Source organism: Talpa europaea (genome assembly GCF_964194135.1).
Source record: "Talpa europaea genome assembly, chromosome: 12".
Lineage (NCBI taxonomy): Eukaryota > Metazoa > Chordata > Mammalia > Eulipotyphla > Talpidae > Talpa > Talpa europaea.
The window spans coordinates 15102860-15174948 of NC_140079.1; the positions used below are offsets into that span (position 1 = coordinate 15102860).

Sequence of the window (72089 nt, forward strand, 5' to 3'; positions counted from 1 at the left end):
CTACTGTATTTTAGTAATATTTAATATTTAATAGTAGCATTCTAGTTAGGATACAAACGATTCTTAGAAAACACAGATCAAGAATTTATGTTTATGTTGGAGTTTCCCAATAGCCCCCTTTTGTGAGAGTTCTAGAGTACTGTCTGAATTTTCATTCAAAATATAACTGGAAATAGAATGAGTCAATTATGAAGATGAGGAAGGAATTTGGTAACCACGAAGCTGGAAATGATTTTTTTATTGAGTAGAGAAGAAAAATAACCACTTTTCGTTAAAATATAAAAACCCTGGATGTTGAACTTAAAGGATAAAAGCATATCTTAATTATAAAAATGAAAACAGAGGAAATTTCATTAAATACCAAATGGGTTTCTTAGCAGAAAGTAATTGTGAACATTACTCTAAGTAAGATAAAATAGAAAAATGAAGGTAAGAAAACAGAAGAAATTCTTAATGATGCCATTTTCTAATGTTTTGTATTATGCCTGATTTTTGTTCTAAATGTGGCAGAAAAAGTGTTTTAATAGTATCTAATAATCAGTGCTTGAACATAAATCATCCTGAGAACATTTGTTGCAGAAAAATTTGCCCTTTGGAATTTTTACTCAGTTATTACCAAGATGATTTGTAAACATAAGCGCTGGACTGATCACCAATTCACAGCTGCTCACTAGAGGCAGTGACTGGGGGAGAAAGGGCTTGGGTTAGGAGCACCACTTAGTACCTGCACTGCTCAGCCAGGAGACTCAATTAATCTCATATATTCAGTTTCCCTGTAAGTTCGCTGTTTATTTTGTGTATTCATGGAGATCAAATAAGAGAGCATTGTGAAATTGTAAGGTGCAATGCAAATGGAATATATTACTAACCTGAAAACACACGTGCAGAAAATAACAGCTGTTTCTGTCCAATAATGTACACTTCCTTTGGGAGGATCACTCACTGCTCTTCCTAATATGCTCAGGGAGCCAGGTTAGGTCATTGTTATGATTAAGAACTCGCTGTTTGCATCCTGTTTTAAATCCCGCCCCTTCTTTTGCAAGCTGCATGACCTCTGGCAGTGCTGATCTCCCTAGGTCTATAGCCTTTCATTATGGTAGTGATAACAGCCGTTCCTTCTTTGGGCTGTAGAGTACCTGTACAAGAGGCTCTAGTCAAAGTTAAATGAGATAGCTTATGTGAAAAGGCTTTTAGCCTAGTGCCCAGCACACAGCAAGTATTCAGTCAATATCAGATATACAATACTGCTGCACACGTAAACCTCAATTTCATTGTAACCTCTCAGATGTACGGGTAACTTTCTTATAATTTTAAAATAGTATATTCACTAAAGCAAGAATAGTTCTTTTCATCAACATGCTCAGAATAAGGTGTGACAGAGTAACTCATTCAAACAAGGGAAGTAAAGGAATAATTCTATTGTATACTTATCATTTTTTCATCTCTCTTCTTCTAAAAGGGTTTCATAGCTCGTAGCTCAGTCTCTAACACATTCTGCTTTCCAGATATCTCACAGATGAATTATTTGAAGCTGTTTATTAGCATTCAAAGAGGCTAGAGAGAATCTTTCCTGTGTCTGTTGATAGTTTCCATCAGTGTCTGTTGAAACATCACTGAACTGTGAGTCATTTAGTGCTTGTGTGAATGTCACATTAGCTTTCAAGGGGCATAATTTACTGTTAATTAATGGTCACTTAAATCCTTAATCTCTCTCCTGTAATTGATCTTTCTCTTTGGGCAAATTTGCATTCATACTAGAAATGTAATTTATTATTTCTTCCCATTTAAACAAAGAACTCTTTCTGCCTATAGTTTAAATATACTTCCCTTTACTTCTCAATTTTCCTTCTATCATTGCTTGTTTCTCTTTTGTTCCTACTTCTAGCTTCCAGGGCTTTCTCTTTTTACCCAAAACTTTATCATATTCTAGCAATATGTGTTTATACATAGGGGACCTATGGATTGTTTCCTAGAAAAGATAGCAAAGGGGAATTGGGGGCTTTATGAGAGCAAAGGTATAGGGCACATACACTTGCTTCTCAGAATTATACACTTGCTGTCCCTGGTGCTTTCCTCTATTGAAGCATGTACATGGCAATGTTTCCCCAACTGGGACTTGAATTGGGAGCTTCCAAGCGAGGTAGAAGTGAAGTTGCCCAAAGCGAAGTTCACAGGAAGAGCACCAAGACCAGCTTTGCTCTGTACTCCTGACTCCTGTTTCCTGGGGTATGCCAGCAAGAAATGGTCTCAGGTAGAGAGATTCACAGCACATTTTGCGTCAGTCACAGTTCACAAAAACCTTGGAAAAAAATGCCTGGTGCTAGCCACCCACCTTAGTCTTGAACGCCTGCCTGACTAGCCAATGTCACTTCAGGCATCCTCTTGGGTGAGTGGTTCAGGAGTTAAAATGCTCATTAGATTCTCAGTTCTAATGGCAATGAAAGTGAATATTTCACTGCCCACCATGAGCCTGGAATTGCACCTCAAGCTTCGTGGTTAGCAAGTTGGTCACACTGACATTGATAAATCACAGAAACTGCTGCCTGTGGCGGCAAGTGACATGACATCATTCATAAAGAAATGGGCATAAACAGGATTGTCACACCAGGAGAAGATATCTCATTTACAGTTTCCTGCTGAATCCCGCATACCTTCAGCAGCTCATCACAATAACCCTCAAAACCACTGAGAGCGGAGGGGAAATCATGCACAGGACCCTCCAGATAGATTTCACTCACGCGCTGTGGCAAGAAGTGTGCAATTTGCTGCAGTCCAATGACGAGGCGAAGCTTTGAATCCCCCAAGGGTTGGAAAAGCTTCTGAACAAAATATCTTTTTGCTATTCAGAGAAAGCCCTCACAAATTTGTCACTTCCAATTGTCAGTGCTCCTTTCTCTAGCTCCATTCCTTTTCCCTCCCCTACCTCAACACCAATCACTGCTTTTCTACACATCAGGATGTCAGGATGCTTGGGTCAGGGGAAATGGCTGTCCCCTGGAACCAGAGAGAATTTGCCCAAAACAAAGATCTCATTTTCTGACAAGTGCATTTTATTTACAGGCAGACTGAATGAGAAAGGAGATTTTTTTTTTTTTCAGTATGAATTGGTATCTCACTTATTTCACTACTTAGAAATCCACACAGATCTTTGGGTTCACCAGTTTGTCCATATTTCTGCTTGGTTTTCTGTTTAATTGTTGAATAATAAATGGAAAATCAAAAGAAAAATCCACAGGGGAAATTAAGTTTGGGCTAAGAATACAGGAAGGTTTCTTCTATGTACCAGGAGGGGGTGATACGGGAGTAAAGAAAGGATGCTGTCTCTCACATGCATGATTGCTGTAAAGATGGAATTGTAGGCACAGTTGACATCTCTGGCGATGGAGTTGATTCCAATGAGATGAGCACTTAAGCCATCAGCTGACTTTAAATACCTGCATACCCAAAAGCCCACCAGTTGGCTGTGAACTTAAGCAAATTTGCTTAAAACTACATTCTGCACCAAGTCCCAAACAGTCTGAAATCTAGAGATGCTAAATTCCTCCTATTTTTACCCTCATAATGAAAGTTTTCTTTTCTAGGAATCCTAGCCATAGACACACCTCATCCCAGGAATTCTGCTCTGTATCATCTCACCCAGCAGCTGTTACAGAAATATCATAAGGAAGTGAGGCCAGTTCGTGACTGGACAGAGGCTACCACTGTCTACCTGGACGTTTATTTCCGTGCTGTCCTGGATGTGGTAAGAACCCTCTTAACCTCTCCCAGTGCCCTCATCCTTTTGTGAAACTGCTGCTGTTATGCAGGAGCCTAGGAGGAGTGTTAAGTTCTTGAGTACCAGTTAAGTGTTAAGTTCTGTTAAGCACCAGTTGAGCTGGTAGGGATGTGGTAGTAGACTCCTTTTAGCAGCAAGCATGAAGTAAAATATTGATTAAGCAAGTCATGCTTTCTAGCTCCCAGCTTATATTGTGAGGGTCAGATAACTAGACATAGAGGTTTCACAGAAATAAGACGTTGTGGTCATGGTATGTATTTTATGAGTGTCAAGATAAAGTAATAAATATTTTTCTATGGTTCACATTTTTTAGTGATAATAGTAGATTTCAGAAAATATCCACTTCTTATTGTCTGAAATTTTTAAAAGAGGGAAAACTGCCTTGGCATCTAGGGTTCATAAGGCTTATACTTAAAATGTTTGCTAAGGCTGGTGGGGGAAGATTTGCTTCTTAAAGCACATATTTTCACCACTGTATGTGAAAAATGGGTTTTGTGGGAATTAAATGGAAAATGCATATAAAGTTAGGAGAGGACTTACTGAGCCTTCAGTACATGATGACCATGATGATTATTTCTGCTTTTCCTGTCTACCCTTTCTTAATTACAGTTTTCAATAGTATTAGTCACAAAATTTACTTTTTATTCTCTTAAAGCACGTTTTACTGAACTTGTTTGCTTGTTTTAAATTGTTTTTCAATTTACTCCTCAAAACTATTTTTTAAAGATTTATTTTTATTTATGCATAGAAGAACTGGGGTGTAGGCCAGAGGTGCAGGGGGTATGTATGAGAGGATTCACCAGAGACAGAATGGGGAACAGAACTGGCAGTCTTCTGCACTATATGTGGGTTAACTCCCTGGCAAGGGACCAACCTCAGGCCGCAGTGATAGCACTGAGACTTAACCCCTACGCCACCAGGGAGACCCTCAAAACTTTTTTTAATTGAGGTATAATATACATATATTGAAATGCACAGATCTTAAGTATACAATTTGAACATACATTTGTGTGGAGCCATAGAATCCATACCCCCATTAGTATATCAGACTTTTCCATCCCCCCTAGAGAGATCCTTCACTTCGTGCTCAGTCAGTGCCCATCCTCCGCATCCACAGAGACAACTACTGTTTCCATTTCTTTCACCATAGATTATTTTTGTCAGTTCTAGAACTTCCTGTGAATGAAATTATATTGCGACTAGATGTTTCACTTGGCATAGTGTCTTTGAGACACTATACATCTGCAGTTTTCCCTCTGTATCGATGAGTAGTATTCAGTTATAGGTAAGCCATGACTTGTTCATCTATGTCCTGTTGAATAACATTTGGGTTGTTTCTACTTTTAGGTTATTATAGATAATGCTGCCATAAATATTTCCTTATATGTCTTTTTGTGTACATATGAGAAACATAGGTTTTGCTTAGGTAAAAGCTATAAGTGGAATGATTGGGTCACAAGGTAGGCATAGTTTATTTATTTATTTATTTTTATAGAGGCTTTTTAAAATTTATTTGTTTGTTTATTTGTTTGGTTTTTTTGTTTGTTTGTTTGTTTATACATGCACTGGGTACAGTCAGAAGCGCGGGAGGGTGAGAGAATTCACCAGAGCCAGAGCGGGGAGCAGAGCAGGCAGAAGGACCGAAGTACACTGCTGAGGGGAGCAGCGGGCGGCAGGAGAGGTCTGTGCGCCATGTGGGACCCTCCTCCGGTGGCGGGGGAGCAGCCGGGGATCGAACCGGCGCCGCGGAGGCCGCTGGCAGCTTCGCAACCCAGCACTCAACCGCTGCGCCACCGGGGAGGCCCGGCATACGTTTATTTAATGAGAAATTGCCAGACTGATTTAGAAAGTGGTTGTACTTGTATACTCCCCCCGGTCAGCTGTGAGAGTCTCCATTGCTCCACATTCTCACCACAAAATAAGTCTTACCATTGGTATTTTATTGTGATTTTAGTTTAAATTTCTCTGATGATCAATAATTTGGTGCTGTTTTTCATAGGCTGCTTTCACATACCTTTCTTTGTGAAGGGGCTTTTTGAGTCTTTTCCTAGTTTTTTAAAATGGGTTTTTGGTCTCTTTATTACAAGATTTATATTTTGTTTATATATTCTGGACACAAGTTCTTTCTCAGGTATGTGTTGCAAAATAGGGTGGGGATGGCAGATCCTTCTGCTTCAGAATGATTCCTGACTACCTTGCTGTGAACAGCACAACTCACACAGTAATGTAATTTCACATGCAGCTTGGGAAGCACATAGGGATCAAAGAGACTCACTTTAAGTATGTCCCTGACTGTGGCAGCCTCCAATGGGCTTGTTCTTGACCATGCATTGGGCTCAGTTGGTGCAATGAGTAGGCTGCACATGGCCGTGACACCTTCTGGCATAATCATTATTCCTTCTTTTTTAGTCATCTTAGAAGCAAGGACCCAAGAGAGCTGAAGCCCATCTTTTAAATCTGGTCTCTTCTCTCTATCACTAGTCCTTGGTAACCAAGCATCTTACTTTTTTCTTACTATGGTCTTATCCAGAATGCTAGATAAATGTAATCATAAATCATTTTACCTTTAGTTTTGTTTTTTTTTTTTTAACTTCTTTTGCTTAGCGTGATGCCTTTAGAGATTCATCTTTGTTAAGTTGTTGCATATATCAGTAGTAGTGTTCCACGGTCAGATGAACTGCGCTTTAGTTAGTAGTTGTTGGATATGTGGGTTGTCCCCAGTTTGGGGCAATTATGAATAAAGCTTCAATACACATTTGCATGTTTTTTTCTTCTCTTAGGTAAATACTTTGGTGTGAGATTGCTATGTTGTGTATGTTTAACTTTATAAAAACTGTCAGACTTGTAAAATTGCAATAGCATGTTGCATTCTCCCTGCAATGGATGAGAGTTTCAGTTCCTCCACAATATAATGCCAGCATTTGGTATTGTCAATCTTTTAAAATTTTAGCTATTTCAGTAGATTCGTGATGGCATCTCAATGTAGTTTTTCACATTCATTTCATTAAAGACTGACCATTTAGAACATTTTTTCAAATGCTGATTTCTCAACTGTGTGTCTTGTGTCTTTATGCTTTGGGTTTGGGTCTTTTTCTGAACTCTGTTCTGTTCACCAGATTCATGTGTTTCTCCTGACACCGATACAGTATCATGGTTACCGCAACATTAAAGAAGGCTTGAGAGCAGAGAGCATTAGTCTTCCAGGCTTGTTCTTCTGTTTCAGATTCATCTTGACTCCTTTAGGTCTTTTACATGTCTTCATAAGCTTCAGAATTGGTTTATCAGTTTCTATGAAAACATTGCTGATATTTTTATTGGGATTGCATTAAATCTTCAGATAAATTTGAGGAGAATCAAGCTCATGACAATAGACTTCCAATCCATAAACATGGTGTGTTTCTCTATTTGCTTAGTTCATTAATTTCTTGTTGCAACATTTTGTAGTTTTTGGTGTTTTGCACATATTTGATTTAATTTATTCCTAAGTATGTCACATTGTGATGCATTATAAATGGCATTTTAAATTTGAGTCTGTTTGTTGCTAGCATGCAAAAATACAACTAATTTGTACTTATTGATTGACCTTGGGCCCCTTAACTCTGCCATCTTTTATTTGTTTCAGAGGTTTTTGGGTAGATTCTTTCAGATTTTTTTTTTTTTAATTGAAGTAGCATTGCATCGTTCAGATTTTCTATGTAGATGAACATAATGTCTGTGAATAAAGACAGTTTTACTACTTTCTTTCCAATCTTTATTCCTTTTATTGCCTGTTGCACTGGCACAAACCTCCAGTACACTATTGGACCAAAGAGTATATTGTTATATAAATATCAATAAAAAGCATTTGATAGAACTGCTAAAATCTTTTATGACTTTTTAACATTGTGCTGCGTTGTTGTATTAATTTTATAGAGAAATTATAATAGTGGTTTGCCTGTTTCTCTGCTCTCTTAGTAGTATAGTTAGGACTACATGTCTCGTTGACTTATCCTTTTATCATGAATACTCCTCTTCATCTCTGATAATACTCTTTTTTCTTGAAGGTTTTCTTATGCTAATTTTTTGCTATATATCTTGCCATTCTTTTCTTTGCAATCTGCCCGTGACATTGTATTCTAAGTTATTTTTGGAGATAGCATCTATAGTAGGGTCTTACACTTTTTAAAGAAATTTCATTTTGAAATAATTATACGTGTACAAGAAATTACAAATAAATTTACAGAGAAGTTCTGTGCAACGTCATCCAACATCCCGCAGTATAAACATCTTGCATCAATATAGTATAGTATCAGTACTAGAAAATTGACAATCTTCAGAGCTTGCTCATATTTTCCAAGTTTTACGTGTACTTATTTGTGTGTGGGTATATGTGTGAGTAGTTCCTCACTTACACATTTCATCATACGTGTAGATTTTTGGAACCATCATCACAGGGTTCCCTGGTACATTCCTTTTATAGCCACAACAATTTCTCCCCCCGGTTCTCTAACCACTGGAAAATGATAACTCTTTCCTCATCTCTATAATATCATTTCAAACAATGGAATCATAAAGTATGGTACTTTTCAATTGGCTTTATTATTCAGTATCATCGAAGTTATGTGTATCAATAGTTTCTCCTTTATACTGGTTAGTAATAGCCCGGGGTATTGCTCTTTTAACCTGCCAGTGTGCGTTTTGATTGTAGCATTCTGTCTGTTTAACAGTGCTATCTTGCTATTTGTTTTCTAGTTGTCCTATCTGGTTTTTTATTCTTCTGTTCCTCTTATCCTGCCTTATTTTTGATAAATTAATTTTGAAAAAATATTTGGTCTTTTTTTTTTAGCTATCCTGTTTGAATTAATTTTTAGATGTTATTTTGGTGGTTTCTATTTTCACAATTAACTTAATACAGTGTACTTAGATTAATATTATTGCATATCACATAAAATGTGCTAGTCTTTCCCTTCACAAGAAAAAGAACTATGACTATATGTGGCAATGGATGTTAACTAGACTTATTATGATGATTACTTTATAACATATGCAAATATTGGGAGGGTGATTGAAAGCTAATATAGATGTTGAAGTAGCCACTGAGCTAAAGCCAATTTGATATATACAAATATCAAGTCACTATGTTGCACATCTAAAACTAATGTAATGTTATAGTCAGTGATATCACAATACAAAAAGTATAAATCTTACAACAGTAAAATTCCATTCACCCACCCCTGCCCCATCTTTTGTACTACTTTTGTCTTCAAGTTTACATCTGTATCCATTATATACTCCACAATACTGTGTTGTTAGTTTAATATATTTGGTATAAATAAGTGGATAATTCCTTTTTAATTTTCCTTAATGAGGTGTTTTCTTATGTTCATAGCATAGTGTTATTCTATGAATCAGAGTTGGGTTTGGGTTTTTCTGCTGTTATTTGTACTGAGAACTAGGTGTCAGTATTGATGAAAAATAATTTAGAGTTAAAAGTATAATTGATATAACAGGTTTTAAATTATTTTTTGTCTGAGGCAAAATTTTAGCATAATTTTCCTTCAACTTGGATAAACCTTAATCACTGTTTCTTCATGAACAGGAATATTTAAATAGTACACAAAAAATTTTAGCCACTAATTTAATTTTTCTTAGCTTTATTTTCCAACTCACACTAAAGTACTAGATCTAAAATTTTAGTAAATAATGTTTTAAAAGATGCCAGGAATTTTCCTTGAAGCATGAAAAAAAAAATACCAGGAAGTGGCTGTCTCTATTCCAAAAGACCTAATCTTACACAAAGCTCCAGTGAAAAACACCTTTAAATCACTTTTCTTTTATTCTTATTGTTTTGTTGTTGTTGTTGAAGTATTACTGTTTTATATCCTTGCTAATGTTTTGGCAGTATAGAATTTACCCTCTCAGGTGCAGTTACCATCACAATCCCACCACTGAAACACCCATTGTCCTCTACCAGAAATCACAAAACAAAAAATATTGCTTTCCTAGTTAGATATTGAACTAGAATTTTGGAGACTTAATTTCCTGTGGCTGTATCTTCACCTATCTAAGAGATATTAGTTCTTAATACTTAGTTGTTCATGAGTTATTATTACTGGATTATGGGAGGAGTATTATTACTTTGTCCAATGGAAAGAGTATGTTTTGAATAAAGACAAATGAGATGAACTAAGTCATGTAAAGCCGGAGGGCGGAGATAGATAATCAACCTTGAGTAATGGATTAAAACCACTTTCTAAGTGAAAATCAAAATCAACAAAAAACTATGAACCAGAGACATTCTATGGGGGTAGGGGGTGGGAGGGGAGGGATTGGGGTCAAAATAAGGGGGTTGCGATTGTATGGGGAATATAAAAATAAAATTTATTATAAAAAATAAAAAAATAAAACCACTTTCTAAGTCTCTCTTCATCCTTGCACTTTCTTACTTCATATTGATTTTTTTAATATTTTATTTTATATAATTCTTACATAATTTTCATCCTTGTACAATGTAGGCATTTTCCTTTTGGTTATATTCCCCATACAACTGCACCCCCCCCCCTTATTTTGATTCTAGTTCTTCCTCTTCCCGCCCCTCCGTATTTCCCCCCACCCTCATAGTGTGTTGATTTTTTTTTAAGATTTATTTTTTTATGCATACAAGAGCTGGGGTACAGGCCAGAGATGTGGGGGTTGAGAGGATTCACCAGAGACAGAGTGGGGAGCAGAACAGGCAGACTGATGAAATACACTGCTGAGGGGAGCAGCAGGAGAGACAGGAGAGGTCTGCTTCACCATGTGGGTTGCTCCCTGGCCAGCTGGGGATCAAACTCGTGCTGCAGAGGCTGCAGATTGCTTCATAGTGCAGTGCTTAACCCCTTGCCTCCACAAGGGAGGCCCCTTCATATTGATTAAGATAAGGTGTAACTGTTCAGATTTTCCTTTGGAGGCTTATGGAGTTAAGTATAGGACAGGAGTAAGGGCTTTATATTAATATCTTCCCTTGGAAAAACTGTCTCAGATTGACATTTTTTAACCTAACTCTTGCTATTCTGATAAAAGAAAATAAAATCAGATTTTTTAGATAGTTGAGTAGAATATCATTGTTTAAAAATGTATTTTTTCCACTTTTGTTGGATATACTAATTTTTAGTAGAACATGTTGGGTATATCATATTACTGGATAGGGCAAATTTTCCTTCAAAAATCTGAAAAAAATCTTATATTTTATCCCTGTAGCTTTATCCCTATCTGCTGTTTTAATCTTGTCTTATACATGTACTCAATACCATCATGAACCTGAACTTCCTCTCATTTCCTGCCTGTATGTGATTCATTCTATTTCCTCCACTGAATGTCTTCTTCATTCTCCCTCTATGACATATTATTTTTCTAAAACTTCAGCCCCTATAAGAAATTTTCCTCAGTTCTCCAAGCTGACAGCATTATCTCCTTCCTTTAAATCCATTGAAGTCTGTATATTTCTTAATGCAGATAATTATGTGCTAAAATGTCATATACCCTAATTTATTAATAAGGTACTTGAGGGAACGAGTTTCTTACTCATATTCATAATTTCTCACAGTATGTAACATAGAATATCTTACTTCAAAGATACTTGATAGATATTTGTTTAATTAATTAAATTAATTAAAATATGTAAGTATTCTAGGACTGTCTTTATGAATGAGTTAGTGGGGGAGGGGGGAGGGAAAAAAATGAATGAGTTAGTCTAAGATGCTTTGCAATTGCCTGTATTGCATTCATGTAGACTAAGCGTAAAGTTCAATCCAGAGGCAGGATCAGTTTTAAAGGTCTGGATAAAATTGCTCACAGAAACTGCTCAGACAAGGACACTCCCAATGTGGATAGATAACTTGTTGGAAGCATTTCTGCTAACAGCTGAACTGCTGGCAACTTTTGTTTGGAAAGAGAGCTTTCAGCCCAGCTTTCATCAAGGCACCTCACTTCCATTATAATGTTTTGCCTCCGTTTTGTTTATATGAAAGACTACAGTCTGGTCTTAGAATTTCTGGGTATTATGAGTACCTTAGGGAAATCTGATTATAGAGATAATCTACTCAACAGTGAAGAGTCTCAATTTGTTTCTATTGAGTTTTGTCAATTCCGAATCCCAGATACCTTTGTATTCCAGTCCATTGACTAGAGCCTCCCAGCCAGACGTTGAGGCATCTGTTTCTATAGTCTTCAGAACTGGGAAAGATAAATAAGAATGTGCAGGAATTATCTGTATATTTGCTAACCACCAATTTAGATCTAAATAGACTCCCTCTGTTAGGAAGACTAATGAATTCCAATTCTCTGAAATACCCTTTGCTTTTAACAAGCAAGATGGAAGGTATCTAAAGAAAAAGAGTGAGAGAGAGATACACAGAGCGAAAAGCTGTGAATAATGCCACCAGAGAAACAATTATGTTCACCAGCTGGCATTGAGAAACTTGCTTCCTTTGACAAAAAAAAGATTTCAGTTTTAGCTTCAAACTCCTTTTTGACATTGTGTTCTTTAGGACTGAATGACGAATTCTCCCAAAAATCCCCACAAGATGTCAGGAAAAAAAAATGAACACTATTGTACATGTACTATGACAAAGCAATGGATAAGAAGAGAAAGACAAACTAAGGCATAAACTTGGCAGTTCATAAGAATCAACTGGATATATGATAGTCAAAATGAAACATCAAACTATGGAGACCCTCTCCCCAGCAACATGACTGAGTCAGCAAGATACATTCATACTCCTGCTTGACAGTGACAAACTGTCAGGACATTGCATAGATATGAAAGTATATTTGTTGTGAATGAGTAATTAACAGCCGTTTTTCCCAGTAGTATAAATTGTGCTTTAGATATACCCCTCCCATTTGTAGGGAACACTTGACTGATTACAATTCGTCCTATAACTGAGTCCTCTATCCTTCAGTGATCTATTTCAGGATCTCTCAGCTGGTAAAACTTGGAAGGTAGTACTATCACCTAACCCTGACCCCATCAGTAGAGGTCACTGCCAGACCCCCCGCAGAACCTATCTTGACTGGGAGTCCTCTCTGTTATCTACCCAAAGATGTTCCTAGGGGAAAGGGACTTGTGAATTCAGTCTTTTACTTTGTATATTACCTTAAATCCTGTCTTTTCCAAGTATCATTTGAAGTCCATAGAAATCTGTAGAACAAATTGACTCAGATTGGTTTTTGCTGAGTCACAAAACAGGGTCTGCATATCTGCTCACAATGCCTTATTTTTTCTCAAGTTACCAAGGAAATCTTACTCAACAGCAACTTGCTTTCTTGATTGCAAAAACGGGGGACTTTAATCTGGAAAGCTGATTGTTTCTCTTTCAAATGATGTGAGTATGGTCTGTGTGCCACACAATTCCAAGTACACCATCTGCATGGACTAAGTACCAGTGGCATCTCTATACCTTTCACCCAACATGGATTTTTCAGAGTGGTAGCCTTGACCCGATGCAATATATATATATATATATTTGATGTGGTTGCATAATTGCCTGGTTAGCTAATTTAATATTCACTATTCTGGATGGAAAATGGAAATGTTGTTTGCCTTCATGCCATGAACTTCACAAACTCTTTCATCTTACCAAAATTTGGTATTGTACTAAATAGGTACAAAAATACTCATTAGCTTTAATCCTAAATCAGCAGTTAGGAAATAAAATGTTTTATTTCCTATGCCTTCATTTTGGATTTTTCATTCTTCTGATTTTCTTCTAAGGCTGCAGTTTTTAGTGATGGATTACATGGAAAGGAATGGAAAAAAAATGACTTCAATGTTTACTTATAAATTTCCTAGAAGTGTCTTTTTGAGTTTCCTTTTTCTCTATTTCTTTTTAAAAATATCAGTTTTATTAAAATGTAATGTATTAAGATGTAAATTTAAAGTATTTTAAAGTATACATTTAAAGTATACAATTCAGTATTTTTTGTGTGTATGTATTCACAGTTGCTCAGCCATCACCACTACCTGATTTCAGAAGATTTCATCACTTCAGAAAAGAAACCCCATACCACTAGCTGTTGCAACCCTTACCCTCTACCCCCGCCAGCCCAAGGCAAAGAGAAATGTACTTTTTGTCTCCATAGATTTGCTTATTCTAGATATTTCATATAAATGGAGTTATACAAAAAATGGCCTCTTGTGACTGGTTTCTTCCACTTAGTACAATGCTCTGAAGTTTCATCCATGTTGTGCATCTATCGGTATTTCATTACTTTTAATTGATCAATAATATTTTATGTATATACCACATTTTGTTTATCAATTCATCAGTTGATAGACATTTGGGTGATTCCCTCTTTTTTCCTACTATGAAAAATGCAGCTATAAACATTCTTAAACAGTTTTCTTTGTAGACATGTGAACTTATATTTTAAATTCTCTTGGTTATATACATTCAGTTCTCCTGGTTATGTACTTAGGAATAGAATTCTGAGTTGTGGTAACTCTATGTTGAACTTTTTGAGGAACTATGAGACTTTTTGCAAAGTGGCTGTACCATTTTATCATCCTGTTAGCAATATATGAAGCTTCCAATTTCTTTACTTCCTTGTCAACACTTGCTATTTTCTGATTTTTATTTTAGCCACCATACTGGGGTGAAGTGGTTTCTCATTGTAGTTTTGATTTGCATTTTCCTAATCACTAATGGTGCTGGGCATCTTTCTATGTGCATATTTTGTTTATCACATTTTGTTTATCTATTCATTTATTGATAGACACTTGGGTTAGTTCCATCCCTTGGCTGTTGTGAATAATGCTGCTGAGAACATGGGTGTACAAATATCTTTCCAAGTCCCTGCTTTCAGTTCTTTTGGGTATATACCAGATGAGTGAATTTGCTGGACCATATGATAATTCTATTTTTATTTCTTTTTAGGAATCGCCACTCTGTTTTCCATAGCAGCTGCACCATTTTACATTCTCACCAATAGTGAACAAGTGTTCCAATTTTTTCACATCCTCACTAACACTTGTTATTTTCTGATTTTTTCCTTAAAGCCATCCTCAAAGGTAAGGCAAAACAGACTTTAAGATAAAGGCATTATTAGAAATAGAGACATTTGTAACTTCTCAAAGGGATCATTCACAGGGGACATGAAGCAATTTTAAAATTAAATGCACCTAATGTAATTGTCTCAAAATTTACATATGCAAATTAAAATTTGAGTGAAGATTTACAAACTCATGATTATAGTGGGAAATTTTAACACATTTCTTGGTAACTGATAGTCAATAAACAAGCAATAAGAATATAAAAGATTTAAAGAGTACAAGTAATAAAAGGACCTAATTGATATAAATTAAGCTGCAAATAATAGCAATATAATCAAATTTTCAAAACCACATGGAGTAGGTGCCAAACTAACTCATATGCAGGACCTTCAAATAACTCTCAAGAAAATTAGAATAATCAAAATTATATAGAATATGTTCTCTAACAGTGGAGTTATGCTAGAAATTAATAAAAAATATAACTAGAAAATTTCCATAGAAAAAAATACAACAGTAGCCATCCTAATGAGTGTGAAGTAGTATTTCATTATGGTTTAGATTTGCATGTCTCTAGTGATTAGCGATAGTACTAGTCTGATCAGACTGCCATAACAAATACCATAGACTGAGTGACTTAACCAATTGAAAATTATTTCTCCTATCTGGATGTTCAAAAAGTCAAGCTCAAAGTTCTTTGCAAAGTTGCAAAGTTCATGGTGAGAGCTCTTCTTCTGTTTCCAGAAGGCAGCCTTCTCACTGTGTCTTTACACAGAGAAGAACGAGAAAGATTGTTCTCTCTTCCTCTTCTAAAGACACCAATCCTGTTGGATTAAGGCTCACTCTCATGATCTTATTTCACCTTAATCACCCACTAAACATCCTATCTTCAAATACAATCACAAGTGAATTTTGGAAGGAAACAACTTGGTACATAGTGGTGATGTTGAGCATATTTTCATGTGCTTCTTGGTCATCTGTATATCTACTTCGAAGAAATGTTTATTCACATCTTATGTCCATTTTTCAATTGTTTTTCTTTGTTTTGTTTTGAGTATAGGAATTCTTTAAATATTCTGGATATTAACCCCTTTTCAGATATATGAGCCACAAATATTTTCTTCTACTTTATGGGTTGCTTTTCACTCTCTTGATTTTTGTCCTTTGTTGCCCATTTTTTAATTGAGCTATTTTTTTTTATTGTTGAGTCTAAGAGCTATTTAAATATTCTGGATGTAAGTCCTTTGCCAGATATGATTTTCTCCTATTATGTGGGTTGTCTTTTTACTACTTCTTTCTCCCAGTGTCAACAAATAGAGAGCTTTATATGTTTTTTAAAATAATTTTTATAGTAGTAACATCAATTTATAACATTTTGTGATTCAGGGCTGCAGCATTATAATTCAACATATGCATCTAATATCATGCATCGCACATCACCACCAAAAGTCTAGTTGCTATTCATTGCCATACAACTGACTCCCTGTACCCATTTCTCCCACCTCTAAACCCCTTACCACCAAACTGTTCTCTGTAATGAAGAGTTTGTTTTTGTTTTACTATATTTTATTTGTTCACTTGTTTTGTTTATTTATATTACACATGATTGAAAGCATACGTTATTTCTCCATCTGATTTATTTTGCTAAGCATATAAACTCAGGATCCATCTATATTGTCACAAATGGCAGAATTTAGTTTTTCATAGCTGAGGAGTATCCCATTGCATATAACATATAGCTGTAATCCTCTCTCATCATATATATTGCATCTTCTTTATCCATTAACCCATCAATAGGTACTTAGGTTGTCTCCATATCTTGGATATTGTAAATAATGCTGCAGTGAATGTAGAGGTGCAGATATCTTTTCATGTTTGTGTTATTGTTTTCTTTGGGTAAATACTCAGTAGTGTAGTTCTACTTGTAATTTTTAAAATAAGATCCATACTATTATCCTCAGTGACTGCATTAGTTTATATTCCTACCGACAGTGTATAAGGGTTCCCTTTTCTCCATATCCTTGCCAACACTCTTTCTTGTCTTTTTTATCATAGTCATTCTAACAGATATAAATGATAGTTTTGATTCACATTTCCCTGATAATATGTGATGATATACATCTTTTCATATGCCCATTGGTCATCTGAATGTCTTCTTTGGTGAATTGTCTACTCAGATCTTATGCCCATTTTTTAACGAGGTTATTTGGTTTTATGTTGTTGAGTTTTATGTGTTCTTTTTGATATTAACTCTTTGGTTGGATGTATGGCTTGCAAATATCTCCTTCCATTTAGCAGGTTACCTTTTCATTTTGATAATGGTTTCTTTCACTGTGTAGGAACCTTTTAGTTTGACATAGTCCTGTTTATTTATTTTTTGCTTTTGTTTCCCTTGCTATTGAAGTCAAATCTCCAAAGACACATCTCAATGTTAAGGATTTTATAGCCTACATTTTCTTCTCTTTATTTTATGATTTCAGATCTTAAATTCAATTCTTCAATCCATTATGAATTAATTTTTATGTATGGTGTAAGACAGTGGACTAGTTTTGTCATTTTGCATTAGAAATTAAGAATATTACCTAAAGGAATGTAATGATTCAATATAATCACTTTCAAAATCTCAATGGCATTATTCATGGAAGTAGAACAAAATAATCCTAAAATTTGTATGGAACTACAAAAGACCCCCAAAAGCTGAAGTAATCCTGAGGGAAATATAACAATAATGGAGGTATCAAACTCCCTGACTTTATTTTTTAAGAATTTTTATTAATTTTCTTTATTTTTTACATTATTGCTCATTTTTGAACAATATTTTCTTCCCCCCACCCCTTCAGGTATAGTCCCCATAGAGTTTCTGGCTTATTTCGCTGAGCATAAATATGCTGCTGTGAATGGCATGAGTTTATCTTTTTTGATTGATGAATAATATTCCATTGTGTCTATATACCACATCTTCTTGATTCAGTCATCTACTTTTGGGCATTTGGGTTGTTTCCAGGTTTCACCTATTGTAAATAGTGCTGCAATAATCATGGAGGTACAGGTGTTCTTTTGAATCAATGCTTTTGTGTCCTTTGGGTAGATCTCTAGGAGTAGAATTACTAGGTCATATGGTAGCTCCATTTTTAGTAGAATGAGGAACCTCCAGACAGCTTTCCATAGTGGTTGGACCAGTTTGCACTCCCACCAGCAATGTAGGAGAGTTCCTTTTTCACCACATCCTCACCAACATTTTCAAACTCCCTGACTAAACTATACAACAGTGCTATAGTAATAAAAACGACATGATGTTGGATGAAAAATAGGTTCATAGATCAATGGAACAGAATTGAGAGCTCAGATATAAATCCACACACATAAGAAGAACTTATGTATGCCAAAGGAGCCAAGAACATACCATAAGGAAAGAAAGTTTCTTAAATAAATGGTGTTGGGACTATCTTTTGCTTCTGGATTGTAGCCTTTATAGCACAAAAATTTTAATTTTGATCAAGTCCCATTATTTTTCCTTTTGTTGCTTATTCTTATACTATCATGTGTAAGAAACAATTGCCTAATTCAAAGTCATGAAAATTTACTTCTATGTTTTCTTCTAAGAGATTTATAGTATTAGCACTTACATTTAAGAGTTATGCTATATTTTAGGTTACTGTTTGTATATGGTGTGAGAGTTTCCTTTTAATCCCTATAAACAAAATGGCTTCATAGTATTTTTACTAGATCAGATATGAAAAAAATAGTAAGGAGGCTTTTAGTGTGGTTGTTTTGGGGAGTCTTAAAAAAATCACTGACTCATTACAGACATGAGAAATCATATCCATTATATCATCAAAATTTATCTCATTTACATTAAGCTCATTCACTCTGTTTTATAAGCCACAAAATCCAAACAATGGTAACTTAACAGCAATGACTGCCAATAGCAATTGAGATAACATTCATGGGAAGATTATGACAATATCTTGATTACAAATAAAGGCTTGGTTTCACATTTTAGCCCAGAATTGGCTAAGATTACATATCATTTTTCAGTCTGATTATTGGCAGAGTAACTAATTAAAGTGGGAAAGAGATTAGTAAATCAGTCAAAATGTCGAGTACGAAGTACAGTTTTGTCATAGATCATATAGTAAAGCTCATAGTGACAGGGGTGTGTAATAAATAGAGACAGACTATTCAGATATTGAAAAGTCAAGGTAATGCTTTTAAAATCAGCATGATTTATGGAACTACATCAAGTTAAAGAGCTTCTGCACAGCAAAAGAGACAATAACCAAAACAAAGAGAAACCCCACCGACTGGGAGAACATTTTTGCACACAACACTAATGATAAAGGACTGATCACAAAAATCTACAAAGAGCTGATAAGACTCAACAAAAACAAAGAAAATAATCCAGTCAAAAAATGGGCAGAAGAGCTAAAAAGAAACTTCTCTGAAGAGAAATGCAAATGGCCAACAGGCATATGAAAAAATGTTCAACATCACTGTAATCAGGGAAATGCAAATCAAAACTACCATGAGATACCATCTTACACCAGTGAGAATGGCACATATTAAACAATCTAGCAACAACAAATGTTGGCAAGGATGTGGAGAAAAAGGAACTCTGCTGCACTGCTGGTGGGAGTGCAAACTGGTCCAACCACTATGGAGAACTGTGTGGAGATTTCTGGACCTACTAAACACAGAGCTTTCATATGATCCAGCAATTCCACTCCTAGGTATTTACCCAAAGGACACAGAAACATCAATTCCAAAGAGCACCTGCACCCCTATGTTTATAGCAGCACTATTTACAATAGCTAAGCTTTGGAAACAACCCAAATTCCCCAAAATAGATGACTGGATCAAGAAAATGTGGTACATATATACCATGGAATATTACTCAGCATTCAAAAAAGATAAACACATGCCATTTGCAGCAACATGGATGGTGCTGGAAGGGATCATGCTCACCGAAATAAGCCAGAAAGAAAAAGAAAAATACCGGATGGTCTCACTCATAGCAGGAATCTAGAAAACTTAAATAAGGGACCAGGAAAAAGAATAACTATAAGAAAGAAAATATCAAAATCAACAAACAACTATGAACCAGAGACACTCTATGGGGGGTGGGGGGCAGGGAAAGGAGGGCTTGGGGTCAAAATAAGGGGGTTGTAATTGTAAGGGGAATATAAAAATAAAATTTAAATAATAAAAAAATAAAAAATAATAAAATCAGCATGATTTAGTTAGATTTTAATTTCTTCCTATGAGATACTGTTGAATTGGGCTTTGATTTACTGACATTTTAAGATTTGGTGTGGATTTTCTTTTTTGCTTTGCAGGATGCGCAGAATCAAAAATTAAAAACAAGTATATGGTACCGTGAGGTAAGTGATTTTTTCTTTCCATGCATGCTGAACTCCTGATTGCCATCTGTTGCAAAATATAATTATTCTAAAGAATAGATACTAACTTTGTGTTTATGTTTCCTTAGATTTGCAGCAGATGTAAGTTGTTGGAATCCATGATTTCTCATTGGGCCTACCATCTTTAGGATTTAGATGGGTAGTCCATTTCCCTAACAGATAGTACTAACTAACAGGCTGATCAGTTGGGTTATTGGTCCAAATACTTCTTCAGTTCATTGGTGAGGTCAACATTACCCCTTTTGATACATTTCCTTTTTGGTTTTTCTTAACAGATATGGGATGATGAGTTTTTGTCTTGGAACTCCAGTTTGTTTGATGATATTAGAGAGATCTCCCTACCTTTAAGTGCCCTCTGGGCCCCTGATATCATCATTAACGAGTTGTAAGTGTGTTTGGGTATATTTCTGGGGGTATAGACTTAGAATATTCAACTCAGTTGCTGCTTTTTTAGTCATTGTTGCCATTCTTTTCTTTCTAAACTTCTAAACAATATTGTTGAGATCATTGAGGTAAAAAGTAACATGAATTCACATCATTTAAGGACAGCTTTGATTACCAATGCTTGAGGTTACTCAAAGATTATGTTTGTGTTATAACAGTAGCAGGTGAGTTAACTTATGAGCCTGTGTTTGCCAGGGTTATTATTTCATAGGAAATGTGACTCTTTTTTTGCACTTCTAGCCTTGTCCTGGATGTCCTGGTCCCATAACTGTTTTTGTTTATGTATTGAATGGCTGAATCACTCTTTAACAAGGTTACTTGTGTTTTATATAGTGTGGCCAGTGAAAGAGCACCTGATCTTCCCTATGTGTATGTGAACTCATCTGGGACCATTAAGAACTCCAGGCCTATCCAAGTAGTCTCTGCATGCAGTTTAGAGACATATACTTTTCCATTTGATATCCAGAATTGTAGCCTGACCTTCAATAGCATTCTGCATACAGGTAAACCATGACAGGTACAGTTCACTAGTTGGAAAAAAGTCATCCTAGGTTGGCACACATAAATAAAATTATATTATGGTATCCCTTATGTCCATTTTATTCTTGAACATAATTGATTTTTAAAAAAATATAAATATCCTCCTCACGTTATTTGGTTCTTGCTATAATTCAGATCAAGTACAGTGCTGTGCCCAGATAAACAGCCCTTTGCTACTGTTAGTTTGGGAATAAAATGTTAGGCTTCTACTGCTATTGAGAACATTATCTACGTCATAGGATTGGCTTCATCAATCTATGGATAATGGCATCAAACCCCAAAATTTAAATCCAAAAGCTATAAAGATTTTACTTCACACCTCTATCCTCCATCAAATGGTTATATTGAATCCTATCCCAGTGAGACCATACACTTGGAAGCAAGAGTAAAAGGAAGGATATGAATCAGGACTTGGCAAAGTAGGTAGTTGTCGGTGCCTCTCTCCAAGGAAGATGATTGTTTCTGCTGTTTTTCAGTGGAAGATGTGGACCTGGCCTTCCTGAGGAGCAAAGATGACATTAATCATGACAAAAAGGCATTTTTGAATGACAGTGAGTGGGAACTTCTTTCTGTGTCCTCAACATACAACATCCTGCACAGCAGCGCTGGAGATTTCGCACAAATTCAGTTTAATGTAGGTCCTCTCCTTCCCATCCCCATGGTGCACTTCTCTACAGTCTTTGGCCTTCTCTGTTGAACTGAGGGATCTCTGCTTTGTTGCATGTTCTCATTCATTATCATCTAAGAACTGTTGATTCAGATGGCTCTGGACATCCACTTGCATTCTGGCATTTTAAAGACCAGAGGTCAGGACTCAGATCCTGACTCATGCAATATATATCACCAAAATGAATACACAGAGAATAGTTTTCAGACGCCAGAGATCTGAACCACCCACACCAGCAAGAGCCCTCCAGTCTTTTAGTACATACTTTCTCACTTCTAATTGCTACCCAGAGTTGGGGTGAGAGTGAAAACCCACACACAGCAACAAAAAATTGAGAGAAAGTGCCTTTTCAACATTACTGTTCTGTTTTTAATTGAGTAAATTATTAATTCAAGATGAAGATGCATAAAATTATCATACTATTAAATATTTTGAGAGGAGAGCTGACGAATCACCTGTAGGATCCTCAGAGACTATGTGATTTCAAGATCAGAAAGAATAACTGCCCTGAAAAGGACATGATGAGAACCTGACCTCAGATGCCCACCTGGGATGCTCTCGGCTGCGTTGTTCACAGGAAAATTTGTCCAGCAGGGGTCTGAGTGGGATGGGGTGAGGACAGTAGGGTGCAGGATGGTGAAGTGGACTGCTTTCCCAGAGCAACCATTCTTCCTTCCTGGCAAACTGTCCTGACTCATGGTCTGCAGCCAGTGCAACCTGCGGGTTCACATTGTTAGTATTCAGCTCTGCTTTTCTGTGCAAAGTCCCCTAATGGTGGTTGGAGTGGGTGCTTCATGCCGGTTTATGGATCTGATTGAAATGTAGAGATTACAGGCAGATCAGAATTGCACAGTAGATACATTCTTTTGAAGAAGAAGAAGGATGTCTAATGGAGAACAAAACCTTTGAGTAAGAAGAAAATTTTAGATTAGATTAAGGTGCGACAGCAGATAATTACATGGTAAGGGGTGATGGTGGTGAAATAGACTATTATTGAGGGCACAGATGTTTCTCCATTGGTTAAAGGGGTCAAATGCAGCTTTCCAACAAAGCTCTTGTTGAACAGGGACCTCAGAAACAGTTGTGGTTTGAACCTGACTTATGTAAAAAGCTGGGTTCTAGCTAATGACAACTCATACCTTCCTAGTGGTGGGGTTGTGTTCTTGCTTATGCCCCATGTTTTACATAGAAAAGCTTGAATTGTGGCCTGTTTGTCCACTTTTTCTTTTTAGTGAGGGAAAGGGAGGAGGAAAAGCTTTTTTAATTTCAATGAGTTCCTTGGCTAAGAGTAAACACCTCATTAATTTTAAAGATATCAGCCCACAAACATTTTTAATGCAGCCCGAATAATGGAGAGCATTAAAAGAAAATGTGAGGGAGTAGCACGTGCAAGGTGGAATGTAGTCACCTACCAAGCACTCCGGAGAACACTGCACACACCATTACCTGCACTGCACGAGGAGACAGACAAAGGCAAGAGACCGGGCAGGTAAAAAGGAATGCACTCTGTCTTGTGCGCTCTGTCTCTCTCTCTCTCTTTCTTTCTCTCTTAGCTATTACTTTTAGTTACACATCATCTTTCACCTAAATATTAATTTTCATTCTCAACAGTGGTGAAAGGCTTTCTATATACTGGCTCCCCTTATTTACATATTTTTAATTGGAATTATTGTATTAGAAAATGAAAGTTTTAGGCATACGCCATTGTAAAACAATATCTGTATATTGACTACATCGACTTTTAAATATGATGAACAGAGGTGTGAAAGGTTGTTTAAGGAAGGGGAGGCTTCCCTGGTTTTCGGGAACCACTGTCCATTTCCTTTGCTCCCCTCACTGCCATGCTGCTTCTCCGTTTACAGGGTTTGCGTGGAGGTGTGCTGGAGGTGGGCAGTGATAGAGTTCCATGCACTTCGAACTTTTTCCAGGGTGCCTTTGCCCTGGGGGTTAAGTAGGACTGACTTTCACCATGGCCCTTTGGAACAGAGAGGATAAAGAGTCACAGATCATATTTGGTAGGGAAGGGAAGCAGACCTGGGAGTGGTTCTACAACTTTAGAAAGACTTAAAGCGGATTCAGTGATGACCCCAATTCACTGTCTCCCTCCACTACTCTGAGCCCCCTGCCTCGACATGCCTGATCTGTGTTCTGTGGCTAGGCTTGCGCTGACTTGTGCCATCTCAGGCACCTTACTCTGAAGTTAGCAAGAGTCTGTCCTGGTGTCCTTCAACAGTTCTTGGTCAATGATGTGAAATTCAGCACCCAATTCCAAACCTGCATCAGGCCTGCTATGATCTTGACAGCAAAGAACTGTCTCACTCTTAGTCTACTCATCTCTTCTGTGTCAGTCCAGGCTGTTCAGCAGGCTTTGGGGATAGATGGGGGAGGTGGGAGAAGTGGGGCGGGTGAGAGGAAAATGATCTATTCTAAATATGTTATCATCTTGGCCTGACGTATACTGCAACCATTGATGCTAAATCAAATGCTTCAGATATACTGTTAGTTTCAGCTAATGCACAGTCATATCTTCCAGCTCTCAGGCGCCTATTGCTTATCAGAGCACACTGACACTTTGGATCTGCATCCTACCTGGGCCCCAAACACAGGCATGTCTGCTTACAAGCAAATCTGTGTGCAGCCTGATACCAGATCCGGCAGCTCTTAGAGGGTGGTTTCCTCCAATACATGATCAGAGTTGCTGCTTACTAGAGATAGCAGGGTGAATTTTGATTTCTGTGTGGCAACATTTTGGTCTTTTTAAACAATGAGAGTAGAAGTGGGAGGTGGTAGGAATAAAATTTAAGAACACATATTAGTTGGGAAAAGGTGGACGCCTGTGGGAACTAAGGGATGCCCAACTACAGAGATCCTCACATGGAGTTAAATGTTCATTCAGCCTCTGTGGGGGCCCACAGAGGACCACTAGAAAAATGGGGAGGGGGGTTGGGGAAAAGGGCATTTAAGAAAAAAGGTGCCTCATTGATCCCTTTTTTTTTCCTGACAGAATTTTTCTTTCTAGATTAGGGTAGAGTTTTGAGATATCCATTGAATGTTGCTCATCAACTTGATAAAAGCTCCTTCTGAGCTTCACCAGGAGAAAGAATTTTGAGTCCTAGAAATCTCTGTAGGGTCACTCAAGTCACCCTAAAAGCATGGGCTTTCTGCGAGGCCATCCCCACTCCTGGTCCAGATCCAAGAAATTCACTCCAGTGCAAGGATCTTCCTTAAGTGGCAGCAACTTTCCCATTCTTTCTGAATTGGGAATGTTGGGAGGGGCCTGGAGAGGAGGAAAATGGGCTTCTGTATGAAGCGTGAGTCTGTGCGTCAAAATTCCAACTATGTCATAAAGACGGTCATGCAAAATTGAGTACTGGTGGGGTCTACCATCAAGGAGGCGATTAGAGACTAACCTTGGGGCCTATTCCATCTCCAAGGAGCTCTCCACACACACATTCTGAATTAGATTGATCTCTTTCATTAACATCAATAGGCTCCAAATACCTTTGTGTACTTATTATTACCTGGCTTTAATGGATAATGAAATTGTGGCATAATATTGCTAACACCTGAAGGGTGTCTAATGGAGAACACGGACTGAAACTAAAGTGCTTTTTCTTCCCTTTCTGGGAAATTTAAAGGCACCAGCTCCTTTAGTCCATTAGAAGTGATGGGCTCTAGGTAAGGGCAGTTCTGTAGAGTGCAGTGTCTCACCGAGCTGGTGTCACACCTGCCCCTCAGAGCAGGCAGGGATTAGTGCTTCTGGAATGACCCGAAGAGAGGAAGCCCTCAGAGGACCGACCCCCAAATGAGAGGCTCATTTGGACTAACTCCCCACTCCTACCCCACGGGAACTAAAAATAGCATCCAGTACAACTCAGCAGATATCTTTTGAGCTCTTACCATGGGCAGGCTCAGTGAGAAGTACTGAGGACACAAGCATGATAAATCAAGGCTCCTGGTCTATCACAGACCTCAAAATCTACCCAGGGAGACTCAATTACAATAACCACAACATTGATCCTACTCCATGTCAGGCACCATTTCTGGACTGCATACATATAATCCTGTCATCTGTACGAGGTGGGTCCTCTAAGTTGCACAATTTCATAGACAGTTACGTTGGGTGCAGAGAAGTGACTTGTCCAAAATTACAGAGTGACTAGTGGAGACTGCACTTGAACCCAGGCAATCTGAGTATAGAAACCACATTCCCAATCCTATTTTATGGTGGCACACAGTTCAACATAATCCAGTATATTTCATTTCATTCTTTGGCATTCGTCCACTGTGTGATATGGGACAAGTTTGTGGTACTAATGAAGTACCGGTTTGTGGTGCGTTAAACAATAGGGTGACATTACACAATAGAAATTTATTCTCTTGGAGATCTAGAGGCTAGAAGCCTGAAATCAAGGTGTTGGCAGGTTCCTTATGGGCACTCTGAGGGCGTTCTAACTAATTGCATCTGCAATGATCCTGTTTCCAAAGAAGGTCACATTCTGAACTTCCAGAAGGGATATGGAGTTGTGGGATTATTTTTTAACCTGGCACAGTTGAATGCACCTTTGGCTCTCAAAAAAGGCATGTCCCTCTCACATGCAAAATGCATTCGCCCTACCCCAACATTCCCAGACATCTTAATACATACCAGCACCAACTCTAAGAACAAAATATCTAAATATAAACTCAAGTAGTCCTACAACTCACATCTAAATCAGGTATCAACTCTGGGTATGGTCTATTCTGGGCAAGCTTCCTCTTCATCACAGACTCGTGGAGTAACTAACCTCCAGAATCTGGTTCCCCATCACAGAAGGGAGTGGGGTTGGGGGAAGAGCAGGGACCTGTCCCATTAACAGTTCTAAGTCCAGGATTTAGGATAGTGCCTGACACTCTGCTCATGCTCACTTAGTGTTTCTTGAACAAGGGAATAAATGGCTTTGAGGTTCAAGTGAGGTAATGAAAACAAAACATTTCTGGAAACTGTGTAGTAAAATTAGAGTTTAGGCTGCACAGTTTCTTTCTAATGGACAAAACTAGTCTAGTCCACAGCTAACATTGTCCCTAAATCAACCTAAAGAAAACTTCAGGTCCTTGGTTCTTGTGAAACAAAACAAAACCGTAGCTACTATTTGGTCTGTCTTCGGGAACATTCTTGCTAAAGGCAGAAGAAAGGATTGACAGGTAGTGAGGGGGAGGGTCTCTCTAGCTTTTCAAGTTTGTGCAACAAACATGGACTGGGGAGATTTCTGTTTTATTTTATAGCTGAAACCAACTGTCTACTCTTGCACCTACCTGCTTTCCCTCTACTTTCAGTTACTGTTGATATTTAGTGAGGAATATTCTCCCGACAGGAGGGACCCAATGCAAAGTGGGAATACAGGATGCTTATTCACAAATTAACAATTTCAAAATGGCACCAGCTGAGCATTATATCTCAGGCTGGACCCCGTGTGGCTGTGTCACTGCGCTCTCCAGACTCTCCCAACCTCACAGCCCTCACCGCACTGGGGACATGTGTTGTGATGAAACCGAGGGACCACACTGCCCACTCTTTAGTCTTTGCTCAGATTTCCATTCACCCCTGATTTCCTGATGAAAGTCTCTTCACAGCTATCATCTCCGCATGTGCTATTTACATACGAACTTTATTTAAAGAGCACAACAGTAATCTCAATTGCACCCAAGATGTTTGGCAAGGTAAAAGTAAATGGCCTTTTTTTTTTTTTAAGGGAAAAGTGAGGCTTGAGGAGGCTAAACTCTTCAGCCAGGACCACTAACACCAGCACAAGAAGGCACTTCGAATCAAGTATTCTCGGGAACGCTAAGTCTAGGCTCTTTCCACATAACTGACATGGCTACGTGTCCTTTTCTTTAGGGTGATATTCTTATACTTTCACCTCCTTCATGTCACATCTACTGTGAAGTCTGGGGGGGTTTCCTCCTCCTCCTGTACAGAGACAGCAGACTAGGTTACCCCCCTCCAGCTCCATTTGATCACATTTCACCCAGCCCAGGTGGGGCCCACAATACAAGACACCCTGTGGGCTCTACCCCCTTGCCTTTGATCCTGCTGTCCCCTAGCCAAAGCCATTGAGTCACAGCGTGACAAAGGAGCTGGGGCGGTGCAGGTCCACAACATTCATTGTGATGTTGTTTTTCCTGTTCACTGCACTTCGGCGGGAATGTGTTTTAACCAAATTATTGCAGAGCAGTGAGTGTCGCTCTGGTTTGGATATTTGCAGCCAATTATGCTTAATGTGAAAGACAACAGCCTGACTACCAATCCAACAGCCATCCAACCAATGCCTCTGGCCCGCCAAGCTCCACTGAGTCGAGATGAGCTCCAGACCCAAGGGCTGGGCAGCCCCTGCTCCCTCCCAGCCTGGCTTTTCCCCTCTATTCCTGGCCTCTATCTTGACTCATTTCAATGCAATTCTCTTCCAGAGCAGGAGAGATGAGGGAGAAAAGCCCCGAGGTCTGGTTCCATCAACAGCTATATCTGTGTTGGATAGCAAGAACTCCAGGCTTGGTATTGGAGTAGAGGGGGCCACGTCCCATCCTGCCCCTTACTCTGCCTACTCAGGGCCTCAGCTGTAATTTTGTTTTAATCTATGAAGTGGGAACATTATATTACCTACCAACTGGCTGGCAGTGTGGATTAAATAAATGCCATGTGTAAGAGCATCTAACACACTAACCGCGTAGAAAGCATTTGGTTGTTTGGTGAATCAGAGAAATGGGAGATTCCAGACATTTTTTCCCCCAAATTCATCAGCAAAGGGGCCATAACATTCATGTTCAGTAAATTTCTATCGACTACCCACTACTACTTTTGGCCCCAAGAGGGAGTTTTAAAAACTTTCTGCTCTCCCCCGCAAAGGGGCCACAGTCTAGTGAGGAAGCAGCCCTGTCATTCCCTGGGTGACAAGGCTTATGAAAGACAGCTCCTGTCAACATCCCTACGAAGCTCGGTATAAACAAATGACAATAGTCATAGTAATTTTTTGAGACTCAGATTCCCAGCTGCCCAAGCCACTCAGCAGCTCTGCGTGCCTGGCCTCACTGAAGGTGTGCTGGATATCTTCAAGTGGCCCTCACTCAGCTCTACTCTCCCCCACCACTACTCTGTGCTCCTAAGACCTGCCTGTGTCCTGCAGAGCTTGGGTCCTTGGTGGTGTCTGGCCGGTAGGGGACAGGAGAGCAGGGTGAGAGACTGGAGAATGCTAGGACTTCTTTCTTCACTCCTCTCCCGGTGGAGGTCCTCCAGGCTGGCTGTCTCCCAAAGAAGGAAGCCATAGCTCCTACCCAGCACCCTTTCCCCACACACGCAGCTCTCTCTCTCTCCTTGGGTTCCAGCCATATTCTCAACCCTTGACCCCTTCAAGCCCCAGGGCAGGAAAATTTACCAGACTCCCCAAATCCCCAAAGCACAGTCTTCCTTCTTGTGGTTTCCCTAATGCCCTGCCTAGCTCAAAAAAAGTCTTCTTATTAAGTTTGCCTCAGATTTCCATCTTAATTGTGCTATTTGTCCCTGCCAAGACTCTGACAGCTATGCAGGGGCTTAGGCACTAGCATACCAAGTAAGAAGACAGACTAAAAATTAAACAGTACAATATGTTGCATCAGAAGTAATTTAAAAAAAAAAGATTTAGGGGTAAGACCTGGTTTTAAAACAGTTTCTCACTCACCGGTGAGCTTGGACAAGCAATTTTATCTCTTTGAACCTCAGTTTCCTTGTTAATAAAATGGTTATGAGGGTTGAAAAAGATAAAGGATATGGAACACTTATTCCAGTGCCTGCCATACATCAAGAGGCAAATGAAGGGTAGATTCTTCTTATTAATAATATCAATATTAGCTCTATATAAAATGTAAAGGATTCCCCCCTTATTTTCTAAACCACAAAATAATCTTCTATTTCTATACATGGCTTCATGCTATGGGAAAGCACTGGGACTTCAGGGTGAATTCTTGGCTGTGGCTTTGACTGAACACTAGTCCTCTGGCTTAGAGCCCCTTTTCAATGCACTCTTTGTCCCTCACCAGTTGGTGATTCGCAGGCGCCCTCTCCTCTATATTGTGAACCTGCTGATTCCCAGCATTTTCCTAATGCTTGTGGACCTGGGGAGCTTCTACCTCCCACCCACCTGCCGTGCTAGGATCGTGTTCAAGACCAGTGTGCTGGTGGGCTACACCGTCTTCAAGGTCAACATGGCTGATGAGATGCCAAGGAGCACAGTGAGCACTCCTCTGATTGGTAAGCAGCCTTGGGATCACCAGTGCCCATCTTACACCTCTCCCGTCAAAGCTCTGATGTCTCATTTCAGATCTCGGAGGGGAGAGAGAGGCCCCAGAAACTCTAGCTAATGTCACCTCCTTTGGTTGCTTCTCCTAGGAGTCTTCTTCACTGTCTGCATGGCCCTGTTGGTCCTCAGCTTATCTAAGTCCATCCTGTTAGTCAAATTCCTCCACGATGTGCGTTGCAGTGGGAAGGAATGGCCTATCTTGTGCTTTCGAGGGAACATCGACACTGACTGGCCTGGAATGGATCCCAGGACCCAGCTTGCTGGGGTAACAGGTTTGTGAGAAGTCTTGAGCCCCCTGCCCTGTCTTCTTTATCACTATCAACAACAGTTCCCTCAGCGAAGTACCAAGCCATGTCAGGCCCGGTGAATTTGAAACACTTGTTTCTTAGCTCCTGGTCTGGGTTTAATTTACGGGGGACTGAAGCACACCTCTTGTTGGCTTTCAAGAGAGCCTTATCTTAGCTTGGATATCAGGGCCTCAGTTGCCCCTAGGATGTTTCATTTTCCAATTACCTGAAGGGACTGAGCCACTGGACTGAAAATGATAGATTGCCGGTATGCTCATAAGCACATACACACAAGTGCACACACACACAGTGTTACATATTTGGGTTCTACTTGCATGAAGTGAAATGTTTTGAGAATCTTACAAGCCCCTAAAGCTCCCACTGAATCAATGTGCGCTGACCCCTTGCTCAGAAAATCTCCCAGATGGACTGAGGCCAGACACCCTACGTGCACAACACAGCTGCCATGTTTTCCAGCACTGCCTTGCCTCCTATCAGTGGGTGGAGAGCCCCCAGCCCCCACCAAACTTACTGCCCAGTTATACCCACAGCTCTCCTCAAAAGATGCGGTCATCAGCTTCAGTGGGAAGTCCAGGGAGTCTTAGTAGCCCCTGGCTTATCTAGGGTGTTTTCCTCTATCACACAGACTCCCCCATCGGTCAAGAGCATCAGGCCCAGCCAGGGACCCTGAATGAAATCTATTCCCAACTTCAATCCATCAGCAATTACTTCCGAACCTGGGACCGCGAGGAACAACAGGAGCTTGGGTGGCTGGCCCTCCTGGAGCGCTTTGACCGACTGCTCTTCCACAGCTATCTTGTCGTGCTGGGGCTCTACACTGTCACCCTGTGCTCCCTCTGGGTGCTGTGGAGCAGCTCTTGAAGACTGGAGTTTTGTGGTCCAATCAGTATTCTCTCACAGCGCTTAGGGAAGACTGGTGGACTTTTGTGGGAACACTAGAGGGGAAGGAATGGTGGATTAAACAACTGTCCTCGCCGTCCTGTCTCACCCCCCAACGCACATCCCCTTGCCTCTTTTTATTCAGCTCAGGCGCACATACCTAGTGAACTACCAAAAGAGTGACCCAGGAGAAAAGCCAGAGTGATGAATGATGAGGATGTATGGATGTCCAGTGAAAACTAAACCTGCCTCTGGCCCCAGTTCCTTCCTCTCAGACTGTTAGCATTCTCTTTCAGGAAACTTCTAGGCACATACAAGCATATAGGTATGTTTTAACAATTTTCTTAAATGTAAACTCACTCCATTTCCCAATTCTGTCTCGATCGCTGACTCAAAATCTTTATTGAGTGTCTATTAAGTCCTAGGCATTGTATCAGGCACCGCAGAGGACAGAGAACAAAGCAGTCACATTCCATTCTTGCCTTGACACCAAATTCCCACCACACCTGTACCTTTCTGCAGTTTTTGTTCCCACTAACATCGTCGAGTGTGTCTTCCTCTCTGCCTCCTCAGAAGTGCATTGCTATTGAGGGGGTCCAGATACCAAGGCTGGAGCCCCAATCTAGTCCATTTAGTCAATACCACCAGGTGTAAGGGGCTCAACTGGGAGCTGTGGCCCTTGCAGTTTGTAATTCACTCTCCTTGCTTTTGTCTGCCATCACAAAACATGGATTAGATTTTGTCCATAACCTTCCTGGACAGAACTTTATTTTCTGTCCAGACACAGAAACTGATTTTCTCATAGTTCTGGACTGGAAACCCAAGATTGAGTTGGCTTCTTCTGCGGTCTCATCTTGACTTCCAGACGGCTGCCTTTCCCTTGTCCTCACATTGTTTTTCCTCTATGCTTGTACATATCTGTGTCCAAGTTTGCTCTTCTTAGGACACCAATCATATTGGATAGGGCCCACCCTAGTGACCTCATTTAAAAATAATTACCCCTTTGAAGATACTGTAAATACAGTCACCTTCTGAGGTACTGGAGGTTGGGAACACACCATGAATTTTGTGGGGACACAATTCAGTCCATAACGCTTATGTGATTGGGGAGGCTTAGCAAGTCCAAAGTCTGAAGGAAAGGCTTGCAGGCTAGAGATCCAGGGCAGAGTTACAGTTTGAGTTCAAAAGTGGAATTTTCAGGGCCTCCCTGGGTTGAGCACCGCAGCGGGTTGAGCACGGCCGCTCTGTGAAGCTGTCCGCAGCCTTTGCAGCGTGGGTTCGATTCCCGGCTGGCCGGGAAGATACCCACATGGCGCAGCAGACCTCTCCTGCCCCGCCTGCTGCTCCCCTCAGCAGTGTCTTTGGTCCGTCTGCCTGTTCTGCTCCCGGCTCTGTCTCTGGTGAATTCTCTCACCCTCTTGTGCCTCTGACCTGTACCCCAGTACTTGTATAAATAAATAAATTTTAAAAACTGGAATTTTCATCAGGATTCCATTTCTAAAATGGAGGTCACTCCTTTTTCTATTAAGACCTTTGTCTGATTGGATGAGGGCTACTCACATGCTGAAGGGTGATCTGTTTTCTTCAAGTCTACAGATTTTAATGTTAACCTCATCTAAAAAAATACTTTCACAGAAATATCTAGAATAATGTTTGACCAAATATCTGGTTATCAGTTTCAGGATCACACAGAAAATTAACCACCATAGTCTCAATGGTCTTTAGCTTCCCATCTGTGTATAGTTCCTGTCCAGACAGAAGAGCCAATCACCTTGCACTTGGGTAATGGATCAACTTCCAACTCATACTCTTCCTTGGCCAAATCTGTGTACAATAACCTATCTTATGGCAGTTCCTATGACCTCATAACCTGAATCCTCAAATTAGAATGCACGCTTTGTTTGCACAAAATTTCCTTCCCCTTATATTTGACTTTCTTTGTTTTTCATGGCTCCCTCTTAGGGTCTTTAATCTAGCCAAACCATCCTGCTTGCCATTCTCTGAAGAAGGGTTTTATTGCCTTCTGAGCTTCTACTTCTAGTTGACATGCTCCTCCTACCTTCTTCATCTCCATACCCCATGCCACTGTCCTCTCTTCTCTCTCTCTAATCTTACATTACCTTATATCTTTCTCCTTTTAATGTTTTGTGGTCTCATATATGTCATTTGTTAAATAAATTGCACACTGCTAGAATAATCCTCTTTTCTATTGCTAGCCTATCCTCCATCTCTTCCCAGGTCAACAGAGTTTTGCTCATGATGAATCTGCAACAACTATTGCAGAGCAATTCATTCTAGCTCTCTGTTGATCATGGACACACTTTTAGTGGATTTCCCCTAGTCTAAAGGACAAAATCTACCTGAGGTCAGACCCTCAAACTGTCCCCCCAACCCCAGCTCACCACCATCTCACATCCCTCAACCCTTGGTCAGGGAAGCCATCTAGAATTTGGTGAGAAGAAAGACATAGCGGGCTCAGTGACATGACTGTCACTGCAGAGGACACAAAAGTCCAATGCTGTTTGCTAGGAACTTTTCCCAGCACTAAAATTGCCTTTTAAAAAAATCTGCCCCCATCCCCCAAAGAAAAAGAATTTAAATTCAAACAGCCTTTACCTGCAGCCTCCCTCTCTCATTACCTCCCAGTTAGTGCTCAACGCCAATTGTCCATGAAATTCCACTGCTGCTGTTAATGAAATGAGGAACATAAGAAGTTTGTGAACAGGAAGTGTCCATGCAAACATCCACCTGTTTCCTGCCTTACTTCCTACTTTCTACTATGGGCTCCCCTGCCTCCAGCTGTTCAACTGGCCACTAAATTAATCCCAGCTCGCTTCACTTCCTCAGTTATAGAGGAAAAAAGGCCTGCAGTGAACTCCGCACAACAGAGTCTCTTTCCTTTTCAACCATGTCTTAGAGAAAACATATGATTTGGGTCCTGCCTGCATCACTCTCTAGCCAAGAGACCTTGAGCCTATCTACTCAGAGCTTCGACTGACCCTATTTGGACACTGGGGTTGCTTATAATTGTTCTAACCACATCACAGAATTTTGAGGATCAGAATGAAGCAGTATATTGAATGCCATTTTGAAAAGTGAATAACACAAAACAAAATAAAAATAAGACTTGCCTGTTTTCAACAGATAGATTCCAGTTTTGAGTCTTTCCTGTGAGCCCCACTTCTAGTTATCACTTCTAGAATGCAGTCATGGACTCTCATACTCCCCAGAAGACCCTTTATTCCAGAATCCAAAGGCCAGGAGCTGAAGTCATCACATGCTTCCTTGCAGAAGAGTTCGGTGATAGAGACCTGCCAAAGGGACTTCCCACACAGCTCACCTGTGCTTTCTCCCTACAGAAAGTTCCCCAGATTCTTCATGTTAGCTTTTTAGAAGCTGCTCTTCAAGAGTGAAGCTTGTCCCCTAACCTGGAGGGCCAAGCACCCCTAATTTCAACACAGTGCTGCCAGGAACTCATTTTAAGCCCCAGGAATGGGTCTTCATCCTGAAGGAATGACATTATTAACAAATGATACTAGAAACTTCCTCCTGGAATAGTACCCTCCATGTGAGTATCAACCACCCTATGCACAGAGCAGCTTTAGCTCAACCCCTCCAAATGCTTATCAATTTCATGATTCCTAATTCAGAGAGGAAGAAAACTGAGGAACAGAGGAACAATGGACTTTCCCAGCTGTGAAAGCTCCTACCATCTGCCATTTTCCAGAGTCTCAGCTAGTTTCCGCACTCACCAAGACATCACAGCTCCCATTCTGGCGACTTTGCTGATGTCTAGAATAAAAAGTTAGTTAAGCATAGCCTCAGGCCCAAACCAGAAAGCCCTCCATTCATGATATCTCAGAGTAACTTCCAAGTGCTGGTTATGATCCCAGAGCCTCTGCAGCCTCCACTGCCTTTCCTGTGGCCTGTACTCAGGTGGCAGAGGGTCTCACCCTCCTCACCATCAAATCCCATGCCAGTTTGAGAGGGGAGGGGCCATGCGGGTAAGGAAGCTTAGCCTCCTCCATCTCTATGACCCAGCCAGTCACCCAGGGTCTGACTTTGGTCTGGTCAGATCAGGAAGCATACCACAGAGCTGCCATGGGGGCAGCCATGTGACACCCCCTCTGATAGAACTAACTCTCCTCTCTCAAGCCCTCTTACTCCTTAGGGATCTACTTAGACATCTAAAGGCAAGGTTAGTAGAAGGAGGTGAAGCTTACATTTTTACCCTACACTATGGCTTGGAGGTTTCCAGAAAACTTGAGAGTTTTGAGTTTTAAGGCAAAGAGTCCATCCACCAATCCCCAAATGGTGGACGTGACCCTAAGAGAGAGATCCCAGTGCCTGTGGTCCCTCCAGGAAGGCTGTGCCTGCCTCTTGGCTACCCCACCCCATGTCCTGGGGCCCATCTCCATGGTCTCCCTATGCTATTCCGGGGCTCACATTCCACCTCAGCAGCCAGAATGTCTCAGTCCTGACTTATTTACCTGCCGAGACAGTAAGAGCTTCATAATTAGCAGAGCAACAGCATGGAGGCTTTTATAGGCAGCCACACCCCCCACCACACTCTGGTGTCCATAATTGAAATGACCCACACCAGTGATTAGATTAGGGGGCTGAAACAGCCCAGCATGTCACCTCCAACCCCTCCCCTGTCCTGTCGGGGGGGTGATGTAGTTAAGTTTGTGCTTCATTTGGCAGAGGCCATAAAGCAGGAATTGCAGGGAGGCTTTCTGCGGGGGTGGAAGGGACTGCCGGGCAGCGTGTGGGCTCTGTGTCAGCAACAGATTCCAGATCTTGGGAGGAGTTTTTTGCTTCCCATTCACCTGCCCTCTCTACCCAGTTTAGTGCCAGGTTTCTACCCAGTTTAGTGCTGGGGCCCATGCAGCACAGCAGGATTATCAGCCCTAATCTGTGTCACACAGCCAGCCCTTGATCATATGTTGCCCTGCTCCCACTCACCCTCTCTGCAGAACTCCCAGCCGAGAGCAAGGGAGTTGAGGTGTTACTGGGAATTCTTTTTCTCCCCTCCTCCCCAGCCAATCACAGTCTCTCAGCAATTGCCCATATAAGCTTCCCTCTCCACCCCAGCTCCATCTCCTGCCATCTCCTCCTACTACTTGACCTCTTGAGACTGAAACCGAATTTGGCCAAGTTGCACAAAAGCTGAAGATTCCTCTTGTTCTTTCCACTTCCTCACAGGCATCTGCCCAAGGACCTGTGTCACCAAATGGCACAAAGGGCCCCTCACTGCTCTGCTCTCCCCAAGTCTACCTTCCAGGCCATCATGCACCAAAGCAACCCAAACCCCTCCACTTATGTCAATTCCTAGACAGTGGTGGAAACTTGCTATCCTCAAGTACAAATTGGTGAAACAAGGTCATGGCAAATTTTCAGTTTAAGACACACATGTCCCTAGAGCACCTCAGCAGTATGCCAGGGTTAGTCAAAGCCCCAAAAGGAACATAGTTCATCTTGTAGAGCATTAGTTTCACTCCATACTGTGTCTTCAGGAAAATTATTTAATTTCTTCTGAAAACAAATATGGAGATATCTTGGGAAAGAAGCTAAAAATTAAGATAGACTTTTGATTTCATGGAAGGGTGGGGAGCCTCTTTGACTATGCTATTGCTTTAAAATCTAGTGCATTACTGTTGGTGGGAGTGCAAACTGGTCCAACCACTATGGAGAGCTGTGTGGAGATTTCTGGACCTACTAAACATAGAGCTTCCATATGATCCAGCAATTCCACTCCTAGGTATTTACCCAAAGGACACAGAAACATCAATTCCAAAGAGCACCTGCACCCCTATGTTTATAGCAGCACTGTTTACAATAGCTCAGCTTTGGAAACAGCCCAAATGCCCAAAAATAGATGACTGGGTCAAGAAGATGTGGTACATATATACCATGGAATATTACTCAGCATTCAAAAAAGATAAGCACATGCAATTTGCAGCAACATGGATGGTGCTGGAAGGGATCATGCTCAGCGAAATAAGCCAGAAAGAAAAAGAAAAATACCGGATGGTCTCACTCATAGCAGGAATCTAGAGAACTTAAATAAGGGACCAGGGAAATGAATATAAGAAAGTGAAAATCAAAATCAACAGAAAACTATGAACCAGAGACACTTTTTGGGGGGTGGGGGGCGGGAGGGGAAGGATTGGGGCCAGAATGGGGCGTTTGCAATTGTATGGGGGAATATAAAAATAAAATTTAAAAAAAAAGTAAAATCTAGTGCATTAATTAAAAAAAAACTGGGGTAGAATAAGGCCAACAGATCAGACAAGTTGGGGAGAGGTGTGGGCAAGAGCCTTTATTGCGGTTTCTGTGGAAAGACCAGGCAAGACAGGGTCAGCAGGCTGAGCCCTTGCTAGTTTGAATCATTTCAGTGGAATCTGGTGCACAGGGGCTGTCTCTGGTGGTCTGGTACTTGGCCCTGGAGTGATTAGGGTGGGTGGACAGTGGGCTGGAGTTTGAGAACCTGATAAAGAGGGAGGTTGAGGGTGCAGGCTTTAAATCGGTCGGTTTGCCTTTGAAAAGTACATTCCTAGACAAGGTATTTACTATTTCTAGGAACTGGCCAGCCCAGGGAGAGGCAGTGTCTCCAGGGTCAGCATGCTTCAGACGTCAAAGCATCAGAATATAGACTAAGAGGTATAGCAAGACAGCCCCATCTGAGAATCGCAGCAGTCTGCTATCACATTTTCCTGGAACTTCCATGGAAACAGCCAGCATTAACTGGAAGGACTGACTCTAAAGGTGAGACAGTTGGGTTTTGTGACAAGCCTGCAGAAAAAGATCTTTAAGGTAGGCAATGCTGGGCAAGACATCTTCATTGATTCGCCCATTCAGCACCTGCCTCATCTCAGGGACCTTGCCAGGTGTCAGGATCCTGCCTTGAAAAGGGCACTCGGAGTTTCTGGTCTTGGATTTAACCAGTAGAAGTGACACAATGGAAAGAATATAGGTTTGGGGTCAGAAACACCCATTTGTTCCACCTCAGTGGATTTCCTCATTGCTGACACAGATTGGTCTCAACCTGATGGCTTGGCAGAAGCTGCCTGCAGTGCTGTCTTGGGGAAGATTAGGGCCACAGTGGGGCTCCGAGGGAGAGAATGCTGTGATTGATTCGTGATAGATAAGAGAAGGGTAAGACAAGAATCAGAGCTAACTTTAGTTGAAAGTTTGGCCACACACCACATACTGTGCTGAGTATCATCCTAGAACCTCTACAATATCAACCCCTGGAGAGTGGGGACTTGACCATGGTCTCTGCTGTATTTCCACAACTTATCAAAGTGCCTGGCACATGGTACACACGTAGTCAGCATTTCATTATGTGTTGAGCGCACCACACTGTGTTCAAATTCCAACTCCACCTCTCATTAGCTGTGTGACTTCAGGCGTGTCATTTGAACATGTGCCTCAGTTTCCTCATCTAGACAATGTGAATAATATTAACCCTAGCTTATAGAGCTGTGAGAATTAAATGAGTTGCTACATGGAAAATGCTTAGAAAAGTGCCTAGCACATTTGAAGTACTTGATTAAATGGTGGGTTTTATTGTTAGCATCAATATCCCCCACTCACAAGTAATCAATATCACTCATACCTGTGATGAGAGAACTTGTCCAAGTTCTCTCTTGCTGTAATCTCACCAGATGATGAGTGGGTGGATGGATGGACAGATGGATGGATAATAAAAAGATAGATAATACCAGGTTATTTGAAGATTATATATATTTTGAGATATGTATATATGAAACAAAATCCAATCCTCATAAATAAAATCTAATCCTCATAATAATCCTAGAATCATCATTGCCATTTTATAGTTGAAGAAACAAAGGCACAGTGAGGATAAATAAGTTGCTCACGATCCCTGCGCTAGCAATGACAAAGCTGGGATTTTACTTTAAGCCATCTGGGTCCAGACTCCCTGATCTTGGGCTTTCTGCTTCACATACGCACTCTCGCTGCAAAATGTGTACCCTCAACCATTACTTCTTAAGACTCTCACATTTATTGACAGTACATGTAGATAAAAGAAGAGGCTCAGAGAAACTGTGAGCTTGAATTCCACCTCCACCACTCTTTAAGTTTGTGACTTTGAGCAAGTTAATGACTTATCTCAGAACCTCAGTTTTTTTCCTCATCTACTCTTTTGTTGTGAGTTGTTGTGAGGATTGAATGAGATAAGATGTCTGAAGTGCTAAGCACAGGGCCTTGCATTAGAGGCACTGAGAATGATAGCAATTATTATGTTTCACCACCTTTCCATGGGGCTATTACAAGAACCCAGAGAGACCATGTTTATGGAAAAAGCAACAAAAACTCTAAAGATTTCCTCCTCAAAGTATGGTCCCTGCATCAGCAGCATCAGCAGCCCCTGAGAACTAGTTAGAAATGCAGAAACTTGGGACTCATGGGCCTACTGAATCAGAATCTGAATTCCAACCAGATCCCAAACTCAGGGATTCACAATCACTTTTGGAAAAGCTCAGATCTAAAGAAGGTTGACGCTAAGGGGGGCCAGAGAGAGCTCTGGGAGGCAAAGCTCCAGGCTAGGGGACTAGGGGCAGCACAGCATCACATGGAGCCTGCCTCTGCTACCAGGGCAGCTGGTCCCGCCGGGCACCTGCCAATCAATGCACCAGTTCGCTCGGTAATCTGCCCTCCCCACAATCAGAGCAGTCAAGCACTCAGTGCAGCTGGGCGCCAGAATTATAGGCTGTGGGCAGATGACGGAGATGGCTCTGTGTGTGCCTCTGACAGGCGACACCCTTTTTTATGGAGAACCAGGCTGCCAGCGCCAGTGATCAGGCACTCTCTTTCCCCAGAGCCCACTTACTAGCTGGGGCAGACCCCTGGGTCCTCCTGCCTGCTGTGTCGTGGCCTTAGTATGTCGAGATACCTCACAGACCTGACTCCCTCTCATGGAGGGAGAAGCTTCCCATAACTGACCAACCTTGGACAGATGTACCCTTTCATTCCCTCAAACTGCCCCCTCCCCAGAGCTTGACACAGCAGAACATCAGGCAGAGCCACCCCAAGTCTGGAGACCGCCATGCCCACCATCCTTCCCAGATCCATGGCATCTAGCACAGCTGGGTGCAGGGCACAGGCAGAGGGGGTTCTGGATAAAGGTACTGGCACTTTTCCTAAAAGGTGGCCAGCCAAACGGCAGTTTTGGAGGCGCCTTGCCACCATCTCTTATCAAAGTGCTGCGTGTGGGGGTGGCAGGAAGGGAAGAATCCCAGGTGACAGGACTGCTGCTGTCTCTGCTCCCTCCCCTGCCTCTCAGAGGTGCCAGTGCTGGGAGGTGGCGCCCCTCCAGGGGAGCCATCTCTGTATCTTCCCGTCCAGGTCCCCGCCACAGTGTCTGGGCCCCAGCCCCTGGGAGGGATAAAAGTTCTCTCCAGCTCCCAGACCTTCCTCTACTTGTGATATTTCAAATACCCATTAGGTTTTATGGGGCACTGTTTCCAAGGCTATGGGAGGTGGCTCTGGGGCTCTACTCCAGGCCCTCAGGTCTCCCCATAACCTGCTGATGCTTCTGACCACTCGGTACATCTCCCCCTCACTCCTGCCCCCCTGCTTTTCAGCCACCATGAGCTCTCTCTGCCACCACAGTGTGACACTGAGGGCTCCTGGCAGTAACACAAAATTAGAGAAGAACTATCCCAGGTTGTTCAAAGCTCTCATTTTGGAGGTGAGGCTGGGAAAGGCTACTGATAATCCCTAAATAATGATAAAGATGATGGTAATGATGGCAATTACTGATAACTACTACCTAAGGACACTTGTTCTGTGTCCCCTATTGTATATAATTTAGTCCTCATGATAATTTTACACAGTAGGGTAAATTCATCAATACAGAAACTGAGACTCAGAACGGTTAAGTAACTTGCCTAACATCCCCCAACGAATAAACAAAAGAGTAGAATTTGGACTAGGACTATCTGACTTAACATCTGGTAGCCATAGTATGTAATGTCTCTAAGCTAGAGAGCTGATGAGAATAACCAGTGCCCTCCCTGTCACAGGGAGCTGGGCAGAGTTAAATGAGTTCTGTGGGGATGGAAGATGCAAAGGTAAGGGATTATTATCCTCACATGCAGATCATGCAGGAGGACTGGGGTCCTCTGTGGCCCACTGCAGTCTGCGTTCCTCAAGTTTATATCTTGCTAGAAAAGAGGCCTCTAACCCAGTGTTCTTAGCTTACAAGATACACACACAATCAAGCTGCCAATCCCTATAGAGACAGACTCGTCCAATAGCTAGACGGTGACAGAGCTGATACTCAGACCAGGTGAGTCAGTGAAACCAGGTGATGCTGTGATGACACATGACCCCTAAATCTCAGTGGCTTATAGGAGCATGCTGTGTGCCCCCTGGGGACAGGGGGCATTCAGCTCCAGCCTGGTCCATGTCCGCATTCTGTGCCTTTGGCTATTGGAGCAGGCTCCACCTGGGACATTGTCAATCACCTTGTCAGAGAGAGATTCCTCACAACGGTCTTACCTGGAAGACATGCTCATCCCTTTTGCCCAGCATTCATTGTCCAGCACCCTCATCATCAGTCCACACAGCCACCAGGAAGCCAGGAAGCACAATCTTTCCGCAGGTCCAGAAAAGGGGACAATGGAAACATTTGGGGCATATACTTCATTTGGAGCAGCCACCAGGTCTGCTTTCACATCACCAGGCTGATTGTACAGGATGCTGGGCCTCATTTTCCCCATCTGTAAGGAGGGGTTAATAATTCTACCTTTCAGGATTGATATGCTCACTAAATACAATATCCCAAAAGCCCAATCCCAGGAACACAGACCCCTAATGAACTGTACTCATGTGGGAAGTTCAGGAATACCTGGGAGCTGGCCATGCCACTTTTGTTTGGTGGAATGACAAGTCAAGCTATAAAATTCAGAAGGCCCCTGGGTAATAGGAGGACAGGTTTTGGGAAGTGCAGCTGCCTTGGCACTGGTAAAATCACCTTCAGAGGGTAAGGAGGGTAAGGAAATTTTCCAGGATGACAATCAGTGGCAACAGCAAATGTACAAATGTGATTATGTCAGCAAATGTGCAAGTGCCGCACACTTTTGGAGGACTCTTCATTTAGGGCTAATTAAATACTTGGAAGCAAGAATATTGAGAGGGTCCTCTTGGGGAAGCTACTCCAAGCCAGCAAGACACTTCAGGGTCTATTTACAGCTTTTGGAAAGCCTCGGAGGGGGAGAAAGAGGGTGATTCAACTTGCAACAAATAGGGGCCTCAGGGCTGAAACCACTCAGGACCCCACAGGGTCTACACACCCCAAGCTCAGTCTCTCAGGGTCTGAGGTTTTGCATGATGGGAAAAAGCAGGCCTGGGCTTGTGCCGGTGGAATGGTACATATTGTGTCCTACTGTTACTGTGACAAATTACTACAAACTTCACCTCTTAAAGCAGCAGATTTATTCTTCTGGAGTTCTGAAGCTCAGAAGTCTGAGATTACTTTTGCTATGCAAGGTTTAAAGTCAAGGTGTCAGCAGGAGTTGTTCCTTCTGGAGGTTCTGAAGGAAAGATCCATTTCCTTGGCCTTCTTTTTTAAAGTTTCTGGTAGTTGCCAACATTCCTTCCATGCCCTGCCTGCGCTGTGTCTCATTCCTCCATCTTCAAGGTTCCTCATCTGTCATCACATGGTCTTCTCCTCTGTCATCAAACTTCCTTCTAACGCCTTAATATAAAGACACTGTGATTGTTATTTAGGGCTGACTGGGGTAATCCAGGATCACCTCCCATCTTGAGATCCTTATCATAATCACATCTGCAATTTTCCTTTTGTCATGTATGGTAATACTTACAGGTTCCAGGGACTTGAGTATGTTGGGGATCATTACTCAGCCTGCAACTTGGGGCATCTGAGATGGTTGAAAAGCAGAAGGGGTAACTGTGGGCCCAGCTGCACCCCAAATGTCTCCCCCTGGAACCTGGGTTGGGGGACCCTTTAGAGCATAGCCATGGGCGGGACCACTTCAGTGACCCCAGGAGCTCCCTTGTTCACACTTCTTCTTTCATTCATGCCACCAGTGCCCAGTACGCAGAGCTACAGAGCAGTGAAGACATGTCGTGTAATCAGTGGTTCCTGCTATTAACAAGTAGTATTCAGCACCTCCTGAATCCTGTTGGGGGGTGGTTCAGACTTGGACCCCTGCTGGGTAGGAGATTTATTCCACATCTATTGAGCCCCTATTAGGTTTCAGGCACTATTATAGGTACTTGGGATATATCAAGTTTGTCCCCAAACTCCCTGCCTTCCCAAGGTTAACGTTCTATCGGTGGAGACAGACAATAAAGAATCAGCCTGAGTCAATGTTAGGAGACAATGGGCTATGAAAAAAGAAAAAGCAGGCAAGGAAAGGGGGATCAGGTGTGCAAAGTGGGGTGCACCATTGATGGTATTGAAAGGAGAATTTGGGGGATCAAACTTCCCAGCAGTGATAGCCTGAGACTTAACCCCTAGGCCACTAGCGGCGGCCTTTTTGATTGTAATAGGAAGGAAACAGCTTTTGAAGGTCCTGGGCATGTGCTACATGATTCATGCCCATTATCTTGTTTAACCTTCAAGGATAAGTATGGCTATGCCCAGCTGAGGCACAAGAAAACTGTCATATACCTAGTATGCTGAAGAACTGAGATTTGAGCTCAAGTCTGCCTCCAGAATCTGTGCCCCTCCCCCATAATAATAGGAGCTATGGTTTTTGTAGTTGTCTGTGTAGTGGGGAAGTGGGAGCTGATATCAGACTATCTGGGAGAGGGGATATGCATAACTTGAACCAGCTAATGCTTACACTGCGTTCCCCATTCCAGATTAATAATCCTAAACTGTATTTTTCTCAAAAAAAAAAAAAAGTCCCATGAATTTGGCAGACAGGTAACTACAATAGGCAGGGCAAATATTCCTCTGCTCCCATCCGACAGTTGATAGAAGTGAGGAATTGACAGTTTAGTTGGTTTGTCCATGATCACACAGATGTTGATGTTGGAAACAGGACTAGAACTAGCTTGTATGCCATTCTTCCCAATGCTGCTTCTTAAAAACTCATTTAATTTTTTTGATAGGTGGTATAATTACATGGTACTAAATTTAAAAGCAATGGCCGTTACAGTGTGTTGTGTCTTATAGTCCAGTGGAAAATCTCGAATAGAATCAGATCTTTGTGAGCGTTGCAGAGTGATGGCTTAGTGTGCTAAGACAGGCTTGGCCACCAAGTAGCTGAGGGACCTAGCCAAAGCTCCTTAATATCTCAAGTCCCTTAATTATCCAGGGACTTTCGTCTACTTAGTGGGAGGCCACCTACCTCTGAGTGCTCACTGGGTCTCAAGGTGAAAGAGAAAATGCAAAAAAGTATATGGCTAACCACACAGGGCCCTACAAAAATGGGGTAAGTGTTGTTATTCTCTGCTCTGCTTTCTTCTCTCTGGAAGATCCCAGAAATGACCCTATGTCCTTGCTATTTCTCAAAGACAGTGGAGAGGATAGAAGAGAGACAGGACTCATTTCAACAGGATGAAAGGAAATGATTCAAACCAAACCAAGTGCAATTAAAGTTCAATATTAGAAGAAACTTTGTTTTAGAATCCCACAGGGGTTTGTAAGTTTTCTTTCTTTGAAAATTTCTCAGAAAATATTAATAACAATATATTTAGATGCTAATCTTCCCAGAAACAGGAGGAAGTCCCTTCCTCTGTAGAAATTGGAATTAAAGTTAGAGAGAAATTTAAGCCAAGCTGTCCATTACCCCCAGATCGAGTTCTGGGATAGCCAGATAAGGCTACCACACATCAGGAATAAAATGGGCCCCCTGGTCCCTTCCTCCCTGTACCTTAGTAATTCTCTTGATTTAGAGAGAATTTTAAGCTAAACAGCCTTCTGCTCCCAGATTCAGCTCTGAGGTTATCAGAACTCACAATCCATCATCACCAGCCCCATTAAAGCTTCACCTTTGCTACCAGTTGGCTAACTCTAGGTACATTTTCTTTCTATCCTGGAGACCACCCTGGAGTTGGCTCTGGTGTTGTGGGCACAGGGGAAAGCTTTCATTCCAAGGAAATGAAAGGCTAGCATTTGAAGGTGATTTGGGGAAGCAGCAGGATGAAGGGGGCATCTTAGAGGAAGGGGATGTGCCCAAGAGGCAGGAACATCCCCCTCTTGGATCCCAACTGTACCGGAGTGAGATCTCCATCCTCTGTGCCACAAATAGGTTCAGGGGAGAAGGAAGGACAGACTCGCCATCTGCTGCATTAGTTCTCAGATCCATGATGCCCTCAAGTCTCTGAATCGCCACGTTTAGCAGCAGGGAGAGGTGCAGGCAAGCGAGTGGTGGGACCGAGCAGTGCATCTTCATCCCTTGGGTTTCCCTTCGCTCAGGTGCTTCTCTCTTCCAGACCATTGCTGCTACTGCCACAGTGGCCTGTTCAGGATCGAAGTCCTCTTCCTTCTCCTCCCCTTAGTGTGGAGAATTAAGGTTGAGAGTCCCCACCTGGACATACATTAAGGGAAGAGATGGGGCATGAGAAAACCGAGATGGAGTCTGTCTCCTACAGAGAAGGGTACCCCCTTTTCTGTGACCTGTCACATCCTTCTTAGTGTCCCAAAGGAGCACCATAGAGTCCCAAAGAAACACCATACCTTCAGAGGGAAGGTGGGATATAAACACCTACCACCTCAGAGCAAATGCTTAGTCCTCTTGACCTTTGGGGGGCCCACTCTAAGAGAAAGCACCTCATTGTGCCACTTACTTGAGGCACCTCCATCCTGTCTGGTTGGAGGCCTAGAAAGAGCCTCCATATTAAGGATGTTTATCTTTCCCTAGGGGGCAGGAGACAAGAAATGGCCCCATCCTTCTATGAAAGCCCCAACCATGCTCTCAGACTCAACAGAATGATATTACTCTCCAAAAGCCCTGGCATCTCTTCGATACCACAGAGAAGGGCTGCAGAGGTCTCTGATCCCAAATTTACTGTGAAACCCCATACCTGAAAATTGGAGAGCCTGGCTTTGCTGCGACCAGGATAGCAAAAGAGTGCAGTCTTTCTGAACCCACTTTGTACCAGGGAAAATAGTACCTTAATGGCCGTGGAAGTTATCATATATTCTCACTTAAGACACTCTTCAATAAAAATAGCTTTAATTAGCTGGCACATGGAGGGCCTGTGCAGTAAATCTTCCCTTTTGACAAGAGCAATTAAGGCAGGAATGAGGATTCTAATCCATTCCTGGGATTGGAGCCAGAGTCTGATCAGCCTGGGTCAAAATCCAAGAGAATGCTCTGGGACTGAAAGGTAGTTAAGAGCTCAGGCTTTCAAGACCGTGAGACCTAATACCACCCATTCCACTACTGTTATTCTGCACAGGTTGCTTAACTTGTGCCTCAGCGGACTAGTCCACAACATGGAGATAACAATATCTTCTTTGTAGGAAATAGAGGTGAAATATGATCAAGAGCCTGGCACAGAGCCTTCACCAGAAATGACAGCGACTTCACTCTTTAGGGTAGAGTAGGAGAAAACCTACCACTCCAAGGAATGGAGCCCTTAGACAGAAAAGGTCATGATACATCAAGGCACAAAAGATCAGTAGGAAAGAGCCCATCCTATGTCTGTTGAGGATTCTTATTCCCAACTCCTCCCTGTAAAGGCCACTGCTACCTCGTTGGGCCAAGGAATTAGGAAAACCGAGCCACACTTTCCATCCTGTGGACTTCCATCCTCCCCATGAAAAGACAACCCCAAATCTTTCAGCCATGTTTCAACATGCCAGGAAGTGTTAGGTTCCAGGACCTGGGTGAAGAAAAGGCTGTGCCTCCCCATTCTTCCAGAACCCATCCCTAAAGCAGAGAGAGGTGGGGAGAGCCTTTGTGAGCTACTGCCAAGCCTGATGTCCAACCCAGTGGTGCTTGGTGCGGTCTCCTCAAGGTGACGACTGCCCTTAAGTCTCCTCCAGCTTCCTCACTGGGTGACCCTTGGCAGGGCCAGATGTTACTATGGGAGATACAGTTTTTATACATTTATAGGTTTTAAAAGATCAAGCTCTTTGGTGATAAAAGTTTTACAGACCAGTAAAAATTTATGGCAGAAGATGAGAAACACAGCTGTCCTGGGAAAGACAGGAGCCAGGAATCTGTAGGCTCTTCATTCCACCTACACGAATTGTGGGATTGAGGCAAGCCACAGAGGTTCTCTGGGCAGTGTGTTTTAATCTGGAAAATGGGAGCAAGCATGTGTTAGGGGTATGCCGCTGCGTGGCAGCATCTTAGAAGGGCGGAAAGCTCCAGACACAAGTATGACCATAGCTGTCCTCCTGGGGTGCTGGGAGCAGCTGGACATTAAGGGAAGACCCAGGCCTGTGAGGCCTGCAGTCTTGGACTTTTCATTACCCACGCTGGATGGCTGCCATCTGCGTGTCTGCCTCCACTCCCGGGGAGGAGCCTGGCCGTCTGCAGGCTGAGCTGGGGAATCAAATTAGCCAGGCCTCCGCTTTCTCCTCATCCCCACCGGCCATGGAGAGTTCATCAAGGCCTCGCACTAATTCTTATCTTGTTTAAAAGGGGCAAAAGTGACTCCACAGTTTCATCCAGGGCAATTTACACCCCGCCACTGGCCAGGGCTCCAACTGGCCCCCTCCCTCCCCATCTGTTGTGCCATCAAATCCATTAATAGGAAATTTCTTCAGGGGAAACTTGATTGCTGTTCCATCAGAGAGACACACAAGCAATACATCTCCATCCGAGGCCACGGCCTGGCCGGCTGGCTCTAATCCTGTTACCTAAGAAGCTAATTTGCTAATGCACGCGCTGTACAGAGCACATCCCCTCCCTTCCCTAACCCAATTGGGCATTCCCTGAGGATTCCAGGAGCTCAATGCAGAACGGAGGGCTGGGGCCTTGCCACGGGGTCTCTGGGCTCCCTTCCTGACCCTGCACATGTCTCAGCACAGGCCCATGGCTGGCACCTCACCCTCCCCCTGGCATGGAGATCCTGCTGCCCTGATAGGGAAGGGGCCTTGGCATTCAGACCACCCAGTTCCAGAGCTCAGCTCCTCCTGCCACCTTCACCTCGTTGCCTCTCTTCTTCTTTCTGCTTTTCTCTTCCCCTTCCTTTACCATTCCCTTCTCGGTTTCTTACCGCTTCTCCCTTCTCTCACTTTTTTATTCCTTTTCATCTCTTGTTATCTCCACCTTCTTCCCAGACGCCCTCCCCTTTTCTCCACTCTACCTTCTGCTGCTTCTCATTCTCTTGCCCTTTCCTTCCTGCACGGGCACTGCCCTTTTGGGAACAAGTTCAGAGCCCAGAGTTTCCCTCTCACTCTCTGTTTCCTCCTTGCTTGGCTCTGTGCGGGGAGTGGGTTCCAGGCCACACAGTCTTGCCTTGGCGCAAGTGATGGGGATGTCCTTTGTGGCTGCACATCGAGCCCCGAGGAACACACAATGGAACAAATGAAGGTGGTGGTTAGGGCGCTGGCAAAGCAGGCGTTTGTTCTCAGTGATGAAACAACTTTGGGAGAAACCACAAGTGGGTGAGTTTCTGTAAAAGGCCAAACCCGGTTTGGGCATCTGAAGGGCCCCCATCCGTGAGCGGTAGGATGCTGTCTGCAGCTTTCGTCATGCGCGTAGTCAGGAGGAGACAGTCTCCTGGAAATGGCAGCAGACTTCTGCTTTGCAATGACCATAAAGGCAGATGAGCATGAGCCTAAGCATCTTTGTTTATCTCTCCAGATGTTGGGTTGTAGGATGCACGTGGGGATCCCCAAGTGCCACTCCTGAGTGTGAACCCTTCTGGCCTCAGCCTGGAGACCAGGGGGAGCCTGGTGCTTCTCACCCTGCCTTGTCCTGCTGTCAAGTCTGGAGTCTGAGTACATTCATTCTAGGGGGTCTGGCTCTTCAAATTCCCTAGAAGTCGAGGGCCCCCTATTTTTCTCCTGTTCTGCCACTTGTCATTTTTCTTCTTCCAAAAGGAATCCTTGGAGCAGAGTTTCCTTGTTTTTCCTTGTGTGCAGTTGAAGCCCATCCGTGACTTTGGGTAACCTGAGCTCCTTGAGCTTAACAGAACCTTGCAGGACCACAACTTAGCCACCTGAAGGGGCTCCGTCAATGACAGGTATAACTCTGTATGCTGGTTGCATCACACTCATGAATAAAGAGGAAAACTCCCAATAGAATGATAAAAGGACACACCCTGCCCTCAGTGGGGGTTTTTGTTTAACTTAACTACAATTTGAAATTCTTCCTTCCCACAGTATTCTCAGCTTACTGTGCTTAAATTCAATTAGCAGAGGGATTAAAAGGAATAAAAATATTTTGTGATTGAATATAAATACAGGTGTATCTGCCTTTAACAGAGGTTGAAAGGGCCACATCAGCTCAAATGCTGAAGTGAGGGTAGGGGCCCTTCAAATAGAAACTCCCTGCAATTCTTCCCTTGGATAATGTTAGCGGCACAAAGTCGGGTATCTGAGGGATAGATAGTTGCCTGTTCAACTTACAAGGAGAACAGAAACACTTCTTTCAAGAAGACCACATTGAAAAGGAAAATATAGAGGATGCTTCTGAAATTATATGAACCAAAAAAAAAGGGGTGGGATAGAAAATTATACGTATGGTATATTAACTTCATTGTGTAAAGGAAATTATAAAAAAAAAATACACCAAATATTGACAGCGGCTGTCTCTGGGAAGTAAGCCTGTGGATGACTTCAATTTTTCTGCAATAAGCATGTATTTCTATTTTATATCTACTATACACGTTTACTACATACAGTAAAAAATATACATATACATGTATAGTATAAATGGCATAGCGGTACATATATTAATATTTAAATATGAATATTTAGATAAACACAAAGGGGACTCCTTTGCTCTGTCAACAGAGATGCCCAGACCCCTGTTTAGCTAGGGGCACTGTGTCACCTTCTGGAGCCACAGAACAGCCCTCCTGTTCCCCCTACCTCACTCCATCCTGCCTCCGTCCAGTGCTAAGGAAACATATTTGTCCGGGACACAAGTGAAGGCAGCAGCCAGGCCCTCCTCCCATTAGACAGGCTGGATCCTTCCTCTGCAGGTTCCTCTTTGGGGAACTTGGCCATGCCCCCAGCAGAAGGGGTGAGCTGGGCTGGGGTACATTGCATCAGCTGAGCAGGCTCCCTTCTCGCTGGTCCCTCCTCTTCCCTCCAGCCCTGAAACCTGATCCAGCTGAAGCACTGATTGCAGGAAAACTTGGCAGCTCCCCAGCCCTGGTGGCTGGGTCAGTGTGAGGTTTGCATCCTCAGAAAGTGCGGGGAGCAGCCGGAGAGGCAGGCTGGCTGGGACATGAGGTTGGCAGCCTGTGGGCAGACTGGCCCTTAGCGGGGCTCACCCTGAGCTGTCACTGCGAGACCGCCCCACCGTGGGTAGCCCACCATGCGGCTCTGGATCCTGCAGGCGCTGCTGGTTTTGCTTCTGCCCGCTCTCCTGACACAGGGAGAAGGTAAGGGGTCGGTGGGAGAACATGTAGGACTCGGTTGCCCTCTCCAGAGGTGGGGAGAGTATGCCCCCCCATTCCTCTAAGGGCTGAAGGAAGAAGGGTTTGGAGTGGGTGCAGAGGCCAGAAAGTCAGCTGTCCGGAGAGCTATGTGCATGACGGCATGTGATTGAGCTAGAAAGTTGGAGAAGTTGAGTGCTGGGAGAGCAGGGCTTGCAGGAGAAGGGAGCAGAGAGCAGCCTGCCCCAGGGGGAAAACGTAGACAGGTGCAGGAGAGGGATTCTTCTCTGCCCTGCCCCTAAACTCACTTCTAGGGAAGGCAGCTTCTAGGGAACTTGGAGCTCATTTGGTTCACCCTTTCTTGTTGGAATGTTCACAGCTATTCCCTCAAAGCCACATGGCTTGTTAGCAGCAGAGTAGAACCCAGAACTAATGTAGAAATCTTCCCTCTCCTTCACTGATTTTGTTGCCTGGGCTCTCTCTGGGCCTTCATTTTTGAAAATTCCCTTCCAAGGCTAAACTCCAGTAACACCAAACTTTCCTGCAACTCCCTAGTCATCCTACCCCTTTTCCTGCCTCCCTTTAGGCAGAGTGTCACTAAAGGATCTGTTTCTTTTTGCTGCAGACAATCCTACCATCAATTTTAGCAATTTTTCTCCCTACCCACACAGCTTGGGTGAAGTTGGGGCTGGGCACAGTTAAGATAGCTTCCAGGGGCTGGGCAGATATGAAGGGTTATAGGATCTTTCTCTCCATGAACTGTCATTTGGGGAAGTTCAGTAGGACCCGCAGGCCCAGGCTTGATGAATGTGGTCTGGAGCACTTTGGCCCAGGAGAAGCTCTGTCCCTCCCAGCATTGGCCCTTTGCTCTGAGACCTGTGGGGCCCAGTCTAGTTCTGTCCACACTGGTCAGAGTCACTGGTAACTGGGGTAGTGAGGACACATAAAGATCTGGGCTTGCATCGTGGTTCCTTCACTTGCAGGGCATCATACCCCCCTGTCTGAGCCTTGGGGATCTTCATCTGCAAAATGGGTTGTCATGATAGCCATACTGGATGGACGGTTGTGCTAAGGTTGAATGAACAATATCTTCACTGATATTATGCCAAAGGAGACACTCAGTAAATGGTCTCTTGTCTTCTCTGTCTGCTTTTCTCTATCCTTCAGAGGGAAGCTGAAAGTTAACCCAGGGATAGGTGGGTGAGAGGCAGGATGGGAATCTGCAGGGCTGATGCTGTGCAGGCAGCACATGAGACAAGCTGGGAGAAGAGGCAGTTTGTTTAGATAAAACCAGGCCTGCTGCTGGCACCTGTCTGTGAAACCCTGGCCTCATCCTGCCAGTCCCATCATGGCCTTGCAGCCCCGGCCTCTAGGGTGTTCCCCATTCCCCAACCCCACACATTTTTATCTTCATATTTCTTAGCACCTTTCAAGAAGTGCTTCTACTGTTTCCCAAAAGGAAAACTGAGATGCATGTAAAATCCCCACAAATGTGGCTAGGCCTAAGAGTTGGGTTTTCTCACCACATTTTTTTATCCTGTAGGCCTCCTTCCTGGGACCATTTGATTTCTCCTGGCTTCCTGCATACGTTACCCTCAAACTTCTTCTTTTTACATCACAGCTGCCCATATAGCAACCCTATGAAGGAGACTTAGCACCCCAGCAGTTTGTATGGCTGGAGGGAAGGAGAGAGGGGATCTTTTGGGGGTAGATTTTGAAGGAGGGAAAGGGAATGTCGATTTTCACTCAATGCCCCCTTCCTTTTTTTTTTGTTTCGTTCTTTTTCTTTTTGCCAGTTGCAGGCTGGGGTCAAGGAGAGATCTGTGCAGACCTTAAGATCTGACCTTGGAGAGGCAAACCCTCAGGCAGGTTCGCCTTGTGGACTTAGGAATTGCACCCTTGAGGCTAGGCTCTCTTGCACCCTCTTCCCTTCCAGTATCACATACCCAGGACAGCTTCCCTTTAGCTCCCCACAGGTCTGCCTCCTCTGGGAAGGTACCTACTCTCAGCCCTCACCTGTCTTGTGTCGCTGCTTTTACAACCCAGCTCCCTCTCATGTAAAAGAGTATGTGAGTTACTTGTCAGATGATACCTTTGAAGTTTGTTAGCAGTCTGCAGATGCAATGCTCCAGTGATGTGAATTTCAGTGTGTGGAAGTGTCTGGAAATTTTGTGGGGTGGGAATAATGGACACACATTTCTTTTAAAAGCTTTCAAACCAGGGCAAGAGAAGCAGGGGAAGACTCAGCCCCTGATGTTGACTTTGAACTGTGCTCCTTCCCAGCCAGGGCAAGGGAGACACTCCAGGCTGGCAATGCCTCCAGGCCTGCTCTGCTGAGACTGTCTGATCACCTCCTGTCCAACTACAAGAAGGGAGTGCGGCCCGTGCGCGACTGGAGGAAGCCGACCACTGTCTCCATTGATGTCATTATCTACGCCATCCTCAGCGTGGTGAGTGCCCCAGTGCTCCCCTGCTCAGGTGTGGAGCTTTGGGGGCAGGACACCACCACGTGAGACCAAGTCACCCTGCGCAGCACAGTGGTTCTTCAAGTACCCAATGCAGCTTTGGCCTGGCACACAGCTCAGGACAGACTATTGCAACTATCTCTGCATGGCTGTCCCCACCAGGAAACTGGGGTCATCCATGTGGCTGCCTTTTCCAGTCACTTACTGCACGTGGCTCTTCATACCATGTCCTAGTATCCTCTCTTAGTCAGCTGCCCCAGGGTGGAGACTCCCTATTCATCTCTTTGCCCTAGTGCCCTACCCAGGTCCCTGGTATATGTGGGTGTCACTGCATGGTTACTGAAGTATTGCCAATATATTAACAAATTGATAATCTCTTCATCGACTCCTGTAGGAGGGTAGGCTGCCCGGGAGAAGAGGTCAGACATTGTACAGAGGTGAATGAGAGGGCTGTGGCAACACAGGGGCCTGAGGGCACTGTGCTGCGGTGGGCGGGATGGACGTCACAGTCTCTGCCTCAGTCAGTGCCCCCCTCACTTGATGCAGGATGAAATCTGTGGGCTCTAGAACATTTCTAGAAGGAAACTACTTCATAACTATGGCTGTTTCAGGAAAGGAAATTGAGAATTGGAAAGGGAAGGGGAGAAAATGATAGGCTTTCATGTTCTGGTTTTGTACCTCTTCATTCTAAGGCAGGAGAGAGAGAGAGAGTGCTGGTTGGGTAGGTGGCTGGATGAATGCCTTCTATTATTAACTTCTATTATGATATATACATTATATCTGTAACATATACATAAAATAATAGATATGTATAATATATAACAATAGAAAGTACATAGAATTATATATACCTTGTATTATTTCTATGGAAATAATATTCGGTTATTTCTGACATCTATATCTATATTCAACGATGTTAGAAGCTGTAAAGACAGGACAGGACACTGAGCAGGTTTTCTGATCCCATGCAGACTGGGTAAAGAAGCAGTCAGAGTCCTCAGTGGGTTTTTTGTAGGTTTTTATTGGGGTTCACCAGACATATGGCAAGCAGGGGTGCTGGGGGGCCAGGAGGCTGGCAGGCCTCCCAGCCCCCAGCAAGTCTTCACTCTATCTGGGCTCTCCGGCGTTCTCGGCTTCTCTCTCGGCTTCTGCTGCTTCTTTCTTGGCTTCTCTTTCGGCTTCTGCTTTGGCTTCTTCTGGTGTCCCTGTGATGCCGCCCTTAAAAGCACAGTCTTAGCCCAGGTGTACCCACTCCAGGTGCCCGCCATCAGGCATGCATTCAGGATCACAGGGTTCCCTCATCTAGCCTGATGGCGGGAGGGCAGAAAAGCCTGATATTTTTCCTTACCCTACAGAAGCTATCAAAGAGATCATTGTGTTTTTTTCTACGATGTGTTCTACTGAAAAATTGCTTCTTTTGTCTGACCAAAGAACTACCCCCTGTCCACTTCTTCCTGCCCCTTTTCTTCACTCCCACTTGCCAAGAAAAGGAAGACACAAAGACAGCTCTTTTTGAGGGGTGGTGTATGCAGGCTGATCCTTAGCCCACAGGACTCCCTTATGCCCAACTGCTTTTCCTTTCACAGGATGAGAAGAATCAGGTCCTGACCACCTACATCTGGTACCGGCAGGTGAGTAGCCCAGTTCTTCCTCCACCCTCATTTCCTGGAATGGGAATTAACCTTCCAGGAGGGACTTCCAGCTCAGAGGAATCAGGAATCTCAGAGGCCTTGGTGAGGGAGAGGCTCAGAGGCACACTCACGAGACACAGGGTCTGGACCCCACTCATCTCAGGCCTGGGAATGGAAGGAAGGAAGCATAAAGGTCACTGGGGGAGAAATCACCCCAGCCCCCTCAGGGCCTGGAAGTTCTTCCAGAATCTCAAACAAGTGTCTGCCTCCCCTCTGCTGATCTAACACCTCCAGTGCCTAGGAGCTTACAAGGCTATCATTTTTGCCTTCAATTAGCTCTGGTTTCTAGAAAATTCTTTTTTTTTTAAAGATTTATTTTTTTTAATTGATTGATTGATTTATACATACAAGCACTGGGTACAGTCAGAAGCGCGGGAGGGCGAGAGAATTCACCAGAGCCACAGCAGGGAGCAGAGCAGGCAGAAGGACCGAAGTACACTGCTGAGGGGAGCAGCGGGCGGCAGGGGAGGTCTGCGCACCATGTAGGACCCTCCTCTGGTGGCCGGGGAGCAGCCGGGGATCGAACTGGCGCTGCAGAGGCTACGGGCAGCTTCGCAACCCAGCGCTCAACCGCTGCGCCACCGGGGAGGCCCTAGAAAATTCTTCTTTTAATTAGGTAAAATTGATGATAACCAAATCAGGTGATTGAAACTGGATGATTCCATCCACTTAGTCCTCACACCCTTGGCCATCTCTCCACTCTTCCTGCTTCTGACGGGCATTGACCAGGCTTGGGTGTGTTGAGGTTCTGAAGCCATGGCAGCGTTGGGGGGAAGTAGCAGCTGGCAGGGAAGGGGGAGTGAATGGTAGAGGCTACTGTCCACAGGAGTGTCCTGCTCTGGGGCTGTGGGGAGGACATCAGTGCAGAAGGGGGATCAAAAGTGGCTGAAGAGAGGAGGGCAGAGGATGGGCTGGTTCATAGAGCTCAAGCAGGAGAGAGGCTCTGAGAACATACCTGGCATATGGGGCCCCTCCCCCTCTGTAGAGGCAGGAATGGACCACTGTGCAGGTTTTCTGATCCCATGCAGACCGGGTAAAGGAGGAGTCAGAGTCCTCAGTGGGTTTATTGCAGGTCTTTTATTGGTGTTCACCAGGCATATGGCAGGCAGGGGTGCTGGGGGGCTGGCAGTCCTCCCAGCCCCCAGCAAATCCTCACTCTATCTGGGCTCTCTGGCCTGCTCTGCTTCTGCTTCTTCTCTGCTTCTCTCTCGGCTTCTTCTTTTGGCTTCTACTGGTGTCCCCGTAACGCCGCCCTTAAAAGCCCAGTCTTAGCTCAGCTGAATCCCATCTACCTATGCCCACACCCTACTCCAGGTGCCTGCCATCAGGCATGCATTCAGGACAAGGATCCATCATCTATCCTGATGGCGGGAGGGCAGAAAAGCCTGACATTTTCTTTACCCTACACCCTCCACATGGGCACTCTCTACTCCAGTACCAGCTCATGGGACAGGGCAAGGGGTACAGGATTCCTGATAAACTGCTCTCTTTTTACCTCAGAGGCATCCCTTAATACAGAGCACACCTTTCCTTGGGGAAGGGACCCAAACAAGAATGAGGAGGCTGGAGCTCCTTTCCTGGGGGGTCTGGCCGAGGCCCCACCTATGGACCGCTAGTGTCACTTGCCTATCCCAGCAGTGAGGGGATGCCAGTCTACTATGTGCCAGTGACTGTGCTAAGGGGCTGGGATAAGAGATGCAAATGAGATGCAGGCCATGCCCACAATGAGCTCTGAAGCATAGACAGGCAATTAAATGCAGCGAAACAGCCAGTCCAGGTGTCAAGGACAGGCTGACAACCGTGGGAGCACAGAAGGCATATAAAAGCCAGCCTCGAGAGTGGGGGTCACTTTTCCAGGAGGTTCCTGGAAAAGGGAACAGATGATGCCTTAGTTAAGTCTAGAAGGATGACTTACCTCTTCCAAGAAGTGATTTCAGTGGGGGTGAGAGGGGTGAGGGGTGCAGAAATATGCACTCCACATGGCTGGGAGTTAGAATCCATGAACGATACCCCCAAACAATCAAAAATCCCATGAAGTTCGAGAGATAAGTAGAGGCCTGATTTTTGCTGGCTTTGAGGTTTAACTTGATCCTAAGGACCATGGGTCATCTCTGAAGAATTTGAAGCCAAGAAGTAACCAATCAAATTCAGATTTTAGATCAGTCAGGACAGTGGAGAAGGCATTGAACACAACTTAACAAAAACCATCCCACCCTGTGAAGTGGTTGCTATTATCCCCATTTACATGTATCCAGACCACTATCCAAGAAGGGCTGTGTCTGAGAGCCCTCAGTGACAAATAGGGGGTTCACAGAGATAGCAGCGACCCGATGCCTTCCCTGGGGGAAGCTGAGTCTGTCTGGGTCTCATTTGCATGTAGAGATTGTGTGAGTACAGAGATAGGGGGACTCTTAGGCACTGCTAGTTAGGGTGCTGCTGACACCCAGATTCTCCCAAGAAGGTGCCCACCTGTTGCCCACTTGTTGCCAGGGCATTAAGGGGTGAAATTGGCCTGAGTTGCTGACACCCTATCCCAGATGCTGGGGCTGCGATGACTGTTCCCACTTCTCCCCAGTTCTGGACTGACGAATTTCTCCAGTGGAACCCTGAGGACTTCGACAATATCACCAAGTTGTCCCTCCCCACGAACAGCATCTGGGTTCCAGACATTCTCATCAATGAGTTGTGAGTACTGGCATTGGAAGCCCCCTCCCGCAGCCTGGGGACTGGCATGTGGGGAAGACAAAATCACCACCATCCCAAGCCCCTCAGTACCATACCCTGGGTAGCTTGGGTGGAGGTATTTGGGGAGACCCTGGTTTTTGGCTGGATCTCTAGTTTAAACAATGAAATAGCTTCAGTCTTTGTCTTGACTTTTCATCTCTCAGCCTATTTTCCCAGAAGCTGCCGACTCAGGACCCTTACTTGGTCCTCTCCACTCTCGTGTCACTTGGGAGCACCTAGGATTGGGGAGTAGCTGAGAGAGGGCGATGAGGTCTTACAGTATTTTCCTGGCTTGCTCCAATTTTTCTCAATGGTGTCTCAAATTCCTTTCCCTCTAAAAATAATTTTTCTCATTCTAGAGCTGAGAGGCCAAGAAAAACCTAAGTCAGAGTGGAGCACAAGGTCCTGATCTCCCCCTGAATCTGCCCATCGCCACTAAGCTGGCGAACCTGGGACCTGAGCTCTGCCCAACCCGAGCAGGTGGCAGCTTAGGGGCTATTCCATGACTTAGGGCCTTTGGATTTCTTGCCTGCCTTTTGTGGCTAGGTTGCCAGGGGAATAAAGGAGAAATGCCCTTTACTGCTAGGAAAGTAACCTTGACAATGGCAGGCAAAGAAACCTAAGCTAGATTAAGAAGTCTAGAAAACCGTGGTTAGAAAAAAAATGTCAGGTCGTCCTGACACCCAGACTTATCTTGAATTTCTTTCTTACTGGGTTGCTCAGAAGCCTTCAGACTGCTTCTTGAGCCCCTAAACCGACCCCTCTTCCCTGCCCAGTGTGGACGTGGGGAAGTCTCCTGAGATTCCATACGTGTACGTTCAGCATCACGGTAAGGTCCAGAACTACAAGCCCCTCCAGGTGGTGACCGCCTGTAGCCTCGACATTTACAACTTCCCCTTCGATGTACAGAACTGCTCCCTGACCTTTACCAGCTGGCTGCACACCAGTGAGTATATGGGCTTCCTGAGATGGGGGTGCAATATGGGGCTCCTGGGCGCTCAAGTGAGAGGGATACCTCAGGCTACGTTCTCCCTTATCCAACTTACTTACATTTATTTTCTTTATGTTACTGAGCCTCTATTTCCTCATTTTCCCAAGGAGACTGATATTGTCGCCCTTGTCTCCTCCTTCAGTTGTCATAAAGTTTCAACGGGACAGTGTCAACTGACAGTAAGAGGCTCAGTAAGTGGCAGTTCTTTCCCACTTCCAAGTGCTTGTTCAGTGTGTGCTTCTCTACTAGAACACACTTACAGAGGGCAGTGATGATTTCTGGCTGACCGCTTGGTGCTCAGCAACGTGGCTAGCACAGAGGAAGGTACAAGGCAGACGTCCGTGGAGAAAATGAGTGCTAGTGCTCACTAGTGAGCATACCCAAGTGTCAAAAGGTATCCCCTTCTTCTATTATGATTTTATTGCATTAGCTTTAAATTACAAAGGCAATACATAACTTCCTTTAACAAGAAAACATAATGAAAAATAATCTGTGACTTCAATCACAAACCCATCAGCAACAACTCCCCACACTAAACTACTAAACAACCCTTAGCAGCATAAACTTCATATAGTGTATTCTCCAGATTCTTCTCTTTGCATATATATATACACATATGTATGTGTATATATATATGCACAAACACATATACATTTATGACAAGTACATGGAAATTGTTTTACTGGCCTTCATTTTTCATAAACGGATCATATTTTTTAAAGATTTATTTATTTATGATACAAGAGCTGGGGTACAGGCCAGATGCTCGGGAGAGTGAGAGGATTCACCAGAGACAGAGCGGGGAACAGAACAGGTAGACTGACGAAATACACTGCTGAGGGGAGCAGCGGGCGAGACAGGAGAGGTCTGCTGCGTCATGTGGGTTGCTCCCTGGCTGGCCGGGGATTGAACTCATGCTATAGAAGTTGCGGATTGCTTCATAGTGCGGTGCTTAACCCCTTGTGCCACCAGGGAGGCCCCGGATCCTATTTTATGTGCTATTACCCATGACTACTAGGTTCTTTTTACTCAACAACAGGTCTTGGACATTTTTCCAAGTTCAAACACATTGAGATCCTCCTCATAACTCTCAACTGCTACAGAATATCTTGGGATTGAGAGTATCATAGTTTATTAAGCATTTTCCTCATAGATGGACATTTAGATCTTTCCCAATATGTTTCTGCAGTGGCTCCTCCAGTGCTTCTGGTGCATATGTATGCCTGTTTCTTCACTATCAATACAGAGAAGTATTATGTGAAGATTGTGCTTATTTTCCTAATTCACCTTTGGAGACAAGCAGTTCTATCAAGGCAAACATGAAGAATGTTGACTTTTGCTCATTTCCTAAATGGCTAATTCTAACAGGAAAACCTAGAAAGATGTTTAAAGGGGCGTGTGTGTGTGTGTGTGTGTGTGTGTGTGTGTGTGTGTGAGAGAGAGAGAGAAAGACTTTCTAATACTTGGTTTGCCTGTTTGTTTGCATTTTGCTGTGTGTTTCCATCTAAGCCTTAATCTCCACCCAGGCAGACACAATATGCACAAGGTGGAAACTGAGGCTGCAGCTGAAAAGCCAAGCTTTCATCCAAGTTGTTGGGGTGCTGCCCACCCTATGCCTCACCATCCCTGGGTCTGGCACCACCCTGGCACTAGACTCCAAAGCTGGCTTAATTTCTTTTCTCCCAGTTCAGGACATCAACATCTCCCTGTGGCGTCTGCCAGAAAAAGTGAAGTCCGACAAGAGCATCTTCATGAACCAGGGCGAGTGGGAGCTTCTGGGGGTGCTGACCCAGTATCGAGAGTTCAGTATTGAAAGCAACGACTCTTATGCTGAAATGAAGTTCTATGTGAGTGGGACTCGAGGAGATGTGGGGGCAGCGATGAAGTCACACCCAGGTAGATTCAAAGAGGCACGCTGGCAAGAGCCCGTGGTGCCTCTTCCCTAACTCCGGGGTCACAATCACCCCTTAGAGCTGCATGCAGCACATGGGCAAAACCCATGTCCCTTCCTCACCCTGAACAGCTTGGATCCAGAGGCAGAGCAGGGGGCTGTCCATTTCCTTCTCCGAGCAGCCCAGGCTGAGGATGCAGGCTGAGATCCCAAACAGGAGTTCTGGCCTGGGGTGGTCACTCCTGTGAGCAGGGCCTTCTGCCTGGGCTTCCACCGACCCCCTCTCTTGGTCCAGGTGGTCATCCGCCGGCGGCCTCTATTCTATACAGTCAGCCTGCTGCTGCCCAGCATCTTTCTCATGGTCATGGACATCGTGGGTTTCTACCTGCCACCGGACAGCGGTGAGAGGGTCTCCTTCAAGATCACACTCCTCCTGGGCTACTCAGTGTTCCTGATCATTGTGTCCGACACGCTGCCAGCCACCGCCATTGGCACCCCTCTCATCGGTAAGGCCCGCTCCCGGGGAAGAGCCCAGTATGGTGGAGGAACCAAAGGTCCTCTCCCATTTCCTGTGTGTGTCCCCCGCTTCCTCCACCCCACCCGGGGGCACAGGTGTCTACTTTGTGGTGTGCATGGCTCTGCTGGTGTTGAGCTTGGCCGAGACCATCCTCATTGTGCGGCTCGTGCACAAGCAAGACCTGCAGCAGCCGGTGCCTGCCTGGCTGCAGCACCTGGTCCTCGAGAGAATTGCCCTGCTGCTGTGCCTGGGGGAGCAGTCCACTGCCCGTAGGTCCCCAGCCACCCCCCAAGCTGCCAAGACTGATGACTGCTCAGGTGAGGAAGGGCAGGGCCACTTCATGCACAAAGGGCTGCTTTCAGCCTGCACGCCAGGGTGGGATGTGGTAGGGAGGCTCTGGGGGACTTGGCATGCCAGAGAGCCTGAGGGGCATGGGGATTGAGAGCTGTCCCGCACATGGGGCCCAGGCCTGGCTTTATTGGGAGGAGGGAGACTGAGACCAGCCGAAGCAGGACCCTCTCTTCACCTGCACATCTTCTCATCAAGCAGGTATGGAGAGAGAGGGGGCAGCATCCCAGAGGCTGAACCCCTGGGCTAAAAGTGGCTTTTCCCTGAGGTGGACCCAAAGTGGGTCAAATGGATGCCCCTCAGGCAGATATGGGACGCTGTGCCTCACTTGGTGAGTGATGACAGCCAGGCTTTCTAACACCCTTATTCTGATCAAAGACCAGGTCCCTTAGAATTTTAAACACCCCAGAGGCAGACAGACAGGAGGCAGTATGGAGACAGGGTTCAGGCCGCCCGGCTGGGCCACCCTCTCTTGACAATGCTCCCCACTTCTTCTAGGCATGGGAAACCACTGCAACCATTTGGGAGGACCCCGGGACTTTGAGAAGACCCTGAGGGGGCGAGGCAGCCCTCCCCCTCCACCTCGGGAGGCATCCCTGGCGGTGAGGGGGCTGCTGCAGGAGCTTTCCTCCATCCGGCACTTTCTGGAAAAGCGGGAGGAAAGCCGAGAAGTGGCCCGGGACTGGCTACAGGTGGGCTCTGTGCTCGACAGGCTACTCTTCCGCGTCTACCTGCTGGCAGTGCTGGCCTACAGCGTCACCCTGGTCACGCTCTGGTCCATCTGGCAGTATTCCTGAGTCGGCACAGCTCGGGTGGAGGGTGGGGGTGCCGGCCAGGATGGGGGTGGGGGGATTTCTGCTCTGATCCTTCAGGGCCCAGGGGATGCCAGGAGAGTTCTCAAGACACATATGCAGTTCCATCCTGGCTTCCAATGCCAGTTCAGCTCAGCAATCCCAAGCCAGGGCCTTAACTCTTCCTCCTAAAACTTGGTATGAAAGATCCTGACATTCCCCTCCCCCTCTCCTACATGCTTACTATGGCTTTACAACCATTATAAATCAGATCGGGTGAAACCAATGCATCCTCTCACATCTATCCATGCATCAAGCCTCAGTTTCTCTATTGGCACTTTCCCAAATAAGGCACTTTGGAATTCTGCTCACTCCCTCAACCTCGTGTTGATTTTATTTTTACTAAATTACTTTTTTACTGAAGTACTGCCGGCTTACAATGCTGTGCATGTCTTAGCAGTATGGGTTTACACATCTTCAGATGTGCGTTACCACATCATACCCAATGCCAAAGTAGCCATAATCCTTCACCAATGTCCATTGGGACCCTTCCCCTTTGCTTCCCACCTCCCACCCTCCCCTTATGGGGACCTCAATTCTGCAGTCAGATTCCAAGGGGTTGTTTTGTTTGGGCTTTGTCTGTTCCTTTGCTTTGCTTCTTTATAGTTCACACATGCATGAAATCATCAGTATTTGTTTTTCTCCTTCCGATGCATTTCATTCAGTAGAATCCCCTCTATTCCATTCATATTGTCACAAATGGTAAGGTTTCTTCTTTTTCTTCACAGCTGAGTAGTATTCCACTGTGCATCTATACCACATCTTCTTTATCCACTCCTCTGTCATTAGGCACGTAGTCAACCTTGTTCTCAGACTGAAGGCAAAACCAAGTGTCTTCTACAAGGGCCAAATAATGCTGCATTAGATTCTAACCCTAATGTCTCCTTCCTCATCTTACCTGGAGCCACTTCCCTGAAAACTCATGTTCCATCAGATGATGGGGGTGGGCTGGGCTGGGTGGGGGGAATAAATTTTGATGGCTCTAAATTCACTTCTTGTCCATTTATCAGCAGCTGGGTGGGTGAAGGAACAGTTTTAAAATTATTGGTAGGAAAGAGGTTTGGGGATTTTTAGTAGTTTCAGTTACTTGGTGCTTTCTTCTTCAAGAAATTAGGAGGCAGCTGTTCAGAAGTAGAAACAACTGGAGTGGGATGCGAGGTGTGGCAGTAAGGACAACGACCTTTTAACGATGGAAAAGTCGGGGGAGAGGTTAAGTTCAGTTCTGTGGTCCCTGGAGAGACACTAGAAGGGTCCACACAGCCCTGTCAGCATATGGGCTCATGGTCTTTCAGTGAAATGGGGGTAAGCACTCCCTGCAAGAGCATCCATGAAGAGGAACAACATCAGCACCTTGGCCAGCACCCGCCGGTTTGATGTTTGCGGGACAGAGAAAGCAAAAGCTTGAGTTTCCCTCTCTGCTCTGGAAACTTTCAGCAGCTGCCCCTGGCACACCCACCAGAAAACAGGACCCTGAGAGTCAGGGGTCTGCTCCTTGATGGTACTTTTTATGTCCTGGCCTCTTTCCTGGCATGCAGGTTTAGGACAGGCTGAGGGGCACCCCAACTTTCACTTCATCCTCCTAATAAGCATTCAGAGTAGAGGAATATAAGGGCCCTTCAAGAGTGATTTTAGAGTCACCATTTGCCTGAGACTTTCCCTTTATCTTTCTAGCCTTATCCTTCTCTTGCTCCTGGGTTGCCTGTCACTCACAGGAAAGCATGGTGGACAGGGACTGAACACCCACAGGCTACAGGGAAAGCGCCCCAAAGGAGTATCTGGGGTGAGTGGTTCCAGGCTGGCCAAGTGTAAGGGACTCCATCTGGAACATGTGAAGCTATTCTTTCCTTTGACACCAGATTCTGCCATCCCAGGAGGCCGGGTAGAGGGCAGAAACTTGGTCTCATGGGAGGCTTGTGTCTGAAAGAGCCTGCAGGCTGAGGAAGGGCAACTTGCCTAGTTTAGTTTCTCTCAGTTTCTCCCCAGCAAGAATTCACCAGCTACTGTAACTAAGGTGAACTGAGAATGAGCCTTCATCTGCTTCTTCCACTGCAGACATGTGTGATTTTACTATTAATTAGGGACTTCCTGTTTATCTATGTTTTTCTTGATGGCTGGGTGTGAGGGTCTCCCAGTGAAAGGCAGACAATTGTAGGGCTGAGCATTGCCTGCCCCCCTTTGCCTCCTACTGAGCAGAGATTGGGCTAGAGATGGGTAGGGTCATCCCAAGTCTCCCAGGATGGTCCTGGAAGCCCATTACTTGGAGGCCAAGTTTGGGGACCAAAAGTTGTCCCACTCCATGAGCATTGCTAGGGCCATGCTGCTGGATGATTCTCATGTCTCAGGCCAGAGAGAGAGAGAGGTGGACAGCTTGGCACTGTCAATGAACCACTGGTCAGTAAGTGGGTGGCTATTGACTAAGTGTCCAACCAGAGAGCTAGCAAGACACGAGTCATGCTATTGATTCCCCATCTCCCCCTCCCCAGCCTTGGCCCACAATCAATGGGGCAGCAGCGCCCAGCATTGAGGAAGCCAATTAACAACCCCCAGCCTCCACGTGTAACATCTTCCGCTCCACTAACCACAACCAGTCAGCGCATCGATCCAGCATCCAAGCTGTGCTGCTCAGGATGGGAAACTGAGGCCAGGGTCAGAGACCTCCTGCTGTGTACTGACCTTGTCCATCAGTCCTGATGTTGCTCTCCCAAGGAGACCTTCGCCACATCTGGGATAGAACACCCAGAATTTCCCCACACCCTGTTATATCTCTAGAACCTGCTTCTTTCTGTTCCCCTGCCCTGCAGCTCACTCTCTCTAAGGAGGGAGAGAAAACCAGAAGCCACCAGGTCTTTATAAGCTTCAGAGGTGCTAAAGGCTTCTCTCGCTCCGCCACTCCTCTCCCACAACCTTGTCTATTCCCCTGCAAACATTCCAACTTTTCATTCCAAACCTGTCATTGACACACAAAAACTCACGTGATAGGTCTTGGAAGTGCCCTACCTGCCTCCCTCCAGCACTCTGTAAGGCTCTAAGCTGGGGAGTCCGCCCAGAGCCCCAGAGCGGGGCAACCTGGGCTCAATAACCTGGAGGCAGTGGGCACCCCAGGACCTCAGCTTTCAGGACAATCAGGGAGAGCAGCTGCACTCACAGTCAGGACCCAGGTTTAGGGGCGATTTCTCTGAGAAATCAGGAGGGAGGAGATGCTGTCTGGGGGGGTGGGGGGGCGAGAGGTGTGGTTGGGCATTGGAGAGCCAGTTTCTCCTCCCTCCCCCTACCCCTCCCACTGGCCTGAAAATCAATACATTTTGAATCTAATCTAATAACAGAGATTTAACGAGGGGATAATGCTTGTGGAGCGGCCAGGCGCTTTGTCTTCCCTTTCAGGCGGCAGCTGGGGCCCATTATCAGGGACAATGCCCCATGCTAATCATTCCCTCTTTCCTCCCAATGTTTGGGGAGGGGTGGTGGGCAAGAGAGGGCAGCTCCTCCCCTGATTGGAGGGGAGCGGAGGGGTGGACGAGGGGGAAAGAAGTAAAGAAGTGGAGAACCCAGGCAACTGTCTCCACCTGACACCCACTCATTGGCTCCCCCCATACACTGTCCCCCCTGACCAGGCACTGGGGACCCTAACATTGCACACAAACAGCAGTAATTAACCATCAGCTGCAGTACCAGTGGCTGAGAGTTGGGTAGGTTTTTTTTTTTTTTCCCTTTCTTTTCTCTAACTTGGTCCCCTATAATTTAAACTCGCCCATGAAGGCCTGTGATTGGCCAGCCCTGACTGTCGTGGTTAGAGAATTAAACCCTGGCTTTAGAGACAAGAAAACCCCTCTCTGAAACAGAAACCTATTCCACATCTACTCTCTCTTCTCTCCGGGATGTTATAAAGGAGCACCTCCTGCAGGAGGAGGGATAGAGGTTAGACAGTAGGAAGAACTTCCCGAGAATCCTCTTCCTGAGTCTGAAGCGAAGGTATAGACTTCATTTCCCAGACTCTGTTAAAGAGAGACCTTCTCCAGGTTGGGAAGGAGCAGACCAGGGGTTTGACCTGCCTTGATTTCCATGATCAGAGCAGAGTTGAGAGGGAGCCAGAGCTAGAACATGCAAAACTTTGCCACTTCCATCCCTTTTTACCACATATCTGCTGGGGACAATGTATGAGTGCCATGCAGTGCGCTGCAGACACCCCAAATTTCAGTTTTGTCCCCATCGCTTGCTACCTGTGACATCTTGCACACACATTTAATTCCTCTGAGCCTCAATCTTGTCATCTGAATAAATGGGGATCACATTAGCACCTGGCTCAGAAATGGGGTGGGCACCATCCTCCCAATATGGGGCAAAGCCCAGGGAAGTCATGAGACTAGAGCAGAGATATCAGCCCTTCCTCAATCTGCATCCACATTCTGAGTGGGTAGAGCGTCTCCCAGGGGACAGTGGACGAGAGAACTTTGCCCTTCTTTTCCCCATGTCAGGGATGTGCAGGATGAAGTTTTCATAAGACCAGCGTGGGCTAAAGTTCCTGGCCCCTCCAGGCTGATTCAGACCTCTGTGTCCACACCTCCCTGCCCCTGTCTCCCATGACACCTCCTCCCGGCCCCCGCACACTCCCCGCTCCTTTGCAGAGTTCTCCCCCAAAGCCACAGCTCTGAGTTCCTGCTCCGGGAAAGTGTATGGACACTGGACACAACTTGGTCAGACCATTCTGATTCTAGCAGGTCTCTCCTGTTTAACTCCTTCTCCCGTGTCCCTATGTGCCGAGAGGTAAATTCTTAGGGACACACCATGAGTATGACACTTGGGACCACGGGAGCCTGGAAAATTCAGCTCCACATGCCTAGGAGAGGTCCCCACCTCCCACCTCAAAATTCAGAGAAGACCTGGTCTCGGGTCCAGTGTGAGATGTCAGTCTCTGGCCAAGGGTAGTCACAGCCCAGATTTTCTATTCTTGTCCACAAGGTGGCAGCAAAGTCCAGAAGTTCTAGGGAGGGGTTTTATGGGCCATTTTCTAGCCCCTTCTTCCTCCCTCCCAAAAGGACCCCATTTCTGTTCAGGGGCACCTGCAGCCCCTTTCCTTCAAGGCCAGCCTTTTCCTTTGACCAGAACACAGGGTCATGTTCCAGGGTGCCCGGCGCCCTGTCCTGACGCTGGGGCAGATTCAGGCCGTCACCCCCATCACACTGCTGTGCCCACACGGATCCGAGCAACTGGTCCTCTGTTGTCCCCAGACCTGGGCCTCACACTTGGCTGCACACTCAGTGGCTCCTCCCTTCCTGCTTATGCAGTAGAGATACTGGTGCTGGGTGGTGAAGACGCTGTTTTTACCTAAAAGCCACAGAAATACAGTCCATGGAGGGTTCCTGGTCTTCCCTTCTGCTGGGATTTCTAAGGCCCAACTCCAGCCCACATGGCACTGCTCTGAGAGGGTCCTGGGAAAAGAAAAGTGACAATAGGGTGCGACTCAGAGCAGGAGCTGGGGCAGGAGGTGCGATGGGGGGGCAGTAGTTGAATGGCTCTGAGGTAAGGACCAATGAGATGAAGTTAGTCCTCAATAGGCTCACCACATGATTTCTTTGCCCATCCTAGGTCAATGCCCATCCTTAGCTTTTGCCGCACACTAGCTGTGCGTACCTGCTGCTGTAGCCAGTCACCAGCTTAAACACAGAAATTTGCTCTCCTACAGTTTTGGAGGTCAGAGGCCCAAAATGGATTAGCAGGACCATGCTCTTTCAGGAAGTTCTAGGGGAGACTCTGTGCCCTTGCCCCACCATGTGGGTATCTCCCTGGCCAGCTGGGAATCAAACCAGCGCTGCAGAGGCTGCTGCTTCACAGTGCAGTGCTCAACCCACTGCGCCACTGGGGAGGACCTTAGGCAAGTGTTTAACTTCTTGGGTCTTAGTTTCCTCATCAGTAAAACTGAGACAATAACAGTAACAGTATCTCATCTACCCGCTGGGGTGAGGATTACGAGAGGCAACCTCAAGTAAACACAAAATTAAAAAACAGGGGCAACCTCAACAGAACACAAATTAAATTCCTGATTCATGTTAACTATGGTTTTATTATTGAGCTTGTGCATAAATCAAGAAGCTTCCTGCCCAGGTTCCTGCACTGCACAGGAGATCCCTGCACCACAGAATTGAGGTTAATCCATCTCAGACCCATTTAATGAATGCTGTGTAAGAAATCATACTTTCTATTAAATGGCACTCTTCATTTGTGCAATGGCATATGGGATGGATATTGAGCTACTTATATCCCTGGGAGAGGAGATAGGAAAGCAAAACCTGGAGGCAATGCAGGAGGTCAGAGGATCAGGTTGAGGCATCCTCTCCCCTCCCTACCCAGGGTCTGCTCATCTTCCTGAGGGGAGAGGCTCTACGACAGGGGTCAGAGGTGGTAAGCACAGACTGAGGTGTGGGATTGGACCACACCCCCTTCCTGTTCTTGTGGTCCACGTTATTTATCTGAGAAAGTCATACAGGCAGGGAGATGGACAGGATAACCTCTAGAGGACCTTCCCAGCTTGAGGTCTAGGAATCTGCCTTTCCATCCAGGGGACACTTCATCATGGCTAAGTTCTGTGCTCTACCCTTCTCTCTTTGCTGACATATCCACCCCCTGCCCTTTTTACCGAAGGCCTCATCTTTCTGGTTCTCACTAATGAAACTCAAATCTCTCTGCCTTATGGGCTTGTCACTGGGCTTACAGTTCCCACTAAGGGTTCACTCCCCAAGTCTGCTGAAGGTGAGTAGAGCGTTTCTCCTCCCTTAGGTTGACTCAGTAGGTGCTTGTTCAACCCCCTCCTTAATTTCTTTATTCTCACAGTGATGAATTCATTTGTTTATTGTCAGGTGATTTGCTTAGCTTTTATTCTGGCTCCCTGCATACCTGCACATCCCCAGGGCAGGTATTTCTGGTGCTATTCAGCACTCAGAAGTGCCTGAGACTGACACCTAGTCCATGCTTTACATTTACTGAGCAAATCAATAAAGGGACTGTGGCTGGGGACATTACCATGCAGAAGGAAGACATCTGAAATCCCTTCTCTGATCTACTCTGCTCTGCCATTTTGGGTGGGGAGTAAGGAATAAGGCTTGAGAGGGACCAAAGCAACCAGAGGGGCACCGGGGAGAGGGGAATGGCCTCAAGGAGGTTGCGTGGCCATTGAAGCTCCCAGTGACACTTCCTGAATGAACCTTCTCTGAGATGCTTTAGAAACTGAATCCCTTTCCAGAACTTCCACATTGTTCCATAGCTGCCTGGGGACTGCATTTGCCCAAATGGCAAGCTTCCTCAGCAGGTACTGACTGCTCCATACTCAGTTCAGAATTTCTCAGGCCATACCCACATACCCCACTCCCACCCCACCGCACCCTACCCCCACGCAGGATGGAAGCTCAGTATTTGCAGAATGAAGGGGCGCGGTGATATGGTTTCCATGTGAGTCCCTTTGGCTAGGATTACTATATAATTTATCATGCAGGCCAGAGCGTTTCGGTTCTGGAAGGGATGTACAATTGTTAGGGGAAAAGAATGTTCTGAGCTAATCCCATACAGGCTTTGTGGACTCCACCCCCACTCCAGACCAAAACCATCAGGACATTGGGAAAGACAAATCCCGTCACCACCAAAGGGAAGGTGGCTGGGACCTGAGGGTGGAGTTAAGCAGCCAGGGTTGGTATAAAAACCAAATACGTGGGCCTTGGTGGGGCTCGCTCTCTCGCTCACCTCCTGGCTTCACGGCTCCTGGCTCACGCCAGCTCTCATGGTACCATTTGGGATTCCAGATCGGTGGATCGGGTAGGACACATTTAAAACTTTGTCTCCCACTTTTCTCCCTGAGTTGCACATTTCCTCATTTCCCCTTCCCTTGTAAATAAACCTTTTATTAACCTTTCACGTGTGCCTGCAGTAGAGCATTGATAAGTCCTTTCAAGCGCGCGGGTGAGGACCCACAGTCAGGCACCCCGTTTTGTATCGGGGATGCCCTATAACACAATCAATAAGTGCTCATGGAAAACAGGCTGTGAAGTGGGCGGCAGTGTGGCCACCCTCCCTCTGTAAGACCTCCCTGGCCCCAGCCATGGTTAAGACTGCACTGGGCTGGTCAGCCTGGTACATTCTGCCCCCCAAAATTCTAGAGTCCAGATCTCAGGCTGGAGGAGGGGTGGAGAGGCCTCAGCATCGCCCTTTGTCCACTGTGGGGTCATGGCTTTCCTCCGGAGGTTAGCCTCAGAGGTCTGAAGGATTTCCTGTGGGGTCACAGGTCAAAAGCCGCATGTCCTCAGCAGAGCTGCTCAGAGCACTCGCACAGCCTCTGCCCTCCCTGCCCCCAGGAAGAAAAATGGACTGATTTGGGAGCAGGAAGCAGGGCTGGGCTGGCAGAGGCAGGCAGGAAGGGACTACAAAGGCCCCCACTCCACCATAAGAAGGGTGGGGTTCTTACCCCTCTACCTTGCACTGTACCTGTGCTAGGATGAGTTGGGGGGCAGTGTGGAGGGGGCACTGTTGGCTGAGGGGACATGCCCCCATGGGATTAAGACTAAACTGGATTGACAAGGAATCCCCAAATAAACGATTGCCTTAAAAGTCTATTTTTTGTTAGTAATCCCTTAGCAGGGAGAAAACCCCTATGCCCCCCTGCATAGTAAAAAGAATGTGCAATTGTGTTGCTAAAGGAGGAAATGGATTTGGGTCTCTGGAGATTCCTGATGTCTCCCCAGGGGGATTCCCAGATTTTGGCAGTGGAAATCCCTCTAAGAGCAGATGATATCAAAGCAGGAGCCCGCTAAGGTGCCTGATATCAGGGATATGGGAGTTGGGTCCAATTGTGAAGGTCTACTGTGGAATGACCTAGGAGTTGAGATCAGTCTCATCATCCCCTGAATACATCTGGATCCCAGCTTTACAGGGCTGCTGTGTCTGGTAGCTCAGGTTGTACACTGCACAACCCCAGAACACCACTGACATGGGTGTTTACTCCAACATGAACAGAGCCCTTCCATTGCACCACGCAGGAAATCTGGTCTCGAGCATTGCACGTACTAGTCCCTCTATCTCGAATGTTACTCTGGCAAGTTGCTATTCAACCTACAAGATCCAACTCAGATTTCGTCTCCTCTGAGCTCTTAGTGGCTCCTCCTCTGGGTATCCATCACAGCACCCCTAGCTCTGTCCCCTAAGATACTACATGGAATTGCATTGATCTGTTTACATGTCTGTCTTCTCCACATGTCTCAGAATCTTCGGCATTCTCTCCATCACCTTCTGAATGCAGTGCCTGGGGCGTGGGGGCACTCATGGAGTCATGTGGGCATCCTGGAGCTGGGAGGCCTGGGAATTATGCACCCTTTCATTGTCCTTGTGTCCCAGGAGGTGAAGTGACTTGTCCACGGTCACTCCAGGTCTTTCTGACAGTGGAAGGGAATGTGCTGGACAGCAGGGGGCCGCTACCACCCCCCAGTAAAGGGACCACGGTAGGCCTGTAGAAACCACAGTGGTCTCTGCTCTGCGATCACTTGGGAACTGCGGCTAAACCCTCTTTCTGACAGGTCACTCCCTCCTGTCCTCTCTTCTCTGCCTCTCCCTTTCCAACGACGGGCATTTTAGAGGCTATTTTGACTCTCTCTGCTGTAATAAGAAACTAGCAATTAACTATTATAAGGCTGTTTTACAGTCGTGTGGAAGCCCCTTTTATCCACTTTGTTTTAAATGGTTATATCTTTTATCCCTAGTTTTCAGGAATA

The 72089-nt window shown here is 44.6% G+C and overlaps 2 protein-coding genes across 2 annotated transcripts; both read left to right on the forward strand.

The window, feature by feature from the left end:
* Positions 1-2464: 2464 nt before the first annotated feature.
* Positions 2465-31332, forward strand: HTR3B (5-hydroxytryptamine receptor 3B; the record flags this gene model as incomplete). The annotated part of the gene is made up of 9 exons (XM_084249824.1): positions 2465-2495; positions 3582-3742; positions 20120-20164; positions 20479-20588; positions 20981-21150; positions 21664-21821; positions 29904-30114; positions 30253-30435; positions 31097-31332. 9 exons carry the CDS (start codon positions 2465-2467, stop codon positions 31330-31332), a joined length of 1305 nt encoding a protein of 434 aa, XP_084105950.1.
* Positions 31333-50804: 19472 nt separating this feature from the next.
* Positions 50805-62289, forward strand: HTR3A (5-hydroxytryptamine receptor 3A; the record flags this gene model as incomplete). Its single annotated transcript, XM_084249551.1, has 9 exons — positions 50805-50871; positions 53149-53315; positions 54917-54961; positions 57597-57706; positions 58522-58691; positions 60423-60583; positions 60923-61133; positions 61240-61461; positions 61991-62289. The coding sequence occupies 9 exons, from the start codon at positions 50805-50807 to the stop codon at positions 62287-62289; spliced, it is 1452 nt and encodes a 483-aa protein (XP_084105677.1).
* Between the last annotated feature and the right edge of the window lie 9800 nt (positions 62290-72089).